We start from the raw sequence: 72,089 nt of genomic DNA on the forward strand, positions 1-72,089 counted from the left end.
CCCTCCGAATGCTCCGCAGGATTTTCAAGTGGATCCCCACCGAAACAAGAAGAACTGTCACCAAGGCCCTCGTCACCAGCAGGCTGGACTACGGAAATGCCCTCTACGCAGGAATAACAACCAAGCTTCTGAGATGGCTGCAACGTATCCAGAACGCCTCAGCACGACTGATCCTCGTCATCCCCCGCCGCAGCCACGTCACACCCCACCTGAGAGACCTACACTGGCTCCCCGTCAACAAGAGGATAACCTTCAAGCTCCTCGTCTACGCACACAAAGCTCTCCATAACACCGGACCAGCATACCTCAACAGACGACTCTGCTTCTACACCCCCACCCGCAACCTCCGCTCAGCAAGCATCGCCCTCGCCATGGTCAGCCGCATCTGAAGAACAACCGCCGGCGGCAGATCCTTCTCCCACCTTGCCGCCAAGACCTGGAACACCCTCCCCACCAACCTACGACAGACCTAAGACCTACTGGCCATCAGAATACGTCTCAAGACCTGGCTCTTCGATCAGTAGCAGCCCCCCCCCAGCACCTTGAGACCCTCACGGGTATGTAGCGCGCTTTATAAATACCTTGATTGATTACAACATGGCCGCTATCGGGCGCCACTTCTATCTCCCGGTGCATATCTATACTGTTTTAACATTGTCCGCATCCACATGCATAGATACCCCACTATACCACCTCCGCTATCTACTGCCCTCGGTTTTCTGTACCACTATACCTACCTTAGACACTCAGTATCAGTTGACCGCTTGATAATCCTTATCAGTAGAGGATACTTGAGACCTTCTCCAAGATGGCCGCATCCTTTACACGCCCTTGTCGTCCACCTTCCCCGCACTCCTAGGTCGCACAAGCTGTGACAAATTAACAGCTGACTCTGCCGACTATATCCACAGAGACTTCCCGCACCAGATTACTTGCAGACTGGGAAGGCTTTTAGGTCCCCAGGATTCGGTTGGCCGGTGATAAGTACGTTTTCTATGCTGTCGACCATCTCGGATTCCAAGGTAATCTGTGACGAGCGTTTTTCCTATGTCGGGAGACATGTACTAGCTTCTCTTCGTATTTTTTCCCTGCAGCTCCCCTTCCTCACTAGCCGGCTATCCGCCGTAGAAGCCCCATTCCATCTCAGGAAGGGTATGACATTGTCTTATTGTGTTTTAACAGTATGCATAATGCCTAGCATGCAGCGCTTACGTTAATTGCCTCATAACGTTATTAATCTGTTCTCACTTAGTCACACACTTGCTGTTTAACGGCGCACGCCTCTATTTAAATTTACAGCATTTGGCCAGCGTGGCGCTCCCCTCTCGTGCACTCCCTGATATTTTGATTAATTCCCAACACCCAGCTTCATACTTCAAACTGTGTCTTTGGTTGGGAACTGCATGACGTGCAGCAGGGGCCACTATTAGGTCAGCGCCAATATATTCCCTTCCTCTATTTGCCCCCCACTACCCCACGCCTAGTCACACAGCCATTGTCTCTCCTCAGGATGCCTAGGTTATCCCGCTCATTGCTGTGCCTTAGCCATTTGATGCATGGCTTTCTGACTATGCATGAGGAGCTGGCATCCGCACTGCTTTTTTATCCTCAATTGTTTGCCTGCATGGAGCTGGTCTCTACAATGCATGATAAGTACTGTTTGTAGTTAACCTCTTCTTGTTGTCAATACCTTGACCTTTGCAGTGTTCTCTTTCCCTTGTTCCTTTTGTTATTTCCCCTTCCCTTTTTTATGTCTCTATTAGGTTTGAACTAGAGCACACGAATAAGACGTGGCTCTCTAATACCTCAGACATCCTCAACGAAGGCATGGTAGGAATATAGGGTGCTGTTTTTCCCTACTCCTCCCTTCCTATATTCACACTCACGGTCCGATGAAGCGCTCTGGGATCCTTTAGGTACCAATTAGCAGCGCGAAACATGTCGACCTCCCACTTTCAAACACCACACCACATTGTCACACGGGTTGAGAGAAGTGGGAATCTATTTGTTTTTCCCCTCTCCATCAGCATAAAGAGCATCTCCATCTCCGTTCAGATTTTAACTTAACCCTGAGGACCCTTTAATAAATACATTGGGGCACCAACAGGTTATTTTATTTTCACTCACACTCACCACTTGGCCCACACACTCACATGCACAACTGCGGCAACTCCTAAAAGATCTCCATCAAAGTGTCCTCTTTGAGGGCCCGTGAGGGACTGCAGCGCCACCCCCACGAGTAGCAGTGCCCAATGATGATGCTTTACACTCGCAAGGGTGTGTGAGGGCACAACACATACAGGAGTACCACTCCTCACTCTGACACACTAATACCTTGTCTTTGGAGACACCCTACCCTTCCTTGCAACCATAACAAGCTGTTATACTCTTACTCTCTTTTAGGAACTGGTACCATCTTTAGCGTTTGGCATAATTTGCCCAGGCCTGCCGCATAATTTGTCAGTCTCCTGCTGCATAATTCCAGTGGCCCTGGTTATACGAGATTGTTGTATGGCTATTTCAGCAGCCATTTTGAATCAGGTTAAATTTTCTTTCTTTGACAAAACAATGATCGTTTGCTAGGTTTCCGCCTGTAACATCCAGCAATATAAATCACTTGGGGGCATATTATCAAAAACGGCGTTAAAATTATAGCTCGTTTAGCGGCAGAAAACTGCTGCTAAAGCGGCGATAATGGGCTTGATAATATGCCCTGGAGAATTACAATAGAAGTACAAATCAACTTTATAGTCAATAAACTATCCTTGTGATAGTAGTACTTAGATATAGTGATCCTACATTTGTTACAAGCATTATTTAGATGATTCTAAATTCGGAAAATAAATGCTCGCGGATAGCATAAGTTTTAAGAAATCTTGGTTACGTTTTTTATTATAATACTACCTAGATAAGTACAGGAGAAATATATGTCTGTTTCGATACTTTATTACGTTCATTTTAGTATCGGAGGTTCATCGTATTCCATGACCACATTATACGGAGACGCCTCCTGTCATTGGATGGTCTGTCCCACGTGGCTTTTTACATTTAAATAGAGAGGAAACGCACAACAGGTGATACATCCTTCCTAACGGCCCGGAGACGCCAGCAGTGACTGATACCAGCACTCGCCGCGCACAAGTAAGACTATTTGGAATAGCCTTCCTCGAAATATACCGCTCTTACACTGACTGCATTAGACCCTATTATATCTTGGGTTTTCTCCTTTTAGGTCAAGAACAAGGGGAATATTTTTGTGCCCCTATCGTTCCGATACATCTCTCCTTACTACCCGGAGACGTCAGCAGTGACTGATAACAGCACTCGCCGTATAAAAGTAAGACTAGTAGGAATAGCCTTCTTAGGAATATGCCGCTTTTTCACTGATTACATTAGACCCTATTATATCTTGGGTTTTTCCTTTTAGGCCAAGAACAAGGGGAATACCTTTGTGCCATTATCGTTTTGGAATACAGTGTTAAAACGGTTTCCCGATACCGGCTTGCAAACTTAATTAGGTGACGAGCTAATTTCTTTGCGTATACGCTGAACCCGATGTGGTATATAAAGAATATATAAATATTTATGTTTATATGCTTTTCAGAAATCGCCTCTTGTTAAGGGAGAAAACGTTCGCGTAGATATACCAGTTTTATCGTGAGACTGTGCCGTAGTACTAAAGGAATATACATCACTTCTCCCCATGACTCTTGAGCATGTAAGTTCGGAATCCTTCCAGGCATTGTATTGATTTTTAACAGTAACAAGATAATGGAACTGATTTGCAATTTATCATTTTTCCTTTTCTTGTGTGTACTTATATATTCGTTTACAGTTTTAACCTGGACCATATTTGATACATCTTTTCGTATAATGGATTAAACATCGGCTTCTCCTTCAAGCTACTAGTGTGCCTGTGTTGGTATGCAACATTGTCAGAAGGACACGAGTATTATTTATTAATGTAGCGTAAAAATTATAAATAGGAGCATTAGCTTTTTTATGAAATTTTCCATTGAGTGCAATAACAAGCATGCGCAGATCGGTTAATCAAACATTTCTTCATCCTTTGTAACCGATTGATTCTTTATATCCATATCTGAACCGCCACAACATCTTTGAACTAAAAGGACGATAAGGATATTTTGGAACTACACTAGGGTGAAAATGTAGTTAGAAGACTGCTATGATTATTTTCTCCTAGTTATAGTGTATTGCCATCATATAGAGTTAATACGTCCTTATATTTTATGCTAGGTCTGTTTGTGGATGGATACTTACCACTGATAATTATCATTTTTTTATACAAATCTTTTTTTATTACCCCTAATTTAGAATTATTTTATAAATCATCTTGCCGTTACGTTTGAATCAATGATTGAACCAACATCAGATATTGGACTATCATCCAATACAGTAAGAATCATAGCGTCTTGCTATTAGTAAGTGTTGCTTCGATATATAAATCTTACACCACTTTATAGTATCACAAGGATCTCTTAACCCCATGCTAACTTGCGACACTAAATTAGACATTTGTGATTGTACTTCGTATGTATTCTTTCCCCTGTATCCTGTTCGCATTAAAACTTCCAAATAGACAGGAAGATTATCATATTACAACTGCTCATATGGTATCTTAGATTTGTGACTTGTTCAGCAATACAATTATTGCTGATGCATGTTAGGAGTGTTTGTTACATGAGGAATTCTTTGTGTAGTATTTTAATCACAATTATTGTAGGCTATTTGTACAAGAGATATAGGTATTGCTACTACTATGCAATGTACTAAAGAAATGTATTTTAATGTTTTTTAATGTATTCTGAAGTCCTGCATTCATGTTTTGCAGATTTAGATTGTGGCTCCTGAAGAAGGCGTTTGTCAGTACGACGAAACGCGCGTCGAAATTATTGATATGCCACGTTTTTTTCTGAATTTTAGATGTATGTGTTGAATATTAATGCCTATGTTTTTTAGGTATTGTTTTATTGTAAAATTGTGAGTTTGTCTTATATTAATTTTTGATTGGATATTAATGTATTATTAGATTTGTTTTTATTTGATGAACTATTAAACTGATTTATGAATCTTTTTTAAATTTTCGTGTTAAGAATTCCTTTATTGTAACTACCCCTATTTTTGAATGCTTTGATTGTATGCACGAATTACAATAGAAGCCCATGTTCACATCAGAACATGGACTTCTTTTGGAATTCTCAAGGGCATATTATGAAGCCCATTATCATCGCTTTAGCGGCAGTTTTCTGCCTCTAAACCGGCGATAATTCTTTACGCCCTCCTTGATAATATGCCCCTAGGGTTTTCATGGGCTACCTCTATGTTGATGGTATCAAAAACGATAGCTCGTGCAAAACATCCAGGAAGCAGAAGGGGGATTCACACAATGTTTGTTAATTACTGGTCTGTGCTCTGCCTACGTCACCCAGTTACAGCTCTTGTGATCCCTGTGTAGATCATCCCAGCATGTGTTTTAGCTGTCGCTGCTACGGTCATCACGAGTCATGTTTATTTAAAAGAAAACGTGTTAGTGCCCGCAGCATTCTTTCGGTCCTGGTTCTCTGGTCGTAGCTTTCGATTAAAGCTTAGCTCGAGAATCAGCTCTCTTGCATCAGATATGACTTTGTCCCTTAAGAACACTTAAGCCAAGAACTGAGAGTTATCAATATTACATAGCAGAATTAGACCACCACGCGGGCAGCTTGACGCTTCTAAGCCCCTGCGCCATTTTAATGAGGACGCTGAAACGTACTCGAAAGGCCACGTCGAGATGGCCGCTCCCCCCAGTGACGGGGTCACTCTGCAGCTCAAAACTGGACCTTATTGAACAATAATGCTTTAATCCACCCTACTTATTTTATGTATATAGAATTAAGCTCTATACCTCCCTTACATTATCATAACGCGTATTGTTTTTCATTCAGCTTAAGAGGATTTGAGCGACCTTTTGGCCCGATTGTCTCCCCGAAATTGCAAACGTAAATATTAAATCTAATCCTGACATAAGGATTAAGCAAGCAAAAATATGCTTTCAATGTAAAATCTATGCATGGACGCAAACTGCCAACAATGACGCAACAAAGGAATTGAAATGTTACTGTCTGCATTTTTTTTTTGTTTCTGTTTCAAGCACTCTCTCAATTAGTGACACTCATACGTTTGAAATTCAACCACTGTTTTTTTTCCTCGTTTTTTTTATACAGCAAACCATGTGGGTCTCTTTCTTTCATGAGCCTTCCAAATTAACTTGATTTGGCAAACAACAAATATTTTAAAAGAAAAAATAGCTGCAAGCTGAGAGCCTGCTGAGACCGCCAACGTTCTTCCTGCTCTGTTTTTTTCTTAACATCTTGAGAAGCACACTAAAATTTACAGAATGGTATCCCCCATTCTAAATAAAATGTGCTGCCAAGCCCTGGGCCACTTCACTTATTGTGCTCACCTTACGTCAAAGATTATCTTTTTTGAAAGGAGTTATATTACAGCAATGATTCTGAAGGAAGTTGGGCTTGAACACGTGCCCCTTGACACGTTTATGACAACCGAACTCTGGTTTTCTTAAGTGCACTTCTTAAGACTGGCTCTGCCTCAAATCCTCTTTGCAGATGTGGGGCTTGCTTTACCAAGGCCAGAACAGCCAAGCATATGGAAATATCCCTGGTTTGAATGTGCACAACACAAAGATGGATAGTTACTTGGAGTTCTCTGGGGTTCAAGTAACATAACATGCTATGGGGCAGATTTACAATAACTTGTAGATTTCACTCAGCCACTTTTAGGAGGCGTTCCTGCGCCGAAACGCCTCCTTACGGCGCAGGGCTTTACAATGTGACCCATCTCCCAGATGCGTCACGTTGTAAATACCCCGCACCATGGCGCATCGTTTGCGCCACCGCTGCATCACAAAACGGCGGTGTAAAAGAGGTGCAAGGGGCTTGTAAATCTGCCCCTATATATTTGTAAAGCGTGTGTCGGGCTCATGGCGCTCGAAACTCAACCGTACTCATTTTCTTGGCCTCTTAAGGATTTTAGGCTGAGAGCATCGGAACCTGCAACCATGAGGTCAAGTACAGATTCATGGAGTAGATGCGTTAACCCACTGACTACCAGAGGTACCGTCCAGCAGATGGGCCATTGTGTAGTATCGAGTCTGTGGTGTCGTAGTTTGGCTTAGAAGCAGGAGACGTGGTTTCTTACAGGCGAGGGGCGTAGCCTCAATGGTGAACCACACCCAGTAGCACCAGGGCAAGGGAATACAGAGGTCCACTTCACCTCAATTATGGCTACCAGGGGGCCATGGAGGTCCATTTTGCTTCTTTGCATTAGGACCTAAAACATACCTGTCGTCCACTGTTTCTGACCTTGGTGTGTTCATACCGGGCAAATGTTCACGTTTGTGTCATGAATGATACCTATAGATCCTTGTGTACAGAACTTAAGGCCTCATTTACAAGGTTTTGGCTCAGGGCAGTTAGGCAAGGAATTTTACTGCGCTGCCCTGTATAAAAAAAAAGGGCATGCATGCATGCACCAGAATTATGAGATATGACGCATTCCTGTCCTTTTACCCTGCGCTGGTACAAAATGAGTTGCCATGCGTTAACACAGACACCCTTGCGCCATGGTGCAAAGGTGTCTGTGTTGTAGGGGTGATAGTTTTTGTGAAGGACGGGACACCTTCCTGAACTTAAATAATCATGAGAGGTGTTTTCCTCTTTCTATTTGTGTTGCAGAATGCCGCACACAATTGGGAGAGGAGTTGGCCTAACAGCAAGGGTGGCCGACCTCCAATCTAGGAAACCGGGTTGAGTCTTGGCGATGACGCTGAACATCCTGTGATTCTGGGCAAATCACTTAATCTCCCTGTGCCTAACAAAAAATTAATGTGTCCTCATGTAACGTAACTGGTGCTATGTAAAGCCTTCTTATACCAGATACCTTCGGGTCAAGTTCACGCTATATAAAACTTTTTTTTTTTTAAGAGAACGGGGACAAATAAGGATATTTCTCCTTGTTGCGCCTCCCTAATGCCACCCCTGGGGTAGCGTTAGGATCTGTGGCATTTCCAGGCATAAGATTCCTCGTAAATCTGGGACTGTTTCAGATTCCATGGGAGTTGCATGGGAACACCCACGGCAGCACCCACGGAACGTCAGTTTCATGCAGAGTTCTGCGCGAAAGAGGCACATATTTACGAGGCCATGAAAAGCCATGCAAAATAGCTTTACGTTACCTTGCAAATATGCTGTCCCACATTGCGCCACCAGAGCATCAAAAAAGTTCAGTTCAGGGGTGCGCAAAAGTGCTGCTCGGGGCCTTGTAAATGAGGCCCTATTATGTGCGCAGTGGTATGGCTCACAAGTGTGTAGATTTACTAATTTCTGTAATGCAATAACCTTTGCCAAATTGTTTGTGACATTTGCAACTTTCCCAGCATACTCCTGGAACTCCATTTTCACATGTGCACATGTGTAAATATGTGATCATATATTGTAAAGAGCTCTGATACCTTCGGGTCTAGCTAGCACTATATAAAACTTATAAATAAATATATATGCTTTTAAGCCCTTTTTTGGCTTTAAATCAAATATTGTAGGAATATGTAGGCTTCTCTTGTTTGTATGTGTAATGTCCCAGATCAATTAATCTGATGTGATTTAGCTTCTCTGTATATACTTGTTATCTATGTTGTGAACATTTACTATTCTAAAGCGCTCTGACTCAGATGCTCTGTATAGACATGTTATCTTTGATGTGAACATTTATGCTATATAAAACTCACAAATAAATAGATACACATACACATATATATACACACACACATATATATATATATATATGAATATAAATACATATATATAAAAATATAAATACATATATATATATATATATATACACACACACACATATATATATATATATATATACACACACACACACATATGTGTTTGTGTGTGTGTGGTGCAAAAATCTGCCCCAGAAAGACATGTATTCATTTAGTTTGTCAGGCCTTGAGAGGGCCAGAGAGTAGTTTCTGAATACCCACCAGTAGCAGCTCCTGGAGGGAGTGCGGCCGGGCGGTGACGCAGGGGAGGGGCAGGGTGTGGGGGTAGTAAACTCTGGATTATGGGCGAACGGAGGTAAGTATACAAATAAATAAATGAAAATAATTTTGTTGAGCGCACTGCATCGTCAAATGCGATGCAGCGCGTGCAATGACATTTTTTTAATATTTGGGAAGTGCTCAAAACTTTTATCTGTGTCTCCAAAGATTAACATTAATTCTGACATACACTATATATATATATATATCAAACACGTCCAAACCAGCGTATTCCCTCCTTGAATCTCGGAAAGGAAATGTGTCACGTGATAAAACAACATAAACAAAATACTTTGTACTCATACTCCCTTCAATTAATCTTGTCTAGTTTCACACTGTATATTGTTCATTTTACGTATTGTATATACCGAGTAACAATACGTAAAATGAACAATATACAGTGTGAAACTAGACAAGATTGATTGAAGGGAGTATGAGTACAAAGTATTTTGTTTATGTTGTTTTATCACCACGGCTCCTGTGTGGTTCCTTTTCGAGATTCAAGGAGGGAATACGCTGGTTTGGACGTGTTTGATTTGTGGGGGTGGCTACCCCTGTCGTGAGCCCGCCGACACTGAGGCTCGGGAACAGCTACAACTTCGTGTTTATATATATATATGTGTTTTTATATATATATATATATATATATATATATATATATATATATATATATATCCTGTGATCAAGGCCCTTCGAGGCCTAAGCGGGTCAAGGCAGCACTGCACACATAATAAAGAATTAGCACAAAGAAAGTGGAGTCCGTTCCGTTTTTCGATCCAGCATCGCAAGAATCGGAGTGAACAGTGAAGAAGGATAACTTTATATATATATATATATATATATATATATATATATATATATATCCAAGGCCTGATTGTTAATAGTGTATATATAAAAAATCGTTTGGATTATTGAATTTATTCAAATACATGAATTCAATGTAATGAGAATGTAGGTTTTTCATTGGTTATCTCTGACTTTATTTTTACTAGTTTACAAATGAATTGTGCAAACTAAAAGCCGATACACGGCTTAATCACTTCTGTTTTTTCCTATAGTGGGAATGATGACGAAATACACTTTAAGATGGCCGCCATTGTAACATACACACTAAAGTGCATTATTTATGTTGATTATACACGTTGATTACGTTGTTGATGTTAAAACTTTATTTAAAAGATCATTGTGAAAAAATGTGCCTAACAGCAAGAAGAAGGCGCGAAGCCGAAACGCGTCCTGTTTGAGTTAACAGATCAATAAACCTGTTTCTATTTTCCACGTCACCAAGTGTAGTCAGTTCTTTTTGGTTTTCCAGAAGAAATTGAAGCGTGATATATATATGTATATATATATATATATATATATACACACACACACACACAGAGTTCGCCGCTCCAGCGGGGCGGCGATCCCCTTTTAATCTTCGCACCAGCTTTTATCTTTCCAAAAGAAAGCCGACTCAAGCCCAAATCCGTAAGTGTGTTATTTATTTGAAATAAATGACAAACACCTGACGCGTTTCAGTGCAGCCGCACCTTGATCATGGTGTGGCTGCACTGAAACGCGTCGGGTGTTTCTTTTTCATTTTGTTCAAATAAATAACACGCTTACGGATTTGGGCTTGAGTCGGCTTTCTTTTGGAAAGATAAAAGCTGGTGCGAAGATATATATATATTTTCAAGGTACTCTGCTTCTATTTCTTGTATTCCCTCACAGAAAACGGATACAGACCACAAAGTCAGTGCAACATTTTTTTTTTTCGGTGCAAAATATCGCCATGACGCGTTTCAGCCCTTCCCACTGGCCTTGATCACACACATATATATATGCAACACTGAAGTTCACCTTCGTCGCAGTCACACACCCTGGGTGCCTCCTATCGTGGTGGTGAGCTGTGTTTCACATTACACACAGTTAGATACCAAAATTGTGTCAGCCAACACAAAACAGGAGCCCACTCGAGTCCGTGAGTATTTCTTTATTCGTGCAAAGCCCCCCCTCAGAATCTTGAGTGAAATATCTACGGGACTGTGGAGTGAGCGTGCCAGGAAGTAATGCCATTTAAAGTTAAAGAGCACCCACAACTTTTGAATTTGTAGGTGTTTAGAAGCTTGCAAAGCACATTCCCCACATGCTTACAGTCAACAAATTGCTCCTGTCAAGAGTAGAAGTAAATTCCTATTCAGGACAGAAATAGGCAGAGCACACCCCAAAGATCGGTGGAGGTTTAGGAAAAAGATTTTTGCCATGGTGAAAAAAGATTTTCCCTGTGCAGAAAAGAAAAAGTGTGAATTCATTATTACTAAGCATTTACACATGCATAAATGCTCAGTATGCACATTTGTAAAAGTTTATGTGTTAAGGTTCATAGGAGTAATGTGTATTTGTGTTTCTTTGAACATATGTTCTTTACCCTTTCGAGGGTCATGGGGGCATATTATCAAGATAGGGCCTTACATTATCGCCGCTTTTATCGGCAGGAAACTGCCGATAAAGCGGCGGTAATGGGCTTGATAATATGCTCTATGAATTCCAATCGAAGCCCATGTTAAATGTCTTCACATCTAACATGGGCTTCGATTGGAATTCATAGAGCATATTATCAAGCCCATTATCGCCGCTTTATCGGCAGTTTTCTGCCGATAAAAGCGGCGATAATGTAAGGCCCTTTCTTGATAATATGCCCCAGGGTGCGTTGTGAGTCAACTTTATAATTAATACACATGAGACATGAGTAAAGCAATGAACATTTATATTTAATTTACATTTTTGACATTTCGCACATAAATAACAATGTAAACCAGTATGTAAACATAAGATAGTTTGTTGTTCTAGCAAAGTAAAAGCCTGTTAACTTTGTCTAGCAAAGTAAAAGCCTGTTAACTTTGGTCAGGGGATTCTTTTTCTCCTTAAAACAAAAAAAGACAAAGAACTAAAACCACTGGTGATGTTTTTCTGCTACATTCACATAGAAAAGAACCCTAAGGGGAACAAAACATCAAAGAGAAGTAACAAGTCATAAAGCTGATGCTTATAAATCTTTGTAAAAAAACAAAGAAAAAACAAATGTATCAGACTCAGAAAAGCTTTACAGGCAAAACGAAGAGAAGTGTGTGTCCAGTGCCAAGAGTAGTGGAACTTTGGTTTCTTCTACACTTAAGTACTAATGTGTAAAACACTGCTACATTAAAAAGCCAGCCACGCCATTAATTTCATGAAAATAAAATTAATGTGCATTGAACAGTTGTCCTTTAAGAGCTGTATTTTTTGGAAACTTTTCCTGTATATTTCAGTTTATTTTGGTAAAAAGGCATTTGAGTGTGCAACATTTTCTCAAGACACCCGAACGTCTTGAGAATTCGCGAGTTGGTGCGCTGTCCAGACCCGCCATCCGTGCACACAGACGCACGCATCTGCGAATGTCTTCTTTTTTGCACACTGCATGCCTTCACAACTTCTTTGGGCTTAGCGACATAAAATGTAATTGTGCTTTTATGCCTTTTCTGCGCACATTTGGTTTTTTGTCTCTGCAGTAGCAAAGTCTTGCTTGAAACAGATTTTCGTTTTCCTGCACCACTTGGACACACGCAATGAGGTAAATTGTTGTCTAACAACTTTTGCAATGCCCCTTTTCTTGTTTTCAATTAAATCAACCACAAACATGAACAAACACAAATACTGAAAAATAATGAGCCTCACAGGAAAAAAAATACGCTTAACAAAATTATAAACAACATGGGGAAGGATGCGCCAGTGACGCAAGATCTGCTACCTGTGCCCACCAGTGGACTAGGAGAGCACACTACCCGTTTCTCATGAGGAAACCCAACACTCTGGCAAAGATCCAGGTAGGAAATACAAACCCTAAAACTTTTCTTTGGATCACAAGAGGAAGGGAAAAGGGGACTTGTTGGGATTAAGTGGTTTATCGAAGACGCAAGTTCACATATTCGGTCCATTGATGGTTCAGAGTGGCTTGCAGTCAGCAGCCTAAAAAACTTTCTGACTAGGGGACGTTTTTCCTAGAAGCCCTCAACTCTGCTCGGTACCGACTACCTGGGAGTGAATATATAGATAAACAGGTGAGTATTATTTTCCTGTTTCTACCAGATCATCCATAGATCATCCACCCTCGTTTACCCCCCTAAAAAGTACAGATCGTTTGTAATTAATTGATCCTATGATACTAAAATGTCCACCTTTGGCAATACAAAACTTCGCTCATTGGTATGTAGACTGTTTCCTTGGTAACGTATTTTCTTTCTGGATCTTAGGTTCTTGTTTGTTTAACTTAAACAGATGTGCACATATTTCTACAAAGAATGGCCACAAGAAAATATATATATATATATACATCTATATGCAAATTACAATGAACTTTCCCATCATTGTAAACATTATTTTCTGATTATTGCTTTTATAATGGTGAATTGCATAATAAATTATGAAGTACTATCATTGAAAAAATAATTACAGCTATATGATTGTCTTGTAATAATATTAATAAGTGGGTAGGCAATAAATAGTCCATGCCTCTTGTGTTTTGCCCTGAGAACGCAATCAGCTCCTTCTTTGATTTGGAGAGAGTTGGGCGGGTAAGGGATTCCTACTCTAAGCCGGAACAGCTTTGCAGCATTGTAACTATGTACAAGCATAAATGCTACAGGTGTCCCGCCTTACCGAGTCTTATAAATAGAACATAATGCTTTGAACGTCTTTGGGTCTTAGGAGTCCATTGCTTCCACGCTTTCCTGCTTGACCTTTAATGGTAACAGAGGTAGTGAGTGACTGTGAGACATCTTGATGACCGATGTCTCTGAAGGTTCAAAGTAATTGCAGCCCGAGAGAAGCCCACTCCCCATGTTCCTCTGCAGAGACACTTTTAAGCTGGCCCCTTCCATCTCTCTCCTCAGAACAGTCAAGATCTCTTTCTCCACAACGGCCGACATGTCGATATTGTCGTCCACGTCGTCCAGCCTGTCTGCGCTGTCGCTTATGTCAAACTTCTCGATCTCCTCATTAATGCGGGACAGGTCCTCCAGAGACAGGCTGGGCGTGGGGGCGACGGGGCAGTTGCCCTTAAGGTGGACCTTTAGGCTGCAGAGATGGATGAAGCTCTTGTGACAGTGGACACACTTGTGGGGGCGCTCCCGGGTGTGGAGGCGCTTGTGCAGCTTGAGGTGCACAAACTGGGTGAACTTCGCGGGGCAAAGCTTGCACTTGTAAGGCTTCTCTCCGGAGTGCAGGCGGAGATGGGTCTTCAGGTTGCTAGTGCTGCTGAAACGTTTGTGGCACACCTATGGAAGACAGTAAAGAAAGAGATTAAGGGGAGGAAACAAAATCCAAGACTCTTCATTTTACCCCAAAGGGATCTCTACCGGATTAATGCAAATGCGTCAGAAGGAGGTCAGCTAGGTAGCCCGCGATATAGTGGCATCAGGTAAACAACTGACATACTCATAGGCATAGTAAATTAATCGTGAAACTATTGTACGCTAATCACTGGGAAAATATTACTTATAAAATTCAAGGTGACGTTCTAGGAATGGTCTTGCTTTGAAAACTCATTTGAACGAAGCATTGAAAATGCAGAAAACTTAATTAAAATTGATTTTCGACTAGTTAGAAATATTCAATTAATTCAGGAATGGCAATTGCATCCAATGCAGTAATTCAAAAGCCTTATGAGCAAAAAAAGCAACGTTTATAAAATAAAAAAAAATCAATAGCAACAGAAAGTAGTGCAAAATGGGACAACTGGTTTTTTCCAGGTAGCTGAATAAATGTCCTATTTATGATTGCAGCACCGTTTGAAATAGGATATGAATATAAAAAGTCTTAGAACTCTCCGACACTGATCTGACTGAGTGTAAAATGTACACATATATGACATGAGCAGGCCAGGGACATAAGAGGTCGAGGAGACATGTATCCATCATTACGCATTGTAGAACCAACCCAATCACCCAATGTGCAGTACAAGTTGTACTTCCCAGAAACAACTATCTTTTTTTTTTTTAAAGTACATTTATAAGTTACAAATTAAAATAGTAAAAAGCCCGGCGAACATTTACTTAAGTTATGTGTGGGTGCTTGCTCAATGCAACACAGCATAAAAGAGTGCCAGTTTACTAACCATTTTAAAGGCTGGGTGTGGAGGGATAACCTGCGTTGCCTTGTGCAAGTATTCCCACAAACTTTAGTCAATGTGGGCTGCCCATTTCTGCAGATGCATTGATCTTGCTCATTGAACGCCACTGGGTGTCCTGCAAGAAGGCCTGTAAGCGTACTGGTGGCCACCCAGCATAAGAGGGGTACCTGCATCTTAGGACTTCATGTGTAAAAACAGGAGTTATGGGCACATAGGGGGGAGTTCTAGGGCAATTTCAGAGTGGTGAACATTATAGATACTTATCAACATGAAAGGCAAACACACCACTACTATACAAATCACGGTCATTCATTGGTCCAGTTCGGCAGACTGGTTAATGCATGGGAAGTCTACCCATAGGTGAAAGGTCGGCACCAAAAGCCCCACAAGGAGTGTGACCGTTGTAGAGGCCAGAGGATCCCTGAGTGGGGAGAAGCAATTTAGGCATGGATGCTGCAGCAAAAAGGAATGCTTAGGATGTGAGGGAGACAATCCAGATGCAAGGGAGGTAAACACAAAAGATGCAGGGGCATATTATCAAGGGGGTTTATCTCCGCTTTTTTGGCTTTAAAAGCCAAGAAACCGGAGATAAAATTATCTCCCTATTACCTAGCTGTCGCTAACACCAGTTAGCGATAGCTAGTAGGAGATAGCGACCATCTTGGGCCCCGCTTTGCATGTCACTGATATTTATCACTAATGAAATGCAAAGTGGGCGTGCCAAGATGTTAGCGACTGGAAACAGTCGCTAACATCGCTATCTCCTATTACCAACTTTTGGAGATATTCGCGCTAAGCGCGAATATTTCCAAAAGCTAACACCTGCCCCTGAGCAGTTCTTAGCCATGTTATCCAATGGTAGGTGGATAACATGGCTAAGAGCATTAACTCGGTAATGCATGAATATCGCTGACTTTTCAGCGATAGTCATGCATTTCGGATGATTTTTATCGCTTAGAAGATAAACCTTGATAATAGCAAGGTTCCTAAGCGATAAAAATCGCCGCAGCTCGGCGATAAAAATATCGCCGCTAAACCAACATAGCGATAATTATCGCTAGTTGTTGGTAATATGCCCCGCAATTCTTTCACGGGGCAATGGGACATAGGGGAGTATGTTTTTTAGTAATTTCAATGCATTTGTGTAGAAAATGCGTGGAATTCCTACTAGCAAGAAGCCTGCCTGCAGTCTTAACTTGGTAAGGGAATGAAAAAATATAATAGAGACAGATCAAGATGAGCAACCACCGTGGCAAACCAAGGGGGACGCTCACAACTTAGCACAGTCTATTTGTCACATAAGGTAGGTAGTTATGTGTGGCTGGCTAGATGGGTCTGCTGTACTTCTTTTTCATCAAGTTTTACATTTCTAACACTGGAAAACAAATTAAACACCTGAAAATAATACCCAAAATACAAACAGAATTTTAACAGAGCCTTCCGTGAAAAGATAGGCACTCGCACATCGTACACTACGCACCTGGCACTCATGGGGCTTTTCGCCTGTATGTACAAGGAAATGCTTCTGCAGGTGTGCCAGCTGTGTGAACCCCTTGTTGCAGGTCTGACACTTGAATGGTCTCTCGCCGCTGTGTACTCGCAGATGCACCTGAAAAAAAACAACATGGCTACTGAAGGTTCAAATAGAATGAGGACATCTTATACAAAGACGTATACTTTTATTTAAATACTGACTGCTTATGGACTATTTTTAGCGCTCGTATTAAAAAATGCACAACTCTGGGTTGAATGTACGAAATGGTTGTAAATGCGCACAGTAGTGCAAACAGTGTGATGAATTCACAACCATCTTCCTACACTACAAGAGTTAACCTGCAAAGCGGGAATCAGTGGGTGATTTTGCCTCTAAAAGCCCTGCTCGGCTGTTCTGGGGCTGATGCAGGAGTGAAGGAAATCTATAAAGGTGCTGACACTCTAACCCCACCCAACCCCATTTCTATGTACAGTAGTAGTGGAAGCAATAGAACATGAACTAATATAACCATGGCTGCCAGAAAAACATGGCTGCTCTGCTTGCGGGTCAACATAAGATGAGGTTAAGCTTACCTTCAAGTTTGACAGTTGCCCAAAGGTCTTCGAGCAAATGTTGCACTCATATTTTATCTTCCCGTTCTGCTTCTTGAGTGGATAGGGAAGAGTTTTGTAACCCGTCATGTTCCTTTTGTTTTTAATAAGATTCATGGCTTCTTCGCTGCTGGCAGCCAGTGCTGCTGAGGTAGCTTTGGGATGCATTAAGTGTTCTGAAGTGGCTGCAGTGCCAGCAGTAGGGGACCCTATGGTGGGGCTGCTGGACTTGTCTTTCATGCTGGCAGCGGCCCCAGTGATGGAGAAGGCACTGTTGGGTGCTGGAATGAGAAAGTCCCGGGGTTGTTCAGGCTGCAACAAGCGACGGCCTCCTTCGTGGGGCAGTGAGGGTGGAAGGGCCGCCTGGTTGAGCATATGATGCGAAAGGCTGCCGCCACTGAGCAAGTTGTTGTAAAGCGGGTACATTTTAGGGAAAAGGCTGAAATTGTTGATGCCGTTAATATTGTTCAGTGCGCTCAAGCTGGTGCAGCCCATGTTAAAAGGAGGTAGCAAAAACTTTGGGTAATGGTGGCTGTAGGAAGAGAGGAAGGCAGAAGAGAGGTGGCTGCTGTGGGGGGGATACCCAGGGTAAGATCCCAAACCTTCTGTGCTGCATGGTCCATTTAGGTAAGGGTAGGATTCCCTTTGTTCCTGTAAAGTAGTCATAAGAGGGGAAACGGTGGCTCCGGGGCTGCTGTGCGGGCTTGAACTTTTGTAACTTTGGTCTGGGCTGCTCCTGGCGGAAGGACTGGGCGTCGTAGAGGACGCTATCGGCGAATGCATGAGATAGCTCGACCTCTCCATCCCATAGGCGACAGATGCCTTTAAATAGTCTTCTGGGATGTGTGGCCGGATGGGGTAGACCACCCGTGGGAAGAACGGCCTCTCTGGGCTACAATTCTTACGCAAACCACCCAAGTCTTTCTCCGGAGTGATTGGTGAAATGTTGTTCAGGAACAAATCCTTGCCTTTGGATTGGCTGACGGAGGTTTTGAGGATCTCCTTCATGCTGTGCTCTTTTTTCGGGGCGCTCTTTTGGTAAAGCAGGTCCTTCTCAGTGTTCTGTTGCTTTGGATTAATGCTGGTCTGTTCTGAAATGAAAAAAATGGGAGGCAGTGATTATACTGAATCCACTGTGCAGACTCAGTGACAGACACAAGACACTTGATGATAGGACCCCTAGGTAGCAAACTGCATGGAAACTGCAGACGCCACGTACAGGCTGAGGTCACCTGCAGCATCCATTACTCAAGTGCATGACAACAATAAATAATCAGCTTACATTAGGAATTGCATTATACAGTGGGATAAAGCTGCAAAACTGCATGGCGGCCTCATGATAAACCACTTTACAAAATGTAATCACGCCGCACAAACTAAGCACCGACACTTGGACCCAACAGCGTAGCGTGGTACTCGTCTGCAAAGCACTAAAGCGCCTCCTCAGCGGTAGCAAGCGCTATATAAAGACCCATACCATACTTGAAACTGACACTTGTTCACTGAAATGGCAAGTTGAAACCACCGCACATGATTTATATACCTTCAAATAATTTGAGAATATCAGAAAGCAGGCCCTGTCACATTGCTGTTGCAAAGGGACAAAACCATACAAATAAGCCATCCAAAAATAAAAATATTAGTTGATCAATGCCAGTTGTATTAGCTCATTCCAATACCCACTGGGAAACATTGTGGCACACATTTTCCAAAGATTTGCGCAGGCACTGGCGTGATGCAAAAGCCAGCACCATATACTTATCATTTTCAATGCCTGGGTATGTAGGACACGTGGGAGCCCACGCAAAGTATAGTAAATGTGGGGCAATTTTTTATAGCCTAGCAAACTTCCAGCCATAAAGTTCAACCGGTAGCATTATCAAGAACCTGGGTGCTGTTTCAAAGTCCAGCCATGCTCATAATACCTGTACAAACCTGAAATACAACATTGCCCCCCTGAAATACAACATTGCCCCCCTGAAATACAACATTGCCCCACTGAAACACAACATTGCCCCCATGAAATACAACATTGCCCCACTGAAACACAACATTGCCCCCTCAGCAGCATGGAGCAGAGAATCAATAGTGCGGCTGTGGGAATCACACTGTGTGCAAGGGCAGTGAGTTAAATGTCCACACCAATGGAGATCAGATTCTTGCCAGGATTTGGGTCTGGCTTCAGGGGTGACTTGCATGGGAGAGTTATCCCCCTACCCTATGCCTTATCACCGGCAGCCCCCTGTCAGCAGCCTTGAATAAACACTGGAAAGGCGCAATGCCAGGAAGGTGCTGATCAGGGACACTGATTGAGAGGCATGGAAGGGGAGGGGCAAGGAAATGGGGATTCTGACACGGCTAGATAAAATAAATATCACCGTATCGGGCAGATCCGTCTTTCAGTGGGGGCTTTCAGCAGGAAGTTGAAAGAGACATTCATGAACTTTCCAGCAGCACACAAAGAGGCGTTCTGGGGTTTAAAGGGTCGAGAAAAGGAAGGGGAAAAAAAGTCAGCAGCTGGCATCAGCCTAGGCTGGCCGGTCATAATAGGTTATAAAGGCTGCTTCACCTCTTCACTGAAGTAGTAGGTGCCCGGAAACATGTCCTGGTTGTGGCCAAACTCTCCTCGAAGTGTTTTCATAACACCCGTGCCTCGGCCGTCAGTAACATGCCTTGCTAAATGTTTTTGGCACATGCAAGATCAAAAGGTGCACATTTTCTCACATGATAAAATGTGGCGTAGGTGTATTTTTTGTAACCAAGATCCTACAGTTGACTGTCAGTTGGTTTTCAGGGTGTAACCTTACCCTTGGTGGCATGTTGACTGCAGCATAGACCGAGTCTCCTTTTGTAAAAAAGAAAATCGATGTTATCTGCAAGCCAAAAAGTAATTAAACGGTGCTTGGCATTGGGTTCTAGACTAGATAACTTTTTTTCTGATCCATACAGCAAGTTGAATAAATAGTGTAAAAGAAGTATCTGACAGGAAGAGACAAACGAGTGTCTTTAGTCTGAGGAACACAGCAAGGGTTCTCAGAGGTCCAAGAAAAAGTTTCTTTTGCATTTGGAGCTCCCGCCATCCTCGTGTGAAAATAGTTTAATTCTTTACGGTATTTTTTCCTCTTTAATTTAGTACCACCTTTAGTGTCACTTTCAAACTTCCGTTTTACCTCATCTTACAGAAGTGATCTCCCGGGTTTGTATCTGATCCTTTCCTTGTATGTCAACACCAGGCCTCAAACTGGCCTTTTCCCCACCGATCGTTTTCCCGGTGGGCTTGAGCTCTTGGGGCCGTTCCTGTTGCTACTGTCACTTTCCTTAGCTCCCCGAGGTTAACTGCAGCAGGTATGGGGAGACTTCAAGAGAACGGGAGGGTAGAAAGAAAGCGACCAGAGAGGCAGGCAGAGGGGAGAATGGGAGGTTAGAATCAGAAACTACATCAAGTGATGAAAGGGGGAGCTGGTTTTAGCATTTTTGCTAGGGCTACAGTTGGTTCTGGAGCCCGTCCTGGTCAACACAGCTTGCTTGTGGCCAGTTAAAGGCAAGCAATGCTTTATTTTGCAGGGTAAATACAAACAAATGACATCGGTTGACCAGCTCATCGCTTCGACCTCAAATCCTTTATGCAGGATTTGCTAATTCGGTGCGGATTCATGGTTCCCTGTCAACCCTTGTTGCAGACACCACATGCGTGCTGAGCCAGGTCAGTCGAAACCCGATAAACAAAAGGTGTGGCCAGGCGTTAGTCCGCAGAGCGGTTCACCAACCACAGACAGCTCTAGTGTGTATCTGCTACGAATTGGAGCCTTCCTGCAGGCGGGGACTCTCCAACCACAGGTGACCCTACTGGAGGTGTGACCTGCTAGAAAACTGAAATCCAGACCAGGCTCGGCACTTGGTCAACCATCTGTGTGATCCTGAGCACATATTTTCTCCCTGTGCCTGAAAACGTAAACCTGTAATTTAATGCAAAATAAATTTGTGTAATATAAATGATATGTAACTCTGTGTCCTAGGCCTGTCCACTTCTGAGGTTACATTGCTGCTACCTAACCTGATGTGCTGCCTTGTACGGCATTTTTGGCAAGAATGCTCCCAGGAGCACGACTATTAATAGTGCAGCAGGTTCAGTGGCACCGGAGCCCAGAGGCACGGCAGGTTCGCTGCATGCAGTCAGCATGGCTCATTTTCATTGCTTGCATTAGGGCCCATTGCACTGCCACTTAATGCTTCATTTACACATAAACACATGTTTTTAAGCCTGTGTGCTGCAGATCTGACACTTTATTCTGAGATTTACAGCAGGGGCCATTTACCACGTGTCTTCTACTTTGGATGATGATCGCACTTTGTCCTGCCCTGCCCAGCCCAGCCAAATGTATTGCATTGTAACTGCGTTTATAGTGCCTCTGCCTACATTTGCACCAATAATGCGCCTTGCGACACTACTCAGCGCCCTTAACTGCCTCTAGCACTTTGTGTCGAGGCTGAGGGCGGATAGCTACATGTCTGGCAGATTTGCCTGTGCTAAAGAAGATAAACGATGTTTTTTGCTCATGATGAATGTGGCTGTGGGCGGGTACAGTCATTTCACGACAGGGTGAGGAACGAAAGCGTTATTTCTGCTGATTCACTTTTTCAGTCTTCAGCTCTGGGATAAGGTTGGGCTCTCTCGGTCTGAAGTGGGCAAAACTGGGCCACTGTCACTCAGAGCGAAAGAAGCCAGGCCTTTGTTTCTGTCCCAAACGACAACCGTTTCTGCCTCATTTGTTTGCTGAACAGGTCAAGGTCTGTCGGTATGACAGTTCACCACCTAGACACAACCAGCCCAGGGGTGAAGCCCTAATCTTTATCACAAACGGGTACAATAATTAGTATGAGGTACTTTTTGCCTTATTGTTGAAGTGTGAAGGCTGAGAAAATAATGGGAATTTCTGGAGATTTCTAGAGTCTCTGCTAGCGTGGTACCCTAAGTATACCCAGAATTGAACTTTAAGATACATTAAAAAAATATTTCAGAAAACCTAGATTCCATAAACAGAGAACTGGAGGTAGCGCCTCAGGAGTTATGGGCCTTAAACTTTAGGACTCTCTCCCATGCTATTCAACGAATACTACTGTATATCTACTAATTAGGAAAAGGCTCAAAAACGTTCTGCTTTGGTCGCGACAGTTTTTGGTTTTGGGATATTAAAATTCATTGCTTGTAGACTGTTTGTCTAAAACTGAGATTTCGATTTCATTTTTTTTCTTCTCAGCAATATTACTTTTTATCCTTCTTCCATCTATGTGTGGAATTGACCCGTCTTCCTCTACAGCCAGTGCCTAGGTACCCAGTTGTAGATGATAGTTCGTGCTTGATAAAGTATTAATAAATAATAATGCAGACAGTGAAACCAGGCCTAAAAAGAGGGTGTTCTGGGGCAGATCAATTTTGGTTTGAGGTACATCAAACAGCTTGGAGCTTGGGGAATGTGAGGCAGCTTTGGCTGATGTAAACCCACATGAACCTGTATTTCTGATTGATTTCAGGTACTCTGTTGATCCAACTGTCATACTGGCCAAAACATGAAAAGGAGTCAGTGATCCAGTTCTGGTAACACCTGCTAACCACTGCAGAACCCTGAACAAGGAGCTATGGTACTACAAAACCGTTGAAGAGGCTCCCGCAATAAATGTGGACAAAGTAAGACTGTATGTGATCCATTTGTGAACCTCCTGCGAGTTTAACTTTGGGGAAGGTGTAACAGAACCATAAGAGCTTCAGCTTAGAAACCAAGAAGCCAGATCTAATGGGCGCTATATTAAGTGGATTTAACAAACAAGCATGGTGGTGACCAGCATCCTGCTTCTTTTTTTGCCGCAGAAGTGAAAGTAAGCTGCAAAACCGTAGACCAGAAAGCTAACAGTTAATGTGAGAGGAAGCGTCACAGGCAATGCAAGTAAAGCAGATGGGAAATCGGCCTTTACCATACGAAAGGAAGTGGAAGGACATTCTTAAGAAACAGAACCCACCAAGGCAGTATATTTAACCGAAAACAGACAAGATGTGCGCTTTGTGGTCAGTGTGAAGTCTTCTCATTCTATGGCATGGAAGCTCAAAGACCTCCAAATTCTGTTCAAAGTGTCTAACCACAACAGTTAAGAATGAATACAAATTTCTGACAATGTTTTATTTTAGCAGCAACTCATAAAATGAAAGTTCACATTTTTTGATGCCTTAAGTCTAGATCTTGTTCCCTTGGATGTGGCCTAATTTTGTGAAATTTGTAAAAGGTGTTAAAACAAAGTGTTCACTGAGAGAGCAATATACATTAGTGGTAAAGACAGACGACAAAAAAGCATTAGAGTAGGTTTCGAATCTTTATGTAGTCACATTTTGCACTCTGGGTAAAGTGTACCAGGGTGAATATAGCACTGGAACAAAAATCGGTAAGAATCCAAAAAGAAGCGTGTATAAATAAGGGTAACAAGTGCTATATAAATGCAAAGCTTTTTTGCCTCTTCTATTCTTCTCAATCCAAATAACTGACTAATATTCACCACTCAAATTAATTTCATATTTCACTATACTAATTCACTACTAATCCTTATGGGTTCCGAAGTAGGGTGCTACTCGCCAAGAAAGTGCTTCAACACCCCATTAGGGGTAACAAGCATTATATAAACACAAACCTTTGCCCCCTCTTGTATCCCTCCGCTATCCTTCTCAATCCAAATAACTGACTACATCCACCACTCAAATTACTTTCATATTTCACTATACTAACTCAACACTAATCCTTTATGGGCTCCGGAGTAGCGTGGTACTCGCCGAAAAAGCGCTGTGACTCCTCATCAGGGTTAGTAAGCGCTATATGAATACAATACAATAAATGGTACGATTCAGTGACCGCAAATAATGCAAAAAGTCCTGGCTGCCCCTGATGCCAGTGCAATGACTACACACCAGGCATAGTGAAAACAATAACTGCACCATAATGCAGCCTAACAAGCTCAAAACCGAATGCAGCGGAAGGACCAAAAGGGGGGACCTTCTTCCATCAACTGCTTTAATGCCCTTGTGGTTTTTACCCATCATGGAACCTCTATCAGACCACAGGCAATTTGTGGTGCCAACAGTCTGCAACATGGAAGTTTGTGTTGGGTGTCAGCCAGCGACGACCCTGCATGCCAGTCATTACAAATAAAGCCCCTCCCTTCATAGCACACATATGGTCCAGCTGCTTTTGGCACTGGTCCCTAATCAGAGAACACTCTTACCTTACCTTTTGGTGGCCTTTTTTACCCAGAAAAAAAGTTGGTGTTTTTGTGGTGTTGTGCTGCTTTTTTTTTTTTTTACTCTGATGTTATTTTCCCCAGTACAACATACACTGCCTCCTATCCTCTTTAACTCTGCAGCGTTTTTTCTTTAGTGGTCTGGGCATTATAATCACTTTTGCCTTTTGTGCCAACCACAAAGCTGGCACCTGATGTTCAATCAGGAAGGATGTGTGTCCAATATTGATTCAGAATGTCAGAAGATCATTCCTCTGGGTTTACGCCCAGTGCCCCTTGACACAGAGAGGAAATTGTATAGTTTTGTCACTTACTTTTTGAAATCAGATTACTGGTGACTCAAAAAGGGGAGGCCTCTGTGTAATTATAAGGCATGCAGCTCAATCATCACACAAGCACTTGTAAGCATTCTTTGCTACTTACTGGTATTCACTGTCATGAGGTCTCCTGAGGAAGGGTAGTTGAGCCTGTCGGCGAAGTCCCGGCAGTACCACACTAGCAGCTCCTGGTTGGCTGGGATGGGCTTGATGGTGTAGAAGTAGATGTCCATGCCGTTCTGGCAAGCAGCCAAGTTCTGCTCCTGCACGGAGTGCGCTGGGTTGACATAGCGCATCCAGTTGCTCTTGTCTTCGTTGAAGCCGTCGATGAAATGGTGGAAGTTGCCGCTGGCGTAGATCTATGGGCCAAGAGTGAAGAGGGTATTCAGAACACCAGCAAAACTAGGCACAGTGTGGTTCAACATATGGTCACATAGTTGGGCAGCATCCATTTGATAAGGGATGCTTTCCGATAGTTCCCACAAGACTTTATGTAAGAGCTGCATGCACACGGTTGCCAATAAGTGTCTCACGATAACATTCCCAACTTTTAGTGCCACCCATAAGGAACCTAAAGGAAATATTTTACCCCCACAAATGTTCTATCTAGGGAATTAGTTTCTTCCACTGTGTATAGGGTGTAGGCGGATACTTTTCTCGAGATTTGCACTTTGACTGTGTGCTCACACCGATACCCTGACTCACCTATGAATTAGGCTCAGGTTAATGTGGCAACGTCAGAGTGAATCTCTCATCTTACTGCTTCTCTAAGGCCTGAGCACTTTCCTACCGCCCCCGCAAAGCGCCCAGAGGCTGACACTCCGCAGACGGCCCACCCACCTCTCGCAACTGAAGTCACCCTTTTTTTTCTCGTAGGGAGGCGTGGAACGTCATACGCTTCTGGTAACACACTGGGAAGGGCAAAGGTGAACTTCGCCTGCCACAACAAAGCCACGACCTGGACTGCAGCCAATGCTCCTGACAGAGAAATCACTTTTCCTCTCAGCCCAGCCTCAGCCCCGTGTCCATTTTGACAAAGCACGAAAAGAAAATGTGTCCAGGCAACACATGGGGCAGAAATGAGCACACAATGCAGAGAGTGAACTCGGTGTATAATTAGCCCCGTGAAAAGGCTTCAAGGCAAAACAGCTTTTATCACTTTGATAATTGTAGCGCTGGAGAGGGGAAATGGCGCTAGCTGCAGGCAGCCAGACTTCAGTGACGTCACTCTCTAAGTAATTACCTATACTCTTCTGCCAGTCAGCACACATCGTATTTGATGTTCAAACCCCTTAAAGCTGCAGTCATAGGCTTATTCTTTTTAGCTTGTTTTCTTGCCTCATTCCCTTTAGTCCTTTTTTCCTGAACAGATATTTACAGCTTTTAAAAAGCAGCAGCTTCACCCTGATCTTTTTGTGAGCTCCAGAAGAGGAAAGGCGTAACACTGCAGCACGTGGTATATTGGTCTACCCTCTCAACCCCATGCCCTACCACCCAGTATACTACAGGGAGTGCCATTTTTAGGCCTGGCTTGACAGAGGAGCTTTCTGCAAGACCTATTGGTTCCAAGATTTAAATTATACCTAGAATGGCTTTGACCCCACCCGAAGGAGTGTTTTTTTGTCTCTCCTCGTGCTTTTGGTGCATCTTTTTTGCCGCCTGTCGGACACACAGCATCAAACACTGTATTACAATGCACCAGAACACGCATGTAAGGTCAATCAGTTAGATTTGAAATACATTTTATGTGCCATTCCTCGGGGATGCATTTCAGTGGAGTGTTCAAGCTCGTGCATGTTTTGTACCCAAATTGTTAGAAATTATGACATTTTCTTTTGTCAGAAAATTTGCAAAAACACATACAGTGCTCTCAGGTCTCCGCCATAAGCCCTTCTGTCATGTGTTGAATTATTATGCAGTTCACTAGATTTAGATCCTCATGTCATATTATACTTCAAGTGGCAAAGCGGAAAGAGAGCCAAGTGGCAAGAAATAGGATCCCTGTTCCTTTAAGGTCGGCAGTAAACGACAGAATCACTTTTTCTTTCAAGAGCAACTTCCTGTAAATTGAGATGGGGGAAACGCATGTGGCTTCATCAAAGGAGCCTGCGAGAAATGTTGTGGTGTGGCTGTTATGAGAAAATGGAACAAAAGCCGCTAGGGGTTCTGCTGTCAACGCGGAGCTTTCAGGTTTGTGAGTTTGCTCCGATGAGCAGACATCCAGGAACAAAGGGCTCCTGCAGGAGACTGCCTTCTGCAGTCAGCGCGAGACTTCCAGTAACCATTCGCGGAGCACTGCACTATACATGACTCTTTCACACACACAAAAAATAATAAAGGTGGCGGTGCTGCTTGCGCGCACACAAGAAACTGACCTGCTGTTGCACCACATTTCCACACAGTATCAGGAAACCTAAAAATGTGCTGACTCACAGGGACTTACAAGAAACAAAGTCACCCAGTGCTCGGCCGTCCCCTTGCCACTTCCTTGAGAAATCAATCCCGCCAAATGTTCCTGTTGCCACTCACACAGGTTCCCCTTCTTGACAGTGAAACCAGGATGTGTGTGTGTGTGTCAGAGAATATGGAGTGGGATTTTCCAATGTTTGTTGTCAACCTGTGGATGGGACGCCGCCCTTGTTATGACACTTCCCCCTCAGCAGGTGCATCGTTTAACTACAGGTGAGTAAGCACCATTAGCAAAGGACTGTGGAACATTACCCGGACCATACTCCGGCAGAGTATTGGTCTGTTTCAATGGGACAGATCCGGATTACCAAGCTGACTCCACATGTCATAGTAAACATTGGTCAATTCACTTGTATTGCCTTCCCACCATTATGCAATGGCTGGAAGCAAAACTGTGGAGCAATGGTCAAAAGGCTTGTAGTGGCAAAGGCCTCTGTGAGGTTCAGGGTAACTGTGTTGTCTACCGCATCAAAGGGCTGTTTTGTTTCTGGCCCCGGTTATAAAGTTCAATAAATGTTGAGACAAGCACCACAATTCATCTGGTGATGTAAAACCTTGCCTCCTATCATGCAGCCTCCTAAATTGGACGTTATACAACTCCAAACAGCCTCCACATGCACAACATCATCACAGAAACCTTTAAAGGTTTTGCAGATGCGTCTGCCGCCGGGATATAGGAAAGTCCATTGCAAACTACTATCTCTTTTTACTTCTTGCACATATTTTCATCCCGTGGAGTGTAAACTCATGGCAGTGGGCATAAAATAGCAAACTTAAAAATGTCTACATTGGTAATGTGAGTGGACTGATTTCTGGGGTGTACAACACAGCACCAGGTTCCGACAGCTGCAGGAACTGTACAAACAGGAGCGTAAGAAAGCAATGTTTTTCAACATACACCGGACTGACACTCGAGGACATGATCGCTCTTACTGCGAATCCAAATGCAGAGAAAAGATGAATAGTGGCTCCACTCTCAAGTCTGAGCTGAGTACCTTCACACAGTGAGATTCAACAAGAGCTTTACCAAATGTCACCAGGCCTCGAATTCTGGCGTACCACACACATTACAGAAAGGTGCCCAACACCAATGCTGCCCATGTCGTTGGTTGAGGTAGTGGGAATGGTACAACATTTTAAAAATCGATAGTACCTCTGTTGTAGTATTACTCCATAGTGAACTTTGGTGGTCCCATGACAGTCAGAGATGACTCAAAGAATAGTCACCAAATCTCTGCGAGGCCCACAAAGTGCACTACACCAAGGATTAATTACAGAGTGTGGTATCAACTTGGACAGGTCGTCGGAAAGGGGCTGACGGAGGTCAGAGCTTCCCAAGCCAAATTTGTTTTAATTTGTCAGACTTGTGTGAGAAATGACCCATTAGGTGCCAAACCCCCAAGTCAACGACTGGCACAAAATGAGAGCAAGAACTCCATTATGAAGCTACGACGAGCATCAACAAAGCCAACATCATTCAGCTCACCCTCTCTTACTTTCTTGCATCTTGAACTTATTCTTACAACAGGAAGGATCTATGGCACCACAAGTGATCTGACTAGGCAAAATGGTTAGGTATCTGTGCACCTGGGGCATCAAGGTACTACCATCTCATTAAACTCACCCGCCAGAAGTATTTTCTATTTGCATCCTTGGGAACGGCGTCGGGCTTGTAGATTTCGCCAACCAGGGGCCCAAACCGTGTGCCTTTTGGAATGTACTCCTTGCTGACAACTCCTGCCACCTGAATGCAAAACAGAAGAAGATGAAGAATTTAGAACAGTGAGAAGAAGCATGCAGTCCAGATGGCACAACATGAGAAGCACAGATGCAACCTGATTATGCTTATCAATTAGCATGTTTCATTTTGGTGTGTTGGTGATTTTCAAAAACAGACTTTGCAATCACTAATTATTGACTCGCTACCGGTGGTCAATGAGGTTTTAGCAAAGACTGCATTTAGTAGTACTGAGTCACTAGACCATGGCCAGGAACAATCATTTGTTTAAATACATGGAAGACCAGGAAGCAAGATAGGCCTCAGGTGCCCGACCTCTCAACATCCACCCGCAATACTCAAACCATGATCTGAATATTACTAACCTTCAATTTTGTTTAAAAAGCAGAAAGGTTGCAGCCTGACGAATTAGTGAGGGCCTGGGATTGTTGCTATGAGGTTCTCTGCAGGCGCCTTTTCCCATTTTATGCTCCATGAAGTAGGCCCCAAAGAGAAGGACCCTACTATTAACTACGGTTTAGAGATAAAATATTTTTGCAGCTGGGTGGAGTGTGATCCCTGCATCCACCAGCACATCTTTGTTTTTGATAGGTGCTGTGTTCAGTTTTATTGATTCATTTTACATCCAATGTGGGAAAAATGCTATTGTCAAACTCTGCACCAAGAGTGAGTGATGAAGATGTGTTCCCGAGCCTCTCATTGGAAGGTGACTAAGAAAGTGCACAGTCACTGCTGCGCTTACCGACACACAGACCGCCTCAAAGGGTTCCCACAACCCTGAATGCCCGACTCTACTGACAATCATTATTTGCAGACACAAGCGATTGATTTCCTTCTTGATGGTAATTTATTTTTACAAGAAACCACAAATCCGGAATACATTTTTCACTGTTCTGAAGAACGAGTTTACCACATTGCACAGCGGTTTTCCTTTCTGCAAAGCACACCTATGAATTACATTCAAGAAAAAGAAGAGAAGTAGAAATACACTACTTGGCTCTAAAGATGTAAAGCCTGTTTTTGGGCTGTAACAGAATCAAGAATAAAATCCTGCAATCAGTCACTATAGTCCTCTATCAAGGCCTACAGAAGCACCTCGTCATCCTTCCAATAAAGTATCCGAAACATAATGAAAAAAGCCAGTTAGGAGACGTATGTATCACCTCTTGGAGGACACCTGCTCTAGTATGCTTGTATCATCTGCCTTAAATGTTATGTCCTAAATATCATTTACAAAAAATGTTGTTCCACTGTGTGTAGATTTTATATCATATTAGGCGACATTTTGGTAAAAGTACCTAAGGACACAATAGTTCTGTCAGGGGGTATTCTGAGAACAAAACTATGGCACTACGCCAATAGAGCATATTGGTTTATCCATGGTCATTCACATGCAATATCAAACTTAGAGGGTACCTCACTGTGGTCATAAATGCAATCTATCAGAAAACGCTAAGAAAGAAAAGTGTGAAAGGTTAGGGAAAAAAAACAACGTTATGCTTGTTCGTATCTACCTCGAGGACGCACTCTTTTATGGCACAAAGGCCTGTCTTTAATAGATGGCAGAATGCACTCCATTTGAACACCCAAAGTTTCAGTACATTTCTTTGAATGCGCAAAGGTGAATGCTTTGGTGTGCAACTCCGGTGTCACACTCCGCCCATGCGCGTAGAATATATGTCAAAAAAGCTGGAACCTCATCAGGTATACCAGACCCAGGATGCACTAACACAGAACAAAATTTCAATATGCTGAAACAGTCCTAACTTAACTTTAGCCAGTTTTACCGTGTTTAAACCCATCTTTATTCATTTTTTCTTCCAAGTATCAAGTTCAAGTAAACAATTCAACGAGATGCCAATCCAGGCTTTCCTCTCAACAGTGCATGGCGGTTCCCCATTTGACTTATGCCATGCGCTGTTGAGAGGAAAACGTGGTATGGCATACTGAAAGTTTGTCCTGCGGTAGTGCATCCCGGGTCTGGTATACCTGACCAGGCCCCAGTTTTTTCCCGACATTGTTAGTAGATAAGATTTTGGGTTACAAACCATGAGGTAGCTCTGGAATGCCAAAGCGCCACCTATGGGGTGCCCCTTAGCATCACTTTGCATTACTTTCTGGCAACGTTCTGGCAAAAAAACAGGTTCTTCGCTTGCAAGTAAACATTAACACTTTGAGCCAGCCTGCATTACTTTCTGTGATTTTACAACGGGGAAGTGGTGAGAAATCTGCACCTCTCTAGTCCTCTGAGATGAACAGGAGGACCATGTGTAAAACAGAGTCGGACAAACCCAGCAAGATACCCAGGGAAAGATCTGCAGCCACGAATGTGCTGCAAAGCAACGGATCTATGAGGATGGCACTAGCTGATATAAAGCACAAAAAACGCACTTTCTACTAAGCAGCAAAGATCACACCTTTTGTAATGTTTCATGTACTTAGTGTGTTTGCTTTGGGCAACATCTGTCTGTCTTTTTAATACCAGTAATGTACTTTGTAGTGTGCTGCTCATTCACACTTGCCTGAAAAAGGTGTGTGGGAAGACTGCAAAGATCACATGATGGACCAACATCAGCCACATACCCCTGCTCCTGTTCACCCCACTTTGTGAGGTCCAACTGTGCTCTAAAGAAAGAGGCACTTGGCCTTCACACAAGAACATTGGCACGCGTGCAGCTCTCACAGAAGCTGTGGTGGAGGGAGGTTCACTTCTCTTCGTAGCACGGTGTCTAGAAATGACTGGTCACCCCATCCGGGTTTGCACTGGCTCATTACTTTTGTGCTCCCTCCGACACAAGTTTCTAGAACGCGTCCTCGCTGAGACGAGTCAAACTGAAACGCTTACTTATATCTGCCTCTGACACAGCACATTGCTTTGAACACAAAAATGTGGCTATGGGTTGAAAAACATGCTTTATTCACCCTTCGTCACCTTATGCACTCTATTGATTGGCCAGAGCTACATTAAGGGGACTAAAGGCGGACGCCTTATGGTGCATTCAGCAGGGCTTGGGGGGGCAAGCAGAGGGTGCCGGCCTGCAGCCTGGAACTGTAAACGTGTGCTGGTGGTATGAGCGCCAAAACAGCTAAATGAAATGTTGCCTGTTGCACCTAAAATGCTTACACTGTTCCTAGTTCCCAAAACAGATGAGGCCAGTGAATAACACAAATGACTAGACTTCAGCTCACAATTTCAGAACCGTCTGCTCCCCTCAAAACACTGTAGCAGCTACAAGAAGAGCCCAATTACCCCAGTGCCTTGAAGCAGCTCTAGAGTGAGAAAAGCACTATACACGTAGCAGCGCCCAACATGGAAAAAGCTACAGTCCTCTCCAGAGGGCTGAAGCCCGCGGGCTCAGGGGAAGGGCTCTGCCCCGAACTCGCCCTTGATTGTATTCCCTGGCAGGTTAAGCAGGGGGGAGGGTGAGGGGGGGCTTACAGTAACTCCTTCCCAGCAGGGGGTTATCACAAGGTGTCAGGAGTGTACACAAGCGAGAAACCACCACACAGATAAGGCGAGGGGGGCTGTCAGTTAAAGGCCACTGTAAACCCGAGCAGCAACTTAAAGTGTGTGCTCACAATGGTGCAGCGCCTTTCTCCGGGAGATTAAATGATTTCTTATCAGCCAAATCCCTAAAAGAATGTTTGGGGTGTTAAAAGATGTTATCAGCAGAAGAGGAGGAAGCCTCCTCGAGGGGGGAGCAGGATAAGCGAATTGTCCCATACTGCAGCTGAACACTGGTGCAGTGAAGGTTCTGCTTCTGTCTGTCAGTCCGTCCTGATACTATGGGGGGGTCGGGTTCTTTCTTTCCATCTCGAGCCCCAGATACCCTGCCTTCCAAAGCCCCTCCCCCGTTACAAGTTTGGCTGACCTCCCAGGCACTGCCGTAAAAAGTGTCCATCTTGCTTCTTGATGTCCGCACATGCCGTCTTTAAGTGGGGGCTCGACTTGGTGAAAACATGGCTTAAAGAGAGTGGCACTGGCTCAGACAAGGAACACCCAGGAAACCATGGCAACGCTGGGGGTAGGAAGTGAAGGACAGGGTGGGTGCAGGGAGTCTGGTTCACAAAGGAAATTGGTGTAGTCTATTGTGTATTATGTCAAGGGAGTTTGACATAATACACAATAGACTACACCAATTTCCTTTTTGAACCAGACTCCCTGCACCCACCCTGTCCTTCACTTCCTACCCCCAGCGTTGCCATGGTTTCCTGGGTGTTCCTTGTCTGAGCCAGTGCCACTCTCTTTAAGCCATGTTTTCACCAAGTCGAGCCCCCACTTAAAGACGGCATGTGCGGACATCAAGAAGCAAGATGGACGCTTTTTACGGAATAGCGTTGTAGGCCTGCGTGGTTTACCTGACTGAGGTAGACAGGCACCTGGACAACTGAAAGAACCAGCATCTACACTGTCTAAAACAAGAAAACCACAATTTCAACAAATATTTAACCTGAACAGTCTATCAGAACTAAGGGCCAAGGTCACATCCTTTGATGTATAACAAATAAGTAATCTAGCACACGCCATTTCAAAAGGAGCAAGACATTTCGAAGACCACGGACGGCTGGGGTAGGGCCTACTTGCTCCCTCTGCTGAGGAACCACTGCAGCGGGCAGGTCGCAGAGTATTGTAGCGGGTGCGCTTGAACGCGCCGGCCGGTAGGTGGCAGTGCAGCGCCGGGCTCAGAGTAGCCCGCTCCCCCCCCCCGCCTCAATGGAACAACCTTCCGGAGCTGGCAATGAATCAGCAGCGGGACAAGGCACTGCTGCAGATCAGCTTCAGATCTAGGTGGGAAGAGGCACTTAATTCCACATGCCCGGCCCCCAATAGCCATATACGGGTGCTTTATGGGTAGCCCCCCACCCCATCCCTACACATCCATTACTGTCTGGGTCAGGGGAGTGTCTCATAAGCAGCATGTGCACAAAATGACGCGTGGAAGAAAGGGGGTTCAGACAGAGCTATCAAAAGAGAACGAACCAACAGAGAACGAGAAAGAGAAAAGCAGCACAGAACAAGAAAGAAAGAAAAGCAGCACAGAACAAGAAAGAAAAAAGCAACACAAAGTGACGAGGACTAACAAAAGAACAACAAGCATAAAAGGGAGAATAGTTTTATTGTATTAGTTTAAATGTAGTGCATCAAAGACCCCATGTCGGGGTGGTATGGCGCTGTACAGGGAAAGCAAGTCAGCAAGAAAGCATCAGAACCAAGAGATATCTTATAGTTGGAAGGGTGCAAAATCATCGTCTGCACATATCATAAACACATACATAAGGGATGAGGGACTAAGTTCAATGCCAGGGTGGTGTCAACAGGAGGGAATCTGTCAAGTGAGGGTAGAAAGACGAGTCTGTCTAATGGAGACTTTAACTTGCTTAAGCAGCGTCCTTTAACCCCGGTCTTGTACAGCTGTGGGAGGGAGAAGCCTGATGTGATCTGGGAGATTAGGCCACTTATACAGTGAGAGACAGAGAACAAGAGAGGAAATAAAAACAGGAAAATAAAGCTGAGGAACAAAGAACAGGCAGAAAAGAGCAAAAGTGAGGCAGGGAGGGCTAGAGGAAGAAAACGTATAGCGCTAGTGATATCGATGTGTAGTGTATCTATGCACAGGCATGGGCACATAATGTATAAGACAGAGAGGAAACATAAGGCCTGGCACATTAGAGACGGAGGGACGCATAGGAGATGGCGCATATAAGATATAAGGACGACAGAAGCCTTCGAATGTGACGCGAGATGAGGGACAGATGGGCCAGGCCTGAGTGTGTTTTGTTTTACTATGCATGTCGGATCTGAGAAGGGAGGCTAAACAGAAACATATTACTTCAGTACAATCTGCATGTCTAGAAAATGAGACCCATCTCACTTTAGCGTAAGGGCTGAGCACAATTCCATGTTGGCTACATGCAGACTGTTTTCACAGGAAAGTTTAAAATACCTATTTAAACTACTATCCTGGAGTGTATTGAGAAATGTAGGTGACAGTGTAGTGTCCTCGGACAAACAGAGGAGCGCACTATAGACTGGGGAGCAAGAAGAAGGTGCTCCAACGTCAGTAAGCATTGGCGGCTGAATTATGCATTTTGTGGAACACATGTAAAAATAAATAGATTTAACTGACTGGCAAAATGACCATAAAAATTCAAAAATGCAAAAAAGGACATTCTTCGACACAAATAATATGGCAAAAAATATTAAAGACTACAAGACACAGTGCTCGGAAACGAAAAAGTTCCAAAACATGACGTGTTCTAGCATGATATTGCCAAACGCAGCTAGGACTGGTTTCTGTGAAACAAGAAAGCATGTTCAGTCAACCCCCGTAGCTATTAAAAGCAGAGGCCTCTCATTTCAGAAAATGCTGACACATGGTTGGAACTCATAGTGAAAATGAACTGGTCCCCTGGAAACTTCCCACCAGTTACGTTCCAGAGAAAACATGGGTACGACGTGCAATAGAAGCCATGGCTGTACCAGTAAGGCAACTGCGGAGGAGTTCTCGGAAATAGCTCCATCAGTGGGAGGATGACGGGAGAGCTCTAGTTCTCTGTAGCCATTGCTCAGATCCTGGCATTGCTCTTATTCAACAGGCCCTCTGTGCTGTCAATCGCAGCTCTGTGAATTCACATTTCGCTGAAGCCAGGTCAAACATACATTGGGTAGACACCACCTGAAGTTCTCCGTAAAGAACAGTATTTCCACACCCGGACAGTACGTGAAGTTAACAGCTCGTCCAAGGGACATGGCTATCAATGGTCCAGTGGCACCCAACCACAGAAGCCTGATTGTTACTGCACTGTACTACTCGACCAGCAATGAGGGCCCATTTCCCTTTCCTGCACTATGGCCCATGGCTCCTTTGCTACACCACAAGCTGCTTCTTTTGAGCAGCAGGTAACCTAACTCTTTAGAAGGACCATAAGTAGTCGAGTGCAGGTACACACGTTGACTGCAAATCTCTATAGAGAAGGAGACAGGCCTGTGTTGAGGAATTAGGGGGAACAAGTCTTAATACCAGCATCCCCACTTAAGCAAATTGTGGGTCCTTGGACAAATCTGTTTATCTCAGGCCTTTTCTTCCACAGAGCATTTCCCTGGCGGGCTGGAGACTCTGAAGTTTGGATCAACATAACTTACAAATAAATTGATTGGGACCAATATTTAGTCATAATGGAGAATATTGATGATGGACATGAAGAACAATCAATTGACAGCGTCGGCTGTTCATGGGCTCTCTAAAAAATTCAGGCAATATTTAGATGGCCTGTCAGACTATGCTGGGGATGTTAAAGCCCTTAGTTTTCGAAAATCTGGCACTGCAGCCAGAGGACACCTTTCCACATGCTGCCTTCTCCTAGTAAGAACATACATAAAACTGGTGTTTGGAGCCTTTATAGTTGGCGGAAGGGGAAATCAGTCGCTTTTTAAAATCAAAAATAACTTTTCTCTAGTATGCAATTGTTGCCAGACAAAATGCCTACTCGCAGTGCACCGCAGCAGAGTGCAACGAGTCCAACCGCAGAGGTCTAGGGCTGGCGCTGCACCAGACGGCCACCAAAGCAGAAATGCTGCAGATTTGTTTATCAGACTGTAATCGATTAAGAAAGCCCACATAGTGCTATCAAAATGTAAATAAATCAAAGTATATTCTGACTAAAGGCTACAAGAGGGCAACCAAGGAAGAGCGCTTCAACATCTCTCTAAAGGGACAAAATATATTCACAGGATACATAAAAAAGTAACAGCGCGGCTCCTTCATTCAAGAAGGCAGGGTATTCGCATTATGTTATATATCTGGTGACAGCCACACAGAAAATCAGCATACAGGGCAAACAGCAGCAACACTGAAGAATATTACAGGGTAAGCAATAAATATCGAATTTGTCTCAAGTGCAGGGGTGTTCTGGTGACAGAATGTCAGCCTACAAGTACATCTTCACAAAGCATGCAGGCACTACCACCCCTAACGGCTACGCATTTTGATGCAGCGGACATCAGCGCTTTGACACTACTTATAGGCAGCTGTGAAATACGAACTTATGTTAGTATGACTTGTCTCTCATATTGCAATCAGTCACTAAAGCCATTACAGGTGCCGAACTCAACTCAACCTACACACATCCGATCAACCTCAGGGGCGCAAAAGGCTGAGTCAACCCTGACGGGATTTTACTAATATTACCCAACTCAAAGGAACAGCTATTAATCAACCTCAGGAGTATTAAAAGCTGAGTCAACCCTGCCAGGACGCAGGCCTGTGACCTGCTAGTGGTACAAAGGCCTCAACTGGAGCTGCAATAGCCCATCAGACTCTATTTCAATGACATTTACCAGTAAAAAAAATTGAAGAGGTTTAGTAAAAGGAGCGGTTGCCGCTTTCGTGTACTTGTAGAATTATTTTAGAGGTTTTTTTTAACTTAATGTGAACCAGGCTTATAGAGCAGCAGGCTGTTCTATAGGTACGAGTATTGCAACAAGCAACTTTATAAACAAAGATAAAATGGCTGGTAATTTAGGAAGACTATTACATAGAGAGAGTGTGATAGCAAAGAAAGAATGAAAGTAAATGACAATGCTCTATAGATTGGTCAAAGACCTATGAAATAGGTTTCTTATTTCATGAGGACCTGTGACAATAATTTCAATATTTCATGGGTTCCTATGAAGTATGGGTTTTAGACCACTGCATTCTGTGCAATGAAAGCAACCAATTTAAACAGGCATTTAGGTACACACACATTTAATGTATATGTTACACGAAAAACGGGAGTTACACAAATGGAAGTGTGTGTCAAAGCAGGCCTCTGTGCTGGAGGGCCAAGCAGGTTTTACACACAGTGCCTTGAATGTAGGGCAGAAGTATCTCTCTCTCTGGGGATCATTACACCTATCAATAGCTGCTCCATAAAAAGTTAGCAGCCCATTGCTCATCACTATTCTTCATCCCCCCACCCGAAAGAAAAAAAAAGCGCAAGCGAACAACAACGACTAGAATGCCCCCAGCTATGCACGCATGGATGGAATGTTTTTGCACCACCCTTCCACAACCAGGGATGCGCTGATGGCAAATAGGTCCTGTGGCAGGCTGGGACTAGTTTTGGGATTAAGACAGCTCACTGAGTACCGACTCCGGAGATCTGTTTGCAGCTCGCAGATCACAGGTTTGATTCCCAGCAAGGCTGACTCAGCCGTTTAAACTTCCCTGGTCAAAACTGTAAGTATGATTAAGATCAATGCTATCAGCTTATCCTGATAATGCTATGGCAGAAAAGGCTGTACAAAAACTAGATATATATTTTCTATTGATCACTGGTTCAGTCATAAGGATCCGCCTATTCCCAAATGGATTCCTTTATTGACACTGATTGGTTGATTCATATAGACATTTTGACCAAGTAGCTGACTGTCCGTCCCTCTGTGTATCAGGCCCTCCTTTAACTGAACACTTTATCTAAGATCGGTCTCTCCCCCTCACTGCTCAGTTAGGTAGCCTTTGCTTCAAAATATTCTCTTCCTTGCCAGCAGAGAGGGCAGAAAAGTCCAAAAGATTGGCACACGGATACAGGTTGGCACACAGATACAGAATGTCAAGTTTAGTCTTCTGTTCTAAGGCCAAAGGGTAAACATTAAAATAGTTCTGCATAAAGTGGGATTTGACGCCAAAACCCACAAGCTGCATCTGTGCATATCTTTTATTGGCCTCGCTAGGAAGCATACACTAACACGATGCAAGACACATGCCACGCACGGCACAATAACTTGTTTGTCGATGGCAGCTCACACTTTGTTAGTCTTGTTAGCTGCGTACCCTGGTCACTGAGACAAGAGTCAAGGTCTGATAAAAGATAGCCAATAATCGGTGAAAGGGGGGGCAGGCTTGCCTGTCTTGGGTGAGAGTCCAAGCATTGAATGAGCATGCAATCTAAACTACTTCCTCACTACCCTGAGTGGGTTACATTATACAAGCAATTACCTGCCACTGAACACACACTATAAAGGCCATGGCATTCCCAGTGTAAGGGAACCCCTGGTCCTCAGAATATCAACCAAGCCAACATACAAAAAAAAAAGAAACAAAAACAAGCTGCTGCTTATTTTAGAGAGGAAAGGGAAATGGAAAAAGGAACTGTTTGTGTAGCTTTCATAGGCAAGATGAGGACTTTTACTTGGAAGCAGGCTGCGTTGGCCCACTGAGGGCTGGACAAGGTCAAACATTTAACTGTGCTCATTGGCGCCTGTGTGCAAAGTGTGACTGGGATTGACTTTGAAATGGCCTTAGAATCATGAAATGGGACCACAAAGCTTTCAGTCTCTGTCTATTATGAGCTCAAAGCCCACTTTTGTTTAATGACAATTAAGAAGCAATGGAGACTTGGACTCTTCAAGTGTCACACCTTGGCCACAGTTCAGGATCACACGGCTTGGTTGATTTGCTGCTCATCAAATTATGAAGGCAAGTTTCTTTACAGAGGCATTTGACACGAGTCAACTCAATTCATGGGACCCACGTGATTGCCCCACACTTAGGCGGACATGGTCGCAGTAACACGTACAGGGGCCGAATAAGTGTCTTCGCCTCAAGAGTAACACTTAAACGTTCAACGCCCATGACTTTTCTCATGCATAGTCCTTGACAGAAGACTTCCAGAGGGCTCACACCAAACTTCTTGCCAGTGCTGTGTTGAGCCTAATGGCCACTAAGCCTGAACAATAGAAAATACTTGTATTACTGTAAAATGAAGGAATCACAATATATCTCTATTGGCTCCAAAGGCAACAGTTATATAGTAGTAGACTTCAATTTGTAAAAGAAGAAACTCAGATATACAATAATATAAATGTGGGCACAAAGTTTTTCTGCCGAATGCCAATGATACCAGAACCTAATTCCTCCTCATGCCTCTTTCTTCCACTACCCCACAATTCATCTTTATTTATCTCTCACTCACTGGTTCTTTTTCACCCTTCCTTGAACGCAGCCTCCTTGCTGTTTTGCTTTTTTTTTATCTCTTCCTTTCACCTTGTCTGCCTTTATCTCTCTTGTTCTATGTTAAAGCCTGATGATGACAAATAAGCGCTAGCTCCCAAAAACAAGTGCTGGTAACCACCACCTGCAACGCCTATCTCAAATCACCCACTGGTTTCTAGACCACATCACTGCCGCTCCCCTAAGCGTGATGAAAAGTACTGATTTTGGAGACCTAAAATTGCCAATTTTATTCACATTAAAAATATATCCTGTTTGGAGTATGCAACTGAATAGGTGAAACCAGGCCCTCTTTCTGATCCAAAATGTCTTTGTGTCCAGTTCATGGCCGTGCAGTGCTGACCCTTTGACAAAGTCCTTCAAACTGTTTAATGTGTAAATATATCTAAATCTATTTAAATATTGCAGTGGAGTTCTGTTACTGCTTTAAAAACGCAGATACATGACTGCCAAACATACTACTCTGGTCAGGCAGGCCTTACTAACGTGTAAACGTATCCACGCCATGATTATTAGAAATGGGGGCGAAGTTTCTGAAGAAACTTTGGAGTTCCTTCCCTTTTGACAACTTCTCCCAGCCAGGATTAAATGACAAAACATGTTGGTGATGGCCCATTTCAAAGCGGCTTTTTAAAACAAAGCACTGTCATCAGCATAATGCTTCTTTTGGCCAGAGCCTGGCGCCCACTCTGGGATCGCTTGAGGCCCGCCCCCCAGTTTGAAGACCAATGCTAGGATGATACGACCCTTCTATGTCCCCGGCACTCACCTCCTTGAAGCTGTCCGCGTATTTGATGCTCAGATTCCTGGGCAGGGAGGCCTCGGCCTGGGTGGAGGTGGAGGCGTCGGCCAGGGGCTCCCTGGCGTGGTCGTTCACGATGTAGGTGCACTTCTCCTCAAACTCCGCCTCCGTCCACAGCGTCATGTCGGCGTCCTCCATGTCCATCTTCATGGCGCTCTTAAAGCTCACGATGCCCGCGCTACACTGAGTGGCAGCCTGGAAAAGAAGAAAACAGGCCTTAATCCCCATTGTCCTTCGCCCTCTGCGGTTTTCCTCTGAGACGGGGTGACTAATGCCGCGGTCTATGGCCTTCTTAATGCTCGAGAGCTGAGGTTGAGTAATAGCCAACAAAAAAAAAAAAGAGAAAGAAAAACACAGAAAGCAAACCCCTTCCGGAAAAGTGTGCACAAAAATCAAGTTTAAAGAGCAGATCCCACCGCTCACAAGTGTTGCCTGTGCGATCCACACACCCCACAACACTAAGCAAATGCAGTGATGATAAAGAACGACAGGCTCAAAGTTTTGACTGGATGTGTCTACCGCCAAGAAGCCTTTTTATGACATTTACCACCAATTCCTCACAAAATACAATGAAATAAAAAAACGTGGTGTGTGTGCCTCCCTTTCATGCCCCTACCTGAGCCCATCACAACCCTGTTTCCTAGCACTCACCGTCAGGCTAGGCAGGCGTACTGACAGCCCCGGGGTCATGGCCGCTGTGCACCAACTCTGCGCCCCTGAAACAGCAGCAGCAGCCTCGGGAACAGTATCACAAACAAGGGGAGGAAGGGGAAGGAGCTGCCGTCTACGTCTGAATGAGGCTATATCTGGCAGGCGCACGCCACAGCAGCGGAAGAGCGCAGTCTGTCTATTCCAGGCGGGGGGGATGCTGAACTTTCCCACCAGCGGACAAACAACTTTCAGCACAAACAAGCGCCCCCGCCCCGCCACCCCCCTCCGCTGACGTCCTCGCTTTCATCCTGCATCCTGCCTCCCAGCGCACTCTTAGGAAAGAGGCAAGACAGTGGCGACGAGGCACACCGATAGGAAACCCCATCACGCAGAAGTGTCACAGGTACACAAGTGATATCCAAGCGCCACAGAGAGGCTTCTTGTCACTCAATACCGCGCTATACGAAACAGTACATTAAAAAGTGAACACAACGGATCCGTCAATCAACCTAAAGTGTTCCAAAAGTACAGTTCCATCTTTAAATGTCTTGCAGGTACATATATGGCATCACAACCTACTTTATCATACCCTTTCTAGTGCCAGCCAGACTATGGACGCCTGTGCGGCCTAAAACCAGCTCAAATGGAAGCATGTTGCCAGTGTAGGATTGCAAGGCGTGTACAGAGCAATAAACACTTCGATGCCTCGTCAGGAGGTTTGAGACGCTATAAAACTGATAACATGCAATACTGACAACGGTATCGAACTCGCTGGTCACCTTCATTCAAATGACTCCACACGTTTCTGGGAAGTGACGGGGTCTGGTGGCTGATCTGGAGGCGACCCGATTCCAACAGCGTGACCACGTGTGACCCTGGACAGGTATCGGTCCCTTCCTTACAGATATTCTGACTGCCTTAAAACAGGTGACCATCCACAGAGTAAAGGGTGCTAAAGGAGGCACTTGTCTCTGGCAGAGGGCACTTGAAGAATGTCACGTTAGGGTGCTTGGGTGACGCCAGATGCATTCATTATATGCCAATAGCCAACCCAATGTGTCGAGAATGGAAGTATAGGTAACATTAATGAAGAGCTTGAGAAAGCAGTTTTGGTAAATAAAGTAACCGTGCCTACAATAACTATGCATTCACACACAAAAAGAAAATCATGCAAGGCACGCCAAAAGACTCAGTAATGCCACAAAAGTGTTCACAACACGTGTGTACATTAGAGCTATCGGCTGACACCGCAGGAACAGTCGAAAAGGGAATATACCAGAAAGAATGTCTTCTGTAAGAGCATTCTCTCGGCCTCTATGCATAATTATGCTAACTAAGCTTACTTTCTGAAATGTTGCAGTGAAAGATGTCACATCTCGCAGCGCGGGGCTGTGTGTCGGGCTAGCAGCATCTCTACTGCGTTCAAATAAATGCTCATATTCCCCGGAAGACTCAAAGTGTGTGATCCTGGGCAAACGACTTTTCATCGAGAGGTCCAATCCTTATCCGTCAAGATAGCGGGGCTCAGAAGGGGTTTGGGGACTTCTGTCAAGTACTACAGGCAGGAAGGGGGCAGTGGCCAGCCTACGAGCCGCTGGGGGTCGGAACCTTACCCGGTGAAGTCTGACGTTTGGGCCACCGCGTGAGCGGTGTTTTAAATCCACTATAGAAACGCGATGTTTCAAGGTTGAGTACACCGGGTCTCAAAAGTTGCTGCTTTCTTGCTCGGTTGCTCACTCAAACTTCCACACCACGAGATGGACGAAAGTCCTCAAACATCCTCTGGAGAACGTAAGCAGCTGTTTCCTCCCGGGGTCATTTGGAGGCGCAGATATTCCATGCTAAAGTCTCATAACAGGTCCTTGGAAGAGCGGCCGGACTCTGCGGCCAGAGCCCCGAGCCGGTGGGCAGGGGGCGCAGAGATGGCCGTGGTGTTGAAATCACATCACACACAGAGGGATGCTGCTGAGATAAGCTTGTTAGATGTACACAAAATATACTATTTTCGGCGGAAGTTTGCTAATGCAATGAACAGGAGGCGAATCAAATACGTGAAGATTAAATTAACGTTTTGTGTTACAGAGCAGTAAATACATATTGAGGTTTCCCCAACAAAGTGTCGCGTTATCAACATCGATGAGGACACTCTCAGCCATGCTCACCCACGATGCAATGAGTACAGCCGTCTACCTACGGCAAAGGCGTCTCCTGCTTTTTGGGGTGATCGAAAGCTGTTCGGCGCGCGCCCTTTCTATCTATTGTCAGCGCTGATCTAGCAAAACGAGTATTATATTCTCAGATTCAACACAAGACAGTTCTGTGTGATATTGGGCAAATCTCTTTACACGTCCCTTTGGCTTGATCCGCTATAAACTGACGGCGTTCTAAAGGACCTGACGCTTCTGAAGTGCTATATAAGAACATCCCCACTTGCGAATGAAACTGAATGTATGAATGAGGGCAGGATCGCCACAAAGAGGCTAGAATACAGCTGGCTCCGGTCACCCTCCATGCACAACTCTGGTCTCTGCAGCAGCCGCTGCTCTGCCTGCAACGGCCGCTAGAGGGCGGCAGCCGCGCACAGCCGGCGCCGGGGTCAGGCACTTTAGGCTGCAGGCGGGCAGACACAGCCAGCAGACCCTAGATTCCCGGGACACGCTTCACGGCTACAAGGTTCACAGGAGCGTTGTGGATCAAAGTGAGAAAAGTTGCTGTTACCCGCTTTAGAGTATTTTATGCACGTTCAGTTATGTGGGGGTTCTGGGGAAATGGGATCGAGTAATAAACACCGATATTCAGCAAAGCGCACTAAACCAAATAAAGAAGCAAGAATTACATCGCTTGAATTATAAAACCCCCGTAAATGTAAATAGTACAACGTAGATTTTACACGGCCGAGAAGCCCTTCAATATTAGAAAGTCCAATTTACAAAATCAAGAGACAGCTTCACGGGGTAGAGCAAGTAAAGAAAAGATGCACCTTATCAGAACTGGGCACAATTTACAACACTGCCAAAATGTGCACGACACACAGCCCACCTACAAGCCTATCCTGGGGGTTGTCATCCTGGAACCAAGGCACAACCAGGAGCTATGGGTGCGCTGCCCAGGACGAACGAAGCACCTCAATTCCAGGGTGAAACTCTCCCATAAAGCGCCTCAAAGTGTCTGATCCCAGCGAGCGCATTGCGTCTTTTGACTTGGCAGAGAGCGCCCACTCGCAGAACCGGGCCGCCTCCGGGCGCTGTGCGAGGAAGGGGCTCTTCCGTGAAAGCTGCTTTCAAGTAACCCTTGACGGGGAGAGCTGGGGTGCCCTTACCAAGGTGGAGTCGAGCAGCCTGTCCAAGCAGAGATCCGGCATTTGAGGCATTGATCCTGGCGCGGGGCGCTGTGGGCATGCTCCGGGCTCCCGGGCGGGCTGCTGGAGGGCTCCCGTCGCTGCAGGTGCCAGGCTCCGCTCTCCTCACTCGCTGCGCCCTGCCTCTCTGCCCGCTGCCGCCTCTCTGGGGTTTCCTCTTCTGATTCGCACTGATCTCTGGCCTGGGAGTCAGCGGCGGGGGCGGAGCCTCACCTGACCCGAGGGGCCGCCCACCCCGGAGGACACGCCCACTCCGACTGCGGCCGGGACTGGGGATTAAAAATAGCTGCCAAGGGGGCGGGCTCTAGGGCCCTGGAGGCCCGGCTCACGCACCTGACATACCTGAGTGTGCACGGGCACAGTCACTGCTGACCGAGGCCAGCGGCGCCGCCCGCTACAGTGCCTCGAGCGACTACATCAGCACGCGGCACTATGTATACATTAAGTATGAAGCGCATCTTCCAGCAGCGCCGAGCATAGAGAGGTACACAATCTAATAGTTCCGTGTATACATGAACTATATGTATAAAAGGATGTACAACTGCTCGCCTGTAGCGCTTCCATTCTATAAGGTGATTGGAGACGAGAACCTGTTAAATCATATAGCTAGCAAAATGTATATAATTTTTGCTTCTAGTGACCCAGCATCGTAAAACGTGGGAGAGTACTAAACAAGCGCTACATACACAACTATGTGTACATTCTAGTATAGATTACCCTTTTTATTTCACACAGTTACGATGAAGTACAAAATCATATAGTGCTATGAAAAATAAAAATGTGCACGCGAGGGCTGCAGACCACGGTTTCCTGCAGGGCTTTGAGACGGGGGGGGGGCTGCTAAATTCAATAGCACTATTTATTCAGTATCTGCACAGGTTGTGTACCGCACCGCATTGGGAGGAAGAAAGAGGGTGCTACATTTTTAAGTGATATATAGCAACGTTTGGGTAACTTCCGTATCACGCCCTACTGCGGAGCCTTGAGACTCGAAAGAGTACTTAATTGTAGACCACTATACTTAAAATATTATATATATATTCTATGGAGAAAGCACCCGTCGTGAGTTCGGAGACTGAGGTGGGAATCGCCATAGTGATGTTCTATATAAATGCCTCACACCGCAAAAAATGCAAAAGAACAATAAACTATTGTGTACTGTATAGATGCATATGCGGCCAGAATAGTTGTGATTTTTTTGTAACATTCCTTAGTGCGCAGCCTGTAGATGGAACTAAATCAGAAAACACGACGAAACAAATATTTCTTTACACCCGTAGAACACCTCACTGCAGTAGCGTGATAATGGGCACGGGTTACTTTAGTCACTAAAGGTTTTACCGCTAGATATACACAGTATTTGCATATGTAGTGGGTATACAACGGCTTACTACAGCGCCTGGAGAATGGTAAATGAGAACTAAATCAAATAGAATTACATTTTTTTTAAACGGTTGATGTATGTTCTGTAGAACACCTCTTCCCGAAGAGACGTGAGGCTGGGAGACTGATATAACGAAATGAGCAACTCACCCGAGTGTCGCCCATATAATAATTTTGTTTATAGAGCGTGCTCACTTAGTCGTGCGCTTCATAGCGCTATGAATGACTCCAACTCACTCCAGCGGCGCTCGACCGACCTCACGTACAAAAATGCGGAATCCATCCTGTACAGATTTAATCTAGTCTAAATATCTGCAGTAGATTCCTCAAACCAGAGGATTCTTTTTAAGCACCGTGTTATTATAATGATCCGTATTTTCATCGCCTTTTGACAATCGGAAACCCTCTTCGTGACTTCGACGTCCTACGGGAACCTGAGAGTCAAAATAATACTTTCACATGGGACGCGGAGTGGGTCCTGCGCCCCACCCTGCACCCCCATGCCCAGCACCTCAAACATACAGGTAATCAGCCCCTGCCTCGCTGCCCCTCCCTCGAAGACAGGAACAGCGGCAGTCTGAACCATTTAGCTCGTCCCGGTCTAGCTTCAAAGAGCTGTGGCCGCTTCTTGGCCCCGAAGGCGCTCAATTGTTAGAGTGGCACTGAATAGCAGGACCCGCATGTACTGGGTACAGGAGAAATGCGGGGCACACTCGTTGCTGGTGTTCGTGTGGGTTTGCCGTTTCGGACGGGTACACGCAGAGAGTTGCCAAACGAGGCTGCCACAGGCAGCTTTACATCGCCCCGACAGCTCGCGAGAAAAATGTCGCATTATTTCGGAACATTTATTGCAAAAGCTGGCATTAGCCGGTCTCGCCTTCAGTACTAGACCACAAATCGTCTGATCTTGGGCACGCCGCTGTATTTCGCCGTACCTAAAATTGCAGTGTATGCACTGGAAATGCACCGGCCCCTGGTATGTGGAAGGGAGTAGGACTGCCATCGACGCCTCTCGGAGGGTTTATTGTACCAAGAGGAGACTAAGAACACCACAGCCTCGTCTCTGGAGGCGGAAGGGACGGCGTCAGAGCCACCCCCGCCATAGCAAGCTGTACCAACACACACTACCGGCCCCGCCAGCCATCACCCGCGTGTGCCCCAACGCGAATTCTTAACCGCTGTACCTCAAAACTACACTGGCATTGCTCCTGGCACAACTGCTGATGGCCAGGCTCCCTACGCATGTGCCACTCGCTGCCCTTCATACAACATGCCACTCTGGAGTTATCCTGCACAGCTGCTGATGCTCAGGGCACAAGTGCCCCTCTGAAACCCCATGCGAAGCCCCCCTCTCCGTGCCGGCCAGTCCCATTACCCACCACAGGTGGGGTCTCAAGCCGAAAATACGCTTTTCCAATCCCTGTTGGACGTCCTCTCGGGTAGATTAATAACAATAAACCACCCGTTTCCCCTACGAGCTTATTTCTCGCCCCTTCCCTAATAATACAATACAGACAGGGCTCTGTCCAGGTCTGTCTTAAGTCTCATGTGTTTCAGTACTCCCGCCCCCACCCCCATTCCAATGCCCCCTCAGAGTGGGACATTGTGGATCCCGACAATAACCGCAAAGACCTACACATTTAGAACAACTGTGCAGTGACTTGGGGGAGGACTCGCATAGCACAACGCCGTGAACCCAATAACTTCTAGGTGCTTTTAACCCCAACGGACAACACTTTATCAGAGTTTCAGCCGGCATGCCCCAACATGCTTACAACCCCTTCCAATTTTTACATCGTTCAATGGAACTTTGACACAGGCGGGGTGAGTTGCTGAGGATCACACCGTTTTGGTTAGGAGGGGATGCCTGGATTAGAACATATATATCTGCAACAAACTCACTTTACAAGAAACAGGGGCTGCCCTTTGTTGCAGGTTCCCTCTTTTTAGCCCACTAAACTGGACTTCGACGAGAAGACGTATATAGTTTAAAAAGAAGACAGCGCGCGAACAATGCTTGGTTGATATCAGAGGGTAGGCGGTGCATGAATGAACGAGCGAAGGCAACGGATAATCATTGGAAACAATGAATTGAGAACTCGCAGCGGTGGATAAAGGACGCGGGTGGGTGGAGAGAATCAGCCTGGCAGGTTTTCGGCTCAGTCCTAGCTGATAAGAGCAGGGATAGCGCCTGGGCGGATGATGCGGGTGTTACATAAGCCTCGGGGCGCTCCCTGCTCCCGGAAACTCTCAGCCTCGTGAGTCGTGACCCCCCCCCCCCCCCCCCCCCTCACAGAGCGGGTCCCGTCAGCTCCCTCAGTGGCTCTGAATCACAACCGGGCTGGGCAGGAGCACACACCATTACCTGTGCACTAGACCTCACGGGCGCACGCACACGGGTGTGTGTGTGGGGAGGGGGGCGGGGGGAGTGGGCCGCTGCCCTGGTGTCACAGACTGGCAGGGAACGGCGGGGTGGACAGAAACACACCCATTACCTGTGCGCCTGCACCTCACGGGCGCATGCACACAGGTGGGGGGCGGAGAGTACCGCTGCCCTCTTCAAAGACTGGCAGGAGCCGAGCTGCCGGACCCAGGTGAGGGCAGGGAGGTGCGCCCTCTTAATTCCTGGCCTTCGCTCCCTCTCCCCTTCACTTGATTTCCGACACACCTCCCTCTCCCCGCCCCTTCTCTCGCTCCTCCCCCCCCCCTCCCTCGCTTCAGACGGGTCCCTCAGTGCGCTACGAAAGGCGGCGTTAAAATGAACACCACGTGCGCCGGGGACTTTTGGGAAGCGCGGCGGTGTGTGGTTGGAAGTGGCCTAATTGGAGCGTTTCCTGCCCGCGCGCCCACCCCAAACGCCTGGAAATAGGAGGTGTGGGGGCCTGCAACTTGCGATGCTCTGCTCCGCAGTGAGGGAAGGAAGGGGGGGGGGGGTGCAGATAAGTGTCCCCTTCGTGCGTACTATCATTCTCTCTCAGTCTCAGGTAAGGGGGCCTGCTCGACATTGGCTGACACACGCACGGGTTGCGGGCTTCTCCCTTGGACGTATTTATTAATGTGCATCTATATACTTTGTAATGAAGCGCCAAAGTAAACCTCTTCGGGCGTAAGGGCGCTGATATGAACATCTTTCAGCTCTAGAGACCGTTCGAAAAGACTGTACAGAACCGAGATAGCGAATAATATATTACTTTGGAAGAGGTAAATTAGAAATGATAATTGAGAAAGGAAAAGAGAGAAGTAGGATCCATATAGAAGTAAAAATGCCAACACATTTCAGCTCAAGATAGAAATAAAAGAGAGTGAGGATCAGTGCGTACGACAGCCCTTACTGGGATAAGATAGAGACACAAGTCATTGGGAGTATATGTTTAATACGATTCCTTTAAGACGGGCCTTGCCTGCTTGTTAACAGCGCCCCCTCCAGCACGCGCAGGTCCTTCTGCAGCGCTGTCGACCCAAGGGCTGCCTGGTGCAAGGGTGCCCTGGTGCGTCGCACCCGGTGGTTGCCGCTAACCAGGGAAGGACATGACACTCTCTGGGGCAGATTTACAAGCCCCTTGCGCCACTATTGCGTCATTTTTAGCATGGGAAAAATGACGCAAAAGTGGTGAAAGGGGCTTGTAAATCTGCCCCTCTGTATATTAATAATTGATTGGTTATGTTTGTGTAGCGCTTTATAAGGCACACGTATCGTTTCCAAGTGCCGCGAATAACAGGCGCTAATATTACCTAAGTTGGAGGTTCTCAGTTTACCGACCTCGGGAGGATGGGGGATTGAGTTGGCCCTGTCTGGATTCACACAAGTGATCTGCAGGTGACAGCATTAGGTCAGAGACCGGGGCGGGCGTTAGGGTTCACCCAGCACCGCTGACTCACAGCTACCCGACCTGCTTCCATAGCTGAGAACATGCGTGCATCCCCGCTTGTACGTTCGCCGGCGGTAGCTCAGTGGGTTCGGGTGCTGGTTGCAGCTAGCCAAGCCGCAGGCTTCAATCCCACCATGTGAGCGCACTGGAAGGCTTTTGAGTCGAGTACAACCTGAGCACAGACTCGAGTGACCTCTAGTCCAGGCAGGTGGGTGCTTATACCGAGCATGCCCTGTATCTCTCAGAGACGCCCATTAGCTCAAGGGCTGCATTGCAAACAGTGCGCCTGTCCCTCACTTGCCATTTCAGTTCCTCCAGAAAGAAGTCGCTCTCAAACATGGCGCTTCACTTTCTTGTGTTCTCTAAGAGAAGGGAAATTCTCGATTCCATCCAGGGGTAAGGCAGCAATTCATGGCAGATCTGAGCCAGCTGCCCGGCGCCAGCCACCTCCGGGGGACCACCTGTCAGTGTGTCCGGCTATGCACAATTTACTTGCATGTTTATGAAGCTTTAGAACGCACTAACCAGGGCACTAAGGAAGTCAAGGCCTATATATATATTTTTTTTTCGCAGAAGAAACAAAGGTTAAAGTGGAGTTATATGTAGGTCTTCAATACTAAAAAAAGTTTTAAGCACAAAAATCACTGAAATTCCCCTTTAATACATAAATGATTGAAGTATGACTTGCACTCACATAAATTTGAGGTGTCACCAGTGATGTAATATATGATGTCATAGCAGTGCATCATAGCTGTACAAGTTATACTTAAGTGATTTAAATGTAACAGGTGAACTTCATTTTCTTTTTGTTTTTAAAAGTTTTTCATTAATAGAAGACCTACCCTCAACTCCACTTAATCCTTTTTTCAGTGAATTAGAAACTTTTTTAAACATAATGTTGCAATCATACTCCCTTACTTACATATAACTCCACTTAACCTTTGTCTTTTTTTCAATTAATTATATTGTTTTAAATGTAAATTAACACAATTTTATGATACGTCTGTGGCCAAACCCCAAGTGGGCAGAGAGTGGGGTTGGTCACCTGGCGTGTAGCCAGTCCCTGCATCCAATCCCCGTGGACAGCCAGCCCTTCGCCATGCACATCTGCGGGCAGAAAACACCCCCATGAGCGGTCAATGGGTCACAGACCCCCACTTTTTATTAATTTATTTTTCTCAGTTTGCCTCAGGGATTCCCTACAAGGACTAGGAAGTCAGGGTATCCCTACCCGTTTCCCTTCTATGATTTTTAAAAAAATGCTCAGAACTTGGGAACTGAGTACCCGAGTTTTGTAATGTCAAGAACAACATTGTTCCTCATTTATAGGCAGCCAATCAGAGCACTTGATCATGCAGGACTGACCAATCAGAATCCTCTGTTTTGTAGTATTCCTGTGGGCTTCTTGCTGCACTAGATATCACTATTTTTTAAACCCTAATTTCTATAAAACAGCTAAACAGATTTACACCAAATCAAAAAAAAGCACGCTTTTGTGTAAATATGCTACTTTTGCCAAATTTGGAGTAATATTGCTCAGCTTTTTTTTGTACTGTTGTGCAATTGTCTCAATGGAAATTACATGGGTGAAAAATTGTTTTGGGACACCTTCCCCTTTTTCTCGGCCCGCTTAATGGATCAATCCAAACCTTTCCAAAAAGGAACTGAGGCGAATTAACTGTTTTTTGGGGGAAAGTTTCATGAACATTTGTCAAACTGCACTAAGCAACTATGCAAAATATATATATAATATATAGATATGTATGTATACTGCAAAACTAAAGGGACGTTATATTATAAATAACTTTTTGAGAAAGTTTCGTCTAGATTCCTCAAACGATGCCAAAGTTATTAGCAACCAATAAATCAATTTGCTACGGTAACTAGGTTCTAACTATAACTACTCAGTGGGAATTGCCATTGGGTAATATATGTATATGTATACCGCAGAGTTTCCCCCCAGATCAGGATACCCTCATCCTCACAGGATGAGGAACAGTAGCCAAGAAAGCGTAATTGGTGGAAATCCAATGTAGCAAACAGAGAAACGCTGTTTAATGCGGGGTGCTCCAAAGTATATTGGTTTATTGACAAAAAAGTATTGATTAATGCTTTGCCCGAAACACGCCTGTGGTGATTTGTCAATAAACAGGTTGACTCTGGAGTACCCTGTGTTGAACAGTGTTGCACTGTTATATATATATATATATACACACACACTACCATGACAGTAAAAATAAATGTGACCCAATAACATTATTTAGAGCAACTGTACTGATAAACACACATTCACACGTTTATTGCCACAGTGCAAATGTCAATTTGAACTGTACTTCAACAGTACATAGTAATAAATAAATCAGTATTTGTAAAGTGTGAACTACTCGCCCTTAAGGGGTCAGCTGCCCTGGCCGCTGCACCACACCTTTCCACTCTTAGTAAAACTGACACAAAGAAAACCACTTTATCCAGCCTTAGAGATTGCATGTAACAACTACTTTACAGAGGCAATCACCTTTCCAATTAGTCAGGGTATTTTTGCGTGATTTTACCATTCTGCACAGTTTTAACCCCTTGCATCTTGGTTTACATTAAATAGCACGCATGAAAAATGCAATGGCATACACCGTATAGGTAGACGTGCTGAGTATAACATGCTATTTATTTACCATTTGTGAGGGAGGGAAAATATGAGTCCGTGGAGGCTTCGCTTGTACTGCCCCCCCCCCCCCCAAAAAAAAAATCACAGGAATTGCCAGCAGGTGTTGGTGTATTTCTAGTAAATGTGGCTTAGGGGCTGTGGGCGGACGGACCATGTTACAGGTCCTGTATTTGGGGAGGACGGTGGGTTGTTTCATGGCTCTGCTGCTGCCTCTGCGGGGGAGTGAGATGAGAGCTGGGTGTACAGTCAGGAGGGAGGAAGGAAAGTGCGGCGTAAACACCGCATGAAACGGCACCGTAGCACATCTGAAAGCGGGCACTGCAGCTCTGCCCTGTCCCGGGGCACGGCAGATCCTACCACAACCACATCACTGCCGCCCCCGACTTCCCCTTCCTGCGGGCGGGCACCGGGAGAGGGGGAGGGGATCCGGCCGTGCGAGCCCAAGAACCGGAGCCCCAGACAGGAGGCACCGTCCTCATGGAAGGCCTCTCGGCCCACAGGCCACTGCTTTCAAGGCACAAGAGATTGCAGCTTTAACGGAGGCCGTAGCATAGGTTTCACATAGGCGACCGTTACTGGGAGGTACGTGTGGGGGGGGGGGGGGGCCTGAGAGGATCATCACCAGGGACGGGCTGCAGGAGAAAATAGGACCGGGCAGCAAAGTAAACGTGCCCCTCCAGTGAACTAGTGAGCTAAAAAGTGGTCCCTGTTAAAAATGGGGCCGCTTTGAACTTCTAAAGATAGCTGTTTACCTATTTTGCAAGGTCAGGAAAACAACAGTAGAAATCGACTCAAGAGACCATATAACTGTCTCGCACGCTGACCTTTCAGACTGGCCTGCTGGCCACTGCCTGGTTGCCATATAGGCTCGTCCGACCCTGGGCGTGGACATCACAGACACCTTCCCTTCCCCACCCACTGAAGTACGCAGGCCCTTTTCCAACTACATGAAGCAACGGTGTTTGGAACCGTGGAAGGGTTTTGGGGGAGGGTGGGGGGCGGGGAGATAAAACACCAGGGAACTTGGAAGCCCAGCACAGTTCTTAGAATTTCAGGTAGGCAGAGCGCAGCTGAATACCGAGCAGCGCAGGATACCCAAAGTCCCAGCTCCTGGTGCCCACACCTCATGATGGTGTTCTTCATATTCAGGCACTTGTCATGTGGGGTTTTCCTTGGGCATATGGACTGACTGCACTCTAGAATGCGAAGACATAACCCGGCGTGGCTGACGCTTCACATGTCCTTCACGTGACAGCTGGGTCGTTTGTAAACACGCCTCTTGCACAGTTCTGGGTACACACACGTGCGCCTCTGAAAAGAGATGAAACCTGCCTGGGTCTGTGAGAATTATTTCCTGAACACCCCTCTCCAGTGCCACCCTCCGGCCCTCTGGGCGATGGCTGTCGTTCGTGTAGCAGGTGCAGTGGCACAAGGGCTGTGGAAGACACCTATTGCACTCCAAATATAGCTTTGTTCCACTACTTATTTGAAGGGGAGGGAGGGTCTGGTGCCCTTTTACCATGCTTGCATTAGGTCCCAAGTCACTCTCGCTGCTAACACTAGCTGCCCTACAGCTCACCTAAGGGCTCCCTGCCCCTCATTTTAAACCTTGGTTTGCCCCCTCCTGCTGGCAGGGAGCGGCGTGGCACTGAGGGTTGGCCACGTCGAGCTGTCACCATATCTCCCTTTGCAGGGCCAGTGTTTACTCTGAGGGCCTCCGAGGAGCTCTGAACAACATTAGGGCAGTGAGGGCTCCCGGGGTCCCACTCTCTAGAAGCGGCGAGGAGAGTGATAGGTGTACCCCTCGCCCATGCCAGAAGAGGGGTACACCGGCTTCCTGCAGCACACCTTGGCGAGAGGGCTCCAGACCACTCAACAGCCCCCTCCCCGCCGAACATGGCGACTTTGGACAGACATTGTTCTCTGGACACTAATCTGACAATGGAGAGTCCATTAGCAGGCATTAGGGGCTGGCAGCGGCCACGGGCAGGGCGGTGCCCGGACAATAGACAATTAGGGCTGCTAAAGCTGCCCCACTCGGGGCCGTGGCTATAATTCCCCATAATTGTGCCCCCAGCCCCCACCAGGCCCGACGCCTGCCGCATAGGCCTCTAATCGCATCACTACCTGACCTACATCCTGCGCGGGCTTTTGAGGACCCGTTTTATTCCCATCTGGCCTCCCTGCGCCCCCGCTCCCTACAACACCCCTTCTCTCGGGGGAGGGGCGGCCACGCGTCCAGCTCAATAAGGGGTCCCGGGTAGCACATGCAAAAACAATAGGCTAATCATGCTGGGTGATTACACTGGGAGGGGGCACAGGCCTGGCACCCGCAGACCCCCCCCCCCCCCCCCCACACACACGTGCCCAGCGCTGTCATCTGCTCTCACACTTTTACTTCAGCTGACGCTGCCAGGTGGCCCAATTCACCTCTGCAAAATTCAACCAAACGTGGCTTTTCAACAGATGGCACTATGCATTTTGGGGCATGTAGTTCCAAATTTCCCGATTGCTGTGTGTCTCAGCACACAAAGTGCTCGTGTCAAGAGGCCACTTGGCAGAGACACTCTTAAGGGGCTCATTTGGCGCTGCTAAACTGTGTTGGCACTGCCACACTGGCTTTTCTGACACAACGACTGGGCCTTGGAACTAAACAATGCCCGTGCAGCTCCAGGCGTAAGTACTTGGGACAGGGTTGTACCAATTATCAGTCGATAGTAACTTAAGCCCACGTTATATATAATGTAATCGCCATGTTTCACGGGAGGTTAACTGTACTCACACCCGGTGGCCCTGACCCTGTGTCATGGGCCCTGGTGCAAGGGAGGAAACAGGCCCACTGGCCGCTGTTTGAACTGTGAAATACAGCAGTGATCAGGGTTCCGAGGGCCCCTTCGGCCTCTGGGCACCGTTGGCATTACACCTGCTGCACCTTTGAGGGCGGTGCCCCTGCCCACACCGGGCACCTCCTCTCGAAATGAAACTGCTGCACAGATGCAGGCGGTAAAATGTCCCAAGAAATGTATGTGAACTTTAACATAAAGTAGTCGGGGACTGAAGCCTGCACACGCGCCTGAGAGGGCTGGGGGGCTTCCAAACTATACCCAGGAATAGCAATTGCTACACAACAGGTGGAGAATAAAAGGAAAGGAAGAGAATACATAAAGCAATCACTAACAACTGACAATCGTAGTTTTTTTTTTTTTAACTTTACACACTACTTCGCACGACGTACGTACCAGCCACATGCACGATCCTCAGAAAGATAAGAGAAAACGAAGATTTGGCAGTCAGGACCATGAAGCGACCGTGAGGAGCTAAAAACCCAGCCCCATAAATGAGCAAGACGCTTTATGCACGGGGTGGAAGCAGAGAAGCTCCTATCGGTCGCTGTGGTGTGGGGCAGATTGTTCGTTCGCCTTCCCCACACCCCCGACACGCCTTTGCGGGAGCGCGATGGCCCTGCTCAGCTGGAACCCGCTGATGCACCGTGTCACCCTCGCACCATTTGTCAGCTATCGAGAGGGAGGGCCGTGCGGGACCACCGGCCCAGCGCATCGTCAGCCAGCAGCGACCAGAGCGAATTGCCAAAGCCCCACGGGAGCTGCGGCCAACCCCAGACAACATTCACACCCCGCAAATGGGACAACATGCCAGACCTGCCCCCCAACCCCCCAGAGTGTTGGGGTATTGCGCACAGCTTCACCAGTGCAAGAGCACACACTGTCACTGTACTAGGGGACCACCAGGGAAGGAGGCCAGACACGCAAACCAGCAAACACTGACACAACCAACAGCAGAGCAAGCATGTAATCCACCTGAAGCATGCACACACTGATTAATGATTTCTCCGCTTCAGTTTATCAGGACTAGTGCCAAAACACTGCCACGCGGAGACAAGAAGCGCTACGCGCCAGTAAAGAAACTTTAAATAAATGAAACAGCGCGATCCATTTCTAGGTGGTTTAATTTTGAGAATATATGACCGATGTCAAAGTAGCATGGAATGTCTGCAGCGTTCACTTTTACAACCGTGTGCGTAACAAACTGCAGGGCTCTCAGCGTGACGTGGCTGCGTCCATTTCGTTACTGGAAACAACTGGGGTTCTTAGGCATTTTATAATTTAGCAATAAGGGGTGATCTGCTCTTATATACGTCCATTGCCTCTTAAATGCGGTAAATGCGGTTAAACATGTTTAATATCAAGGGGGGGGGGGAGGGGGGGGGGCACGCATTCATTCTTCCTCTTCATGTTCCCAGGCCCTCACAGCTCACGCGGACTTATTGACACTCCACGTGCAGCCACGCGCCCACCGTGCCCTGGCACATGCCAGCGCGCGCAGCTCTGCCTCTTTTTACAGGTGCGTGCCCACGACTGTTGATTACAATTGGAAACTACAATGGGACTGGAAATGACATTTTTTCCGACGCCCCACACGATGTACGTAAGAAATCCTTACATAAAGTCCATTATTGACGGACGTTGCAGTGTTCGCTTTAGAATGAATGACACGACGACCGCAGCATTGCAATATCGCATAAAAACCCCCAGGACACTTAGAACGTACAGATTGCTCTGAACAGTCCGTCCACTATTGCATGGGTCCACCCATCCACACACCCATTCATCTGTCCATGTGACCCATCATACCAACTCAGTCAAACGCATTCACTCCCCGTCACCCATCCATTCATCACCAGCCACCCGCCACATGCATGGATGTACTCAGACCCAATACGACCCGATCCACTCATCTATCCACCTCACTAAGTTCCATCCATCAATCCATTCATTCACCCATCACACACCCAGTCATTTATCCCTCAATCCAATCCATCAATCCTCTGACAACCCACCCTAATCCAACTGCTAACCATCACCCATCCAGTAATTCATCATCCATTCATCGTCTGCATAAATCAATAAATCAATGCATCCATGCATCCATCTAGCCAAACCTATCCAGAGAAACTACCCAAATCATCACACTAACCACACTTAGGCGGTCCGTCTATCTATCCCCAGACACCTTCCCACCCCCAATTGAAGCCATTTATTCATCCATCCATCCATCGACTCACCATCCAGCCACCCGCCCGCCCTACCTCAGGTCTGTCCCCTCCAGCAGGCTCCCTGGCTCCAGGCTGTTCATCCCAGGGCCCTCCGTGTCCCTCTCGCATACGTGCGCAGTTTTCCGCATCTAAAGCCCCGGAGAGTGCTCCCAGGATTTTAAAGTTTGCTCTAAAAGGGAGCTTTCCCCTCCCTCCCTCCCTCCAGCTCAGCCCCACCCTGCTCGGTAATTAGGCTTAACAGGCGCAATTAACAAAACAAACTGCTCTGAGCCCGACGGCCTCATAATTTCGGATTGTTCGATTGTTTGACCAGGAGAGAGACAGCCCCTCAAAACCAGCTCAATGCAATTTGTCTAAAAAAAAACCAAAAGGAAAGAAATGGAGAAGAACAATACCCAGCTCGGGCGCACTCGATTCTTGTTTCCAGAAACAGACAGGCTCATCAAGAGAACCACTAAAGGCACTGACCTGTCCAGTGGGCATTGTAAAATGGAAGATAGAGCAGAGGCAACGGGCATGACCATGGGCAATTTAGAAATGTACGATTTGACGAGGTGGACAGTCTTCACACAGAGGGCACCTACCCTGCCATTAAATATACTATAGGAGTGCACGTGATGAACACTGTGGGCCTTTCTCTAACCCTGGGCGCAAAGCGAGAACATACATTAATGTCCGAGTTACTCATTTGCCACAAGGCAAAGCCTGCTGTGTTGGCTTGGCGCGGCTTCAGGCCAGTTCATGGCATATCAAGGCCCCGTTGTGTGGGCCATTGCCTGCTGGTGCCCCCTGACTGCATAAGCCGGGCGATGCTACTGCACACTTCCCTCTGCTTCCATTTGTTTTTGAAGAGAGGCTGCAGGCCTGGCTGACCCAGGGACCCCGGGTCACTGGTGGACTGCTGACCACTGACAGAACTCTTGACTACCCTGCGGCACGGGTGGTGCTAGTCTCTTTGCCACCTCAGGCCACGCCACATCTTAAACCTGGTACCAAGCATGACAAACTGTGACATTATGAATGATCTCATCACCAACACGTGGTACATGCAGAGGGTTCTACCAGTCCATACTGCTTCAGCGCCTCGCTAGAGGTGGTACACTTTATATAACCGTACTCTACAATAGGGGGCAACATGTGCACTCTATAGTACATTTTCTTTATCACTTCATATCCAAGACGTAGTCAGGCATGAGACTACTTCGTTTGCTGCACAGGGTAGGTAGAGTGTGGGTTTATAAGGAGGTTTATGTGGAAAGTCTGTCCGAGTTGTAATCGCGTTATGGTGAACTTGTGGCTTTGCTTAAGCATGGAGAAAAGCAGGGAAATGTAAAAGAAGTAGTCACATTTGCGCATACTTACCTTCTTTAGGCATTTGGCTAGGAGCAGGTCCACTAAAATTATGCTAGTCTGCTGCCCTGACGTTTTCCGGATAGTTATGGACTCGCTCCATTTGCCACGTAATCCATCATCTAAAGCAAAACTTGCACATTTTAACAAAAAAAGTTTCTAGTTTAAACTGACCAAAGTTACTTAAAACCCAGTGACGTACTGCCGCGCAGTGGAAGGTCCTTCGCAGAGGTTGACTGACATTCTTTCAGTTCCACATTTCTGTATTTGGGTGTAAAACTATTACTAACGAGGTCAAACCTTTTCCCAGACAGTGTTAACTTGGGTAAATGTGACAAAATAATGAACAGTAGCACAAACTGCGCCATAAGGCATCCTTTGATTTGCCTATTCTCGCTTTATAATTGAGTCAACCATACCATATACTTTAGCCCTCCCCTGTTGCATAATTTTAGTGACCCTGGCAAAGAACTATCCCAATGCTTATGTTTGTTGGGGAGGGTGTGAATTTGTAGTTCGTCCTAAGAAGTGAACATTGGAAGTCATGCATAACGTTCAAAGAGGTGCCTACATTGAGATGCAGCAATCTTGCAGTTGTGTCTGCGGCCAAAGTGAGACAGAATCAATGAATTGTTGATTTCCCACGTTTGGTGCTGCATCCTAAACAGGGAAGATCCCACTGGGGGGAGACTTAACTACTGGGAAACTAGGACAACATTCCGCAGGATTCTGGCCATGGGAGGAATTGCATACTACACTGTGATACTGGGCACATGGAGATACCAACCCTGATGAAGTCCTATTGGATGAAACACTGAAATACTCTTTGATGACGGAAACAATAAAATTGGATTTGAATATAAATACACAACTCCTGATGGACTGAATTCGATTGAATGGATGCTATTTGCGACTTTTGGATGAAGAATGATCTTTTCAAACTCTTATTACTTAAGTGATATACAAATGTGATAATTGGTGCTCCTTTTTCAGTTTGTGTAGAACAGTTTGGATATAGTGCGATTCCTAAGCAGTGGTGTCATTAAAATTGAGCGCAACAGGTTGAATTTATAAAAATAAATATACACTGCTGCAATCCTTGACAGTCTACACTACTTGTGTGTTGTTTCTCTTCATTGACGACCCCCATCATTGCCAGTAACAAGTTCCAGAGCTTGGTTATCTGTACAGAGAAGGAAGTACTATTATCATATGTGGGATGGGCAGAAGTGGATCAAATCTGGAACATAGCATCCCTTTTTGGGTTTATCGTCAAAGCTTTAGTTGCAAGAAGGTGTGTTAGATTAGAAAATATTATTTCCATAATACGCAGAATCGAAATGCCCTTTTTCTATGCTCAAACTCTATTCCGTGTTAAGTTAGCATTCATGGTGCTATCTTCATTGACGCCATCTTGTTCGGTAGGTAAGATCGAGTCTCTGTCTCAATGCTTGGCTCAGCAGAAAGGATGCCCTGTGCCCCCAGCCTGTACTTCTCAAGGTTGAAGCTTCGCTGCACTAATGAATGCACCATTTAATGCTGCTAGAGAGACCCGTTCCCACATCTTAGAATGGTAAGTAGTGAGGGCTGGGGCTTCTTTGCGCACATTGCTATGTTAGCATAGGTTTATTAGAAGTTTAAACGCCATTTTACCTTTTGCTGCTTTTTGCACATGACACTGCATATAGCTGTTGTTGTAAGTTAGGCTGCGTGAATTACTTCACATGAGAATGGCTTGTTTTTGGCATCCCTAGACTTACATCACAACCCTACTCTGCACAGTGAGTGCTAAAGCCTCCAAGGTTATCATAATAAGGTAGCTGTTGTTCGGGCTGATCAGCTCACATTTTAGACATAACATACATGCAGCTGCAGCCTACTGAGATTCTGGCGCCTTTAATATTGCACTGTAGGCATGATTTCAGGCACTTGGAAGAATTCCGTTTCCAGAGAGAGAAAGCTTTTGCAGATCCTGATGTGATTCACTCCTGTTGATCTTAGAGGTATGGGGTCCCCCACACAAGCCTAAGAGACTTTCTATATTTTATAAAACATAGTTCCTAGCTAGGGAGGGTGATATACTAGGCGCTATGGGATCTGTTTTCACCATCGTTGTAATATGATTTCTCCTTTTGTGTTTTATGGAATTGTAACAATGCTGATCATATTATTTCTAATCATATGTCTGCTTGTGTTAGCAAAAATACTGCATCTTAGAGCACGTCATTAAAATAAACATTTTAATCTTTTCCGTGTCTCTTTTACTCCTGTTGTGGACTGGTATGAGAATAACAAACGAAAGAGTGTCCTTGATTCCCATCGTTCCTGAGTATGACCTAAGTCGCATGTTCTGGGTTGTCTAATCATTGGTTCCTTTGTTATAGGACGAAGAGCTAATGTGACACTGATGCTAGTCGGTTAGGGGTTCTAGGTACTAAGGTGAGTTTTTTGATCCACCACAATTTCCCTGAGGTCCTGGGTCTCTGTGCACAGTTCTGTGTCTGAGCAGAATCCCTGCAACATAGCGCACCTAACGTAGTGGTCTTATTTTGAGACTCTCAAGTAGTGCTTGTATCAGTCCACAACCCCCTCACTATTGTTTCCGGTTGACAGTGGTGACGAATAAACCTAACTATAGTTAAATAGGTTGTTCAAGCTTGATAAGGTAAAACGTTGTTTCTTGAATTACTACCAAGTTGTGCTACATTAATTTGCATTGTTCTCGTTCTTTTCCGTGTCCTTATGGCTGACGTTGACATCCCACAGTATAGTAGGGTGGCCTTTCGCAATAATTTGCAGACGTATGGCGTCACCGTGGATGGCTTGGCGGTTGTTTTTGTGGGGAGTGCTGAGGCAGCATAACCGTTTGAGCTTTTCTACTCATGGGTTACCTTTCCTGCGGTGATGCAGGTTCCGGTTTGTTTCAGGTTTACACTCCCACAGCCGTGCCTATACACTACGCCCCATACAGGACTCTGGAGATCCTATTAATGCTTGGCAGCATTGCGTTTGGTTTGATGGTGCCCTTCCCCAATCTTTAACAGCGGTTCGGTTGGGCCCTTTGTCTATTCTGGGGCCCACCTGGCCGGTTTTGGCCGGCTACACACCGCATCCGCGTTATAACACAGTCACTATTGAGGAGTTGTGTGTGCTCTATACCTCATTGGTTAGGGTGCACCAGGCTCTGGTACAATATGTGACCCGCAATGTCCAGGTAGGGGCACCTGGCACGGCGGCGCGGCCAGTTGGACCGGCCGGGATCAAAATGAATCCTGTCATGGTTAATTCGGTTATGGGCAAGCGCCCCCAAGATAAGGATAATATGCCTTTTTGGCTTGCTGAGAAATTTGACCAACTGGAAGCGGTATTTCCTAACACGACGCTTGTTGAAAAACACAGGATTCTCACCTTTAGTTTGCAGAAAGACTTAATACCGGAGGTTCCCGATTGTGAGACCTGGGGCACGATTTTTGCGACAGTCTATGCTAAGTGCTTCGGCACTCCGTCCTTGGCTGTCCTACCCTCCTTCATTAAGCATGTACAGGATGAACATGGAGCGGAGGCGGCTGTTGAATTGGGGATGAGACTCGTGGGAGTGTTTGACGTAGTTTCCGATCTCATCCTTGCTAATGTCAAGGGGGATGCAGTGAGCTTTCAGGTGTCGAATGCTTTGCGCGATGTCCCTGATGCCGATAAATCCCGTCAGTTACCAAAAATGATTACAACGGCTTATAAGATTATTGGCCGTAATAGTTTGGGTGTTAAGCCTTTTGCCAGAGCAGCGTAGAAGCAAACTCAGGTGGCGAAATCTGACAAGGATGAACGCCCCACTTTTCCAAAACAGACCTGGAATAAGAATAAGAAACAGGGGAAACAGCAACAGGGGTCCCGTCCTGCATCACCAATACCTGCGTCTACTGAGCGCACATATGATTTGCGCGACCGCGCTACTAATAAGTCACCTGATCGTTTTCAGGTTCCTGATCAACGTTCTCCTCGCTCTTTGCAGGATACATCGGTCTCACCCACCTGTGGAGGAGACGGCGGCAGAGGTTGGGGTGCCCAACAAAGTCGTGAGCAGCCCCGCAAGATGGACGGTAAAGGCAAGCAGGACGACTCTCCACGTCAAAGACTCCAGTTTCAGAAAAAAAAAGTTGCAGCTTTAACAGCGAGGTATGCCACGGATAGTGAGAACACAGCTTCGGAACCTGACGTGGGCGCTGACGCTGCTAGACAGCGCAGCAGAAATTCCCATAGTGCGGGAAGCGTTGCGTCTGCTTCTGAAGGTGATAGCAACTGACACGTTTGTTGTTGTTGAGACAGCTGACACTAGAGTGGCTCCCCCTGAAAGACTTTCTGAAATAGTCCTTTTAATTGAAGGTGACATACAAAGTACTGTAAAAGGGGTATTTTGGGAGAATCTAACGACTACCTACGACAGTTTGTTGGCAGAGGCCGACTGGCCTCCACATTTGTTTTAGCTGCTCCCCAAGGGGAGGAGGTAATCCTCCCTATTTTCGCACACACTGTGCCGAAGGAGCATGCTCTGCATTTTGCAGAGAAGTGGGCTAAAGTGCCTGCACCGTCTTTGCACCGTACTCATTGTGGTTCGGGCAACTTCTTTCCCCAACATGAAAAACCATTGCGGTACATGCCACAGCCCCAACCCCAATATCCCATGCGGCGTGAAGCGAAAGCTCCCGTGGCAGAAATCCTTGAACAATTGGAATATCAAGATGTAATTGAAACATGTGTGTCACAGATGAATAATCTTCTTTTTACTGTGACCAAGCCTGATGGCTCGTACCGTGTGGTATTGGAATACCGGCACTTAAACTCTCATTGTCGGACCTGCGCGGTACAAAACACTCACAGTTCTGCTCTTGTGGATTGTCTCGTGCGTAAAAGGTTTAAGACCACACTGGACATATCCAATCGCTTTTTCAGCCATAACCTGTCCTCTATTGGTAGTCAATGGACAGCTTTTACATGCAATGGCAAAGACAGATCAGAAGATTGGCTATGGGCTATAAGAACAGTCCAGGCGTCTTTGCCGTCCGCATTGTCTCTCTTTTAGAGAGACTCGACCCGGATGCATGTTCGTATGCGGATGACATTTATCTCACAGACGATGAATTATGGCCGCATCGTTGTCGCGTTGACCGCATAATTTGTCGGTTTGCGGACTTTGGTTACAAATTCAACTTTGCGAAATCTCACATTGCAGAGTACACAGTGTTGTTCTTGGGCTACAAGCTCAACAATGAAGGTCGAGGTTTAGCTCCTCACTTTTTGGAGAAATGCGTACAGTTGCGCGCTCCTACAACACTGAAGAAACTACAATCCTTACTGGGTTTTTTGAATTTCGGGCGTACTTACATTCCCGAATATGCCCAAGGTATCAAGCCTCTTTACGCTTTGGTACAACCAACTTTCAACAAATCGTGCTGGCTGCCTGCTCATTCACCCATCTTGCAATCTTTGCAGGCTGATCTTCTAGAATCTAAATTCTTATTGTCTCGTGATAACCACACCAACCTGGTGATAAGAATCGTGCCTGGGGTGGTTGGCTTCACATACCTGACTTTTAATGAGGGTGACACAGTCCCTATCTCTTACAAGTCTCACTTGTACACTTCGGCTGAGCTGCGGTTTTCCACTGTGGAAAAAGATTTGACAGTAGTGCAAATGGCGATTCTGAAAGAACGTGCACAGTCGCAGGGAAAACACATATTGGTTGTTACTCCGTATCCTGCCTTGGAGGCAGTGACGAAAGCCAGTGTACCAAATTCAAAAGCTTTGCACCCACGGTGGATACAATGGGCTACGTTCTTGACGTCTCCGGACGTCACGTTAATTTTCGACTCCTCTTTGCAGACTCAAGAGTATTTGCAGTATGAATTCGTTCATCTGGCTCCTCTGACCATGCGCCCGCTGGGGGATTTCCATTGTATCATTTACACTGATGGTTTGGCGCAACCGGTTCAAAGCATGCTTATTCTTCGACCTGCGCAATAGTGGTTGGTACTATGGTGAATGGAGAATTCAAGTCCGATGTCGTGCATACACAGACATTATGGGACTGTACCGCCTAATTGGCAGAGCTCTGTGCTCTAATGCTTGCACTGGATTACGCTGATCCTAGTGTGACTACTCTTATCGTAGGTGACTCTTACTACTGTGTACAGCCTTACAATGACAATTTGTTCTTTTGGACTCAAAATGAATATCGTGATTCCAAAGGTAGCACAATAAAACACAAAATGATCTGGGCTCGAGTGGCTGAGCTTAAAGAACGGCTGCCACTCGTGTTTTTGATTCATACTCTTGGTCATCAGCGTGTCGGAGTTCACGCTGTTGGCAATAGTCTTGCTGCTGAAGCAGCAAAGACCACAGTAGCGACATATGTAGTTGCAGCTGTTACACGTTCCAAAAGTAAGATTGATGCTGACATCTTGGCAACTATTCCCGCAACAGAGAAGGGAAGTAATTACCCTAGAGGTTTCCCTTCCAAATACTCTTATCATTTAAGTTCTGATAAAGTTCCCTATGTGAGAATTAACGACGTTGGTGACAGATTGATTCCCAACGCGGACCGCAGGTCCTCTCTGATAACAGCCGCTCATGAGGGTATGGCATCCGCTCATGCCGGCGTCTCTGCGACTGTATCACTTTTACAACAGCGTTACTGGTGGTGCGGATTGTACAAATAAACACGTGATTATGTCCTTCATTGTGACATTTGCCAGCAGATTAAACCTTCAACTGCTGCACGCCCACCACAGACACAGTTGTATATGTCTAATAAACCACTTGGTTGTGTTTATTTAGATCACATCGGTCCTTGCTCTTCTGCTACTGCGTATAAGTACATCTTAGTTGCAGTTGATTCTTGCACGCGCTTTGTGTGGGTGTGGACCCAAAGGAGTGCTGATTCTCGAACTGTCGTAAGGGATCTGCGTGTCTTTGTGGGAATTTTTGCATGTGGTACCTTCCACTCGGACCAGGGTCCAGAGATCGCCTCTAAGGCGTACAAGTATGCCATGCGTTCATTGGGGGTCCAAGTCAAATTTTCGTCTCCATACAGGCCTGATGGCAATGGTGTTGTGGAGCGGTTGAACCGTGACTTAAAGCAATCCTTGACAGCTAGGGTTTTAAGTACAGGCGGGAACTGCCTAACCCACCTCAATAGCGTTCAGCGTGACCTTAATAAATTCACTAGATGGTCTCTGGGTGGGCGGACCCCATACGAAATGCTCTTTGGCATCAAAATGTTTGTTCCGGACATTGAGGGTCTAGACCAGGCGGCGTCTGCCGCTCCCTTTGACGTAGATGAACATTGTGCTGTTTTACAGAATCTACAAAAGACCCATGACAGTCTTGCAAAGGAACATTTGCCCTCCATAACTGATGCTGCGTTGCAGATTCCAGTAGTTGGGTGGCTACCCCGAGTTGGTGAATTAGTCTCGGCCGAATTGTGACGTACGCACGTCGGTTGCCGAGCAACAAGGGAAGCTACGGAGCTTGCGTGTGCTTCCGCATTCCATAACGTGAAGCCGGACCGGCGAGTCGGTTAGCGTTTTGAGAGAAGATTAATTCGAACAAGCCCTGGTTAGGGTATTTAGCAATCTATCTTGATTTCCCATTGGCGAGCGTCCCGAAAGTTATTGGTGGTGTCAATTGTGAATACAAAAATATTTGGGGTGCGGACAAAACGTCGCACTTTTGATGATGCACCGCACAAGGGTGCCCAATGTAAATGGTTTTTAACCTGCGTGCACTTTGAAAGACCTTTTATGCCCCCTCCCTAGTTCCCGTCCTGATGAAGACCCTGTGTTGAGGAATTGAACCACCCGGTTTATGGTTGGGTCGAAACGTCGACATTCTCCTGTGGGAGCCTGCACCTATCAGTCTTTGCCCCCTTCCCCCCCCCCCCCCCCATCTCCCTCCCTCCCAAATCCCATTGCCAACTGTGCATACTAAGGATAACGGAGGTGGTGTTCAAAAAAGTACAAGCTAGTAAAAAATAATTTTTCTACAAGCTTTCTCTAGGGCAGGCTCATTTTTTGTATATAAATAATCTACACTCTGTTTCTCTGATCTCTTTGATCAATCACCTGAGCACACACTTTGACCTTTCTCTGTGCACGCCTCTCTTTTACCTTAGAAACGACTTGTGTTTATTGTTAATGTAAATATTTGTATAAAGATTTGCTAAATTCTTTCTTCTTTTGAATTGTTTATTAAATAAGATAATCCGATTGGATTCTTGTGAAATTTCTAGTTTCTTGGTGCATTTTTTGTAATAATTTGACAGGGTGGGCTAGTATACCGATCTAATCAATTGTACAGATTTATTCAGGAACGAGTTGAAAATTGATCCAACCAAATACAGTAATTGTTTTACATGGTGAATTTTCGTCGAGGACCAATTGTTTATTGTAATATCAGATACCCAGGTCCTTTGACTTTGTTGGGTCAACCCCTTTTTTATAACAATTAAAGCAATCCTTGACAGCTAGGGTTTTAAGTACAGGCGGGAACTGCCTAACCCACCTCAATAGCGTTCAGCGTGCACTTAATAACCTCACCAGATGGTCTCTGGGTGGGCGGACCCCATACGAAATGCTCTTTGGCATCAAAATGTTTGTTCCGGACATTGAGGGTCTAGACCAGGCGGCGTCTGCCGCTCCCTTTGACGTAGATGAACATTGTGCTGTTTTACAGAATCTACAAAAGACCCATGACAGTCTTGCAAAGGAACATTTGCCCTCCATAACTGATGCTGCGTTGCAGATTCCAGTAGTTGGGTGGCTACCCCGAGTTGGTGAATTAGTCCGGGAGAAGGTCGAGAACAAGAAGGAGTTCGGCCCCTCATATCGTGCTCCAGTTCCTGTGCTTGGTGTGCAGGGTACAAGAACAGTAATTTTACCTCCACTTCCTGGTCGTAAGGAAAACAGGTACATCTCCATTGACAATGTCAAACTACACAGAGTGGCCAATTCTTTTTGGTATGACACCTGCGGTCTCTTGTCCAGCGATGCTGAGAAATTCTGTTTTGGCTCCGGCAAGTAACACCGGACCTGACGTTGCGATCGAGATGCCTACAGTTACAAATCCTTTATTGAATCCACCGGCTGGTGATCCCCTTGATGATATTGAGTACACTTACCCCACAGACTTATCGATGCCCAATTTACAGACCTGTGTGGCTTACCAGTTACGTTTTTCATTTCACTGCTACCATATCAAAGTCCCCTTCAAAAGTTTCGATTTTTGCTGTTTGGTTTTAAAAAAAAATGTTGGTACCTCCTTGGACTTACATTTGGCTTGTGCTATTTGCTATATTTTTATTCATGTCAATTGGATTTGGGGTGTATTTTTTCTGTCTCGTGAATGGACACTATGTTAAAGAAAGAACTACAATTAGACTAATTGATGGAACTCAGGCACCCCACTCCTCATCACATAGAATGAAGAGGGACCAGACTTTTGTGAATATCACTGCTTGGCCTGTCTTAGATGGGATTGTATGGGATGCTGTTAAATTTCAAATACACGGACCCACAGAGGTTATTAATGTCCCTAATGTACTTTGTGTTTCAATGGGGGATGTGGTTAAACAAAATATATGCTCTGATGATTGGGACGTCCAGGCCGTAGAGGCTCTATTTTCTGATTTGAAATATTATGCTGCCTTTGATGCTGAAGACTTGTACTTAGATTCTGCAAATTATGCTGACTTATTTTGTTACCAACACTATGGCAATAATTTTCTGCACAAAGCAAACACATTTAGGAATGTGGTTAATTACACACAATGAGAACATCGTCCCGCTCCTGTTGAAGGCAGCTCCAAAACTCTTTTGAATTTTTTTTCTTACTTTACTGATTTTAATCAATCCAACCCTGGTGCATTTTATTTTAAGATGACTGAGAAATCCTCTTCCAAAGTTAGACTTACCCACACTAAATTATTGTATTCATAATCCTTTAAAGACCAATTGGCAATAGGAGGCTATGAGCTGTGGAAAGATACGATTGATCTTAAATCTGTTTCGGGTTCCAAAAGTTGGCAAGTGCAAGGCATTGAGGCTTTGCATCGTGCATGCTCATCCCGAGCCATATGTTGTTTCTGAATTCGACTATTTCACAAACCACCTGCTTTGGATTGGCTAAGTCTAAAAAATTAAATGCTCCTTTTATTCGTGATTTGGAAGAATACCCCAAATGGAACAATCACACCACTAGGTCCCTTAGTGATTTACAGACTCTGTTATAAAATTTGTCCTTTAACATTTCCAGTTTGGATCCCCAAGGTTGGTTGTTATGGCAAAGAAGTGCAGATTCATGCCATCATCGTTTTCTGGGTTTGGCCCCTGGCTATACAAAAGTTAGCGTGGATCCAAGTTTCGAGAGTGACCATTCTGTCACTACCTATTCTGTAGGCAAGCTATGTCAGAACTGGCTCAAACACTCCACTTTAGCGTCAGTTAAACTCCATTTGTCTAAATTGACTCACGAGGTTGACTTGAATGACTTTGTGAAAGGTCCTGCAACTGGCAGATCCAAAAGATGGATATATGCTATTTACAGCGAAGTGTGGAAATTGGCCCAAGTTGAAGCTGCTACAAGGTTAAGGGCTATTGATCAAGCTAATTTAGAAAGTGCTTGCAGTTGTAGACAATAGCATTAACACACTATCTTCCTGAATTTACACATTAGATAATATTGTTTCTTCTGTCGTTGATATTGGGCAAGAAGATGTCTCAGTTTTGTACCATGGTCAGAATCAATTGCATTCTAATATGCAGTTTGCATGGACTTTACAAACGTTGAAGGCTGGGAAAGTGCCTTGGACTATATGAACACTTCTTCTTTATTTTTACCCTTTAACTTGACTGTTAAACAACAATTTATGTCTATGAAAGATGCTACATATTTGCTTTTGCATATTGAAAAGTTGGAACTGTTACCATTTTCTGTGGCCGAAACGAATTCAGCTGTTTGGTTTATTCATGGGTTAATAACTCTACCTTTTCCATTGTTTAAATTTGAAGCCTGTATGAAACACTATGCCATAGGCAGATATGAACCTTTATGTAGCGCCTATCTCCATGAAGTTTGGTCCCTACCATTCACCTATAGGTGCCTGAGGGAAGGTAAAGAAGTTTATTTGAAAGGTGAAGATTACACTTCGACACCCGACCACTTATTGGTCTGTAGGAATATACAATTGCACGGCTCTTGTAATTCAGGCGCCCCTAATTTGGCATGCAGTTTAAAAGGTACACCAGCTCCGGCTATAGCACCGACTTTCACGCTGTTAGCAAATGGTAGTTATTTACTTTTAAATAATGAAGATTGCTGTGGTATGCTGGCAGGGATTCCGTACATGGTGACTGTCTCCCAACGTGTAGTTTGTGGTAAAAAAATTCTGTTCCCTCTTCCACATGGGAAGATCAATATATCCATCTGTCCTTCCATTCCTACTTGAAAGCAGAATTCAACAAGATGAGTTGAATAAGGGCTCTTTTGTCTCAAAAGGAAGTTGCCCTTACATCCGCACGTGAAACATTCGTCCTTCACGTGGCTAACACTCGTACTGAGGTACATGCCCTTCTGAATACTGATCTCCTCTGCATTTTGGAGCATTGATTCACACTATATTCAATGCCTCGTCGACCACAGGCGTGGCGCACTTTTTTAAAGTAGTAAGTTCTGACCTTGTGACTTCATTCCAAACTATATTAGGTGTGATACCGGCATTTTTTCATTCTATTTTTTCCAGCCTCCTCGGCGGTTTACCGTTAATTCTCGCCTTGGCTGCAGGTGTACTGCTGTTAATTTGCTTGCTTAAAAATGGTTGCACATTCTGTGACCCACGACAACCTGCCCCGGCTGCTCCAACTTCGTAACCGGATGCTTGAATAGTATGGATCGCTACCTCTGGCTACTCTGAGTGTGGTGTATGGTTTATCTTTCCGGTTTTCGTACTTTACGTGCTTTCAGCCTGTTTTCCACTGCCTGGATTGCAGTTTTGAATGGACTCTGGATTTGTGTCTCTGCAATATGGTGTCTCCCAACCCGGATTATGAGCTACTAATGAGTCCCTTAGTTGCTCATGAACTAGACTGTTCTGGTGTCGGGATTATGGCCTGCTCATCGGCTCATGGAGTCCTAGGCAATTGGAATATAAAGACTGCAGCCCATGACTTCCTGGCACGTAGTTATCTCGAAGAACACCTGAGTTGTCATCTGATGGTACTAGAGGCTCCGGCTGTTGAAGAACATGTGTGTTCTTTTTCATTACTGAATTGGATGGCTGAAATGTTCACTGGCGATAACAACGACTTCCTATTGGTGGTGGTTGCAACATACTGTGTCTATACCCTGTTGGATTGAAGTGACAATTACAATTACATGTGTTTGACTCCTTGCCCCCCTGTTGGGTTTCGTAGGTTTTTGTGTTTCCTAATTCGTAATTTACTCCCAATTATCATGTTTTGCAAAATTTTGAACTTGGTTCTGTCTCATTTGAATTTGCACTCTGCGTTCTAAAAATTGCCCCCCTTATTGTGCGTTTTCCAATCAAGGGAGGGTGTAGTGAGGGCTGGGCCTTGTTTGCGCACATTGCTATGTTAGCATAGGCTTATTAGAAGTTTAAACACAATTTTACCTTTTGCTGCTATTTGCACACAACACTGCATATAGCTGTTGTTGTAAGTTAGGCTGCGTGAATTACTTCTCATGAGAATGGCTTGTTTTCAGCATCCCTAGACTT

General features: G+C 45.4%; 1 protein-coding gene across 2 annotated transcripts; it reads right to left on the reverse strand.

Moving 5' to 3' along the window:
- Positions 1-11,859: 11,859 nt before the first annotated feature.
- On the reverse strand, positions 11,860-45,109 carry PRDM1 (PR/SET domain 1). 2 transcript variants are annotated; one of them, XM_086926704.1, is made up of 7 exons: positions 44,929-45,109; positions 40,926-41,153; positions 29,049-29,168; positions 25,062-25,314; positions 17,343-18,451; positions 16,756-16,884; positions 11,860-14,421 (listed from the first exon to the last, which is right to left on the reverse strand). In XM_086926704.1, the coding sequence occupies exons 1-7, from the start codon at positions 44,977-44,979 to the stop codon at positions 13,849-13,851; spliced, it is 2,463 nt and encodes an 820-aa protein (XP_086782830.1). In that variant the 5' UTR covers positions 44,980-45,109; the 3' UTR covers positions 11,860-13,848. The 2 variants fall into 2 exon arrangements, with proteins under 2 accessions (XP_086782830.1, XP_086782831.1); XM_086926705.1 differs by lacking the exon at positions 44,929-45,109 and adding an exon at positions 41,610-41,885.
- Positions 45,110-72,089: the final 26,980 nt, after the last annotated feature.

This window comes from Lissotriton vulgaris, chromosome 6, assembly GCF_964263255.1.
Source record: "Lissotriton vulgaris chromosome 6, aLisVul1.2, whole genome shotgun sequence".
Classification (NCBI taxonomy): domain Eukaryota; kingdom Metazoa; phylum Chordata; class Amphibia; order Caudata; family Salamandridae; genus Lissotriton; species Lissotriton vulgaris.

Bases quoted from the DNA above. Each gene is read 5' to 3' on its own strand.
- PRDM1 (XM_086926704.1), bottom strand. From the start codon at position 44,979: ATGCCTCAAATGCCGGATCTCTGCTTGGACAGGCTGCTCGACTCCACC. The intron at 29,169-40,925 runs GTGAGTGCCGGG...TTTTGCATTCAG, and splicing joins ACGCGGACAGCTTCAAGGAG to GTGGCAGGAGTTGTCAGCAA. The intron at 16,885-17,342 runs GTAAGCTTAACC...GTTTTTTTTCAG, and splicing joins GGCAACTGTCAAACTTGAAG to GTGCATCTGCGAGTACACAG.